The 72,089-nt window shown below is 40.5% G+C and overlaps 3 protein-coding genes across 3 annotated transcripts; 2 read left to right on the top strand and 1 right to left on the bottom strand.

The window, feature by feature from the left end:
• The first annotated feature begins 12,342 nt into the window (after positions 1 to 12,342).
• LOC131222693 (hydroxyproline O-galactosyltransferase GALT6) lies at positions 12,343 to 17,222 on the top strand. Its single transcript, XM_058217855.1, has 7 exons — positions 12,343 to 13,451; positions 14,126 to 14,358; positions 14,447 to 14,737; positions 14,842 to 14,970; positions 15,302 to 15,475; positions 16,280 to 16,387; positions 16,501 to 17,222. The coding sequence occupies exons 1-7, from the start codon at positions 12,578 to 12,580 to the stop codon at positions 16,705 to 16,707; spliced, it is 2,016 nt and encodes a 671-aa protein (XP_058073838.1). The 5' UTR covers positions 12,343 to 12,577; the 3' UTR covers positions 16,708 to 17,222.
• Positions 17,223 to 22,880: 5,658 nt separating this feature from the next.
• On the top strand, positions 22,881 to 24,311 carry LOC131222694 (thaumatin-like protein). Its single transcript, XM_058217856.1, has 2 exons — positions 22,881 to 23,035; positions 23,428 to 24,311. The coding sequence occupies exons 1-2, from the start codon at positions 22,963 to 22,965 to the stop codon at positions 24,138 to 24,140; spliced, it is 786 nt and encodes a 261-aa protein (XP_058073839.1). The 5' UTR covers positions 22,881 to 22,962; the 3' UTR covers positions 24,141 to 24,311.
• A 5,672-nt stretch (positions 24,312 to 29,983) lies between these two features.
• Positions 29,984 to 41,667, bottom strand: LOC131222695 (beta-glucuronosyltransferase GlcAT14B-like). Its single transcript, XM_058217857.1, has 4 exons — positions 40,950 to 41,667; positions 40,777 to 40,852; positions 40,557 to 40,672; positions 29,984 to 30,993 (listed from the first exon to the last, which is right to left on the bottom strand). Exons 1-4 carry the CDS (start codon positions 41,521 to 41,523, stop codon positions 30,479 to 30,481), a joined length of 1,281 nt encoding a protein of 426 aa, XP_058073840.1. The 5' UTR covers positions 41,524 to 41,667; the 3' UTR covers positions 29,984 to 30,478.
• Positions 41,668 to 72,089: the final 30,422 nt, after the last annotated feature.

Below are 72,089 nucleotides of genomic sequence, written 5' to 3' on the forward strand. Positions count from 1 at the left end.
TGGACCCACCACCTGTACATGCCATCTAATCCATTCATCGTATGTATCTGCTGTGATAAAGGTACATACCAAAATTAGGCCATTCAAACTTCCAAGACCGAAGGGGCCACACAATGTGAAAAGGGGTCTTAGGCATGTTCTTTGCTGCAATGTAGCCCACGAAGTTTTGGACTGGGCTGTTTTTATGTTTCTGCGGTCAGCAAACATGCCAGACTGGTCCGATCGGAGTACATACACATTAGATACGTTCTGCGGTCAGCAAACATGCCAGACTGGTCCGATCGGAGTACATACACATTAGATACGAGCTCACCTCTTTGATAATTTTTTTCATGAGAGTTAGGGTCGTTTGGCATCTCTACCAATAAGAGTTTATTTATTTATTTACATGGTAATGAGAGGTTTTAGACATTCCTGTTAAAAATACTTTTTTTTTTTCCCAAGACTCAGGTCCTCTGGCATCTCTGCATATAACAGTTTATTTGTTTATTTGCAAAGAAATGAGAAGTTGTAGGCATTTCATAGCTTATTTGCTTCTTTCAGTAAAAATAGATTTAATTTTATATTTATTGATTTAAAAAATATAGCTTTTATCTCTCAATTCTCATAATGCTCCGATTTTATTTATTTTTTTAATTTAAAAAAGTTCATTTTACTAAAACTGATAAATACCCTACATTCACATTAAAGGTGGACTGAGACAAAATAAAATGCCCGTAATAAAGTGGGCCACATATGATAGATGGTCTACATTAAGTGGGGATCCATATGGACGGTTGGCACCGAAAGTACTCCCACATGATAAATGATCCATATTAAAGGTGGGCCACACATGATAGATATAGTCCACACGAATCGTGGGACCTATACGACGGACGGACGATTTAAAGTTAGGCCACATGATGGACATTTGAAATTGAAGGTGGATCCACACGATCAACAACTCATATTGTAGGTGACCTATATACACACACGATAGATGATCCACATCAAAGGTGGGAGATACACGATGGATGGCCAGCATTATGGATATCAATTCCGTTTTTATGAATTTCAACCGTGGGTATTAATCCCCGTGTTTCCTTTGGTGTGGCCCACTTGAACTTTGGATTAGTCTCATTTTTGGATGCATATTCTATCTTGGTCGGGAAAAACTGATGGACGGAGTGGATTTCCCATGTCATCAATGTGGGGCTCATTGTGTTAAAAAAAGGTCTAGTGACGTGCGGACTCACGTCCCTCCATGAACCCAACCTCCTCTCTCCGAATTTCTCTGTCCATGCATGCCATCGTCATGGTAGGACTCACATCTTGATCTGAACCGTCCATCTGGTCAGGACTTTTGAAAAACCTAAATGTCCAATGTTTGATCACTGGAATCCCTTGGTGCAACCCACCAGAGCCTCTGATCATCTACGTTTTCAAGCTCCTGAACCACCACGTACGACTTTGCAAAACTGATGAGCGGACCGGATCTTTCCCAGCCTTTTCTGTGGACCCAACCTAGCAGTCCTCTTTCTGTCTGGAATTCGGAGGGAATAAGAGCTTCTCTACGGTAAAGCCGTGCACGTCTCTCCTTCAGCCGGGAATCCGTGTGATGCTGCTCTTTATAAATCTCAGCCATCTAGATCCTTGGAGATCCTCCCGATCACGAACCCACCGATTAAACACCCTTAGAACTCCAATCCTTCTTTGCTACACCCGTTTGCAGATCCTCATTGGAGGAGATCTTCTTCCTTGTGGAATCCGTGACCCGCTGCACTGTTTAGATCGCTGTATTTCAAGACATTGCACGCACCAGGGAAGGTAATTCCCAGATTTTGTTAATCATGAGTATATAGCTAGAATTCAGATCCAGAGCTGTGATGAATGCTCCATATGCAGGAACTGATTCTTGTGCGTTTCGTGTAGGCGTGTGCTAAGCAGCAAGTCGACGTTATCCTTTGGCTTCTTACAGATTGTGTGTAATCCATACACGAGGATCGTGTTTCTCGCACCTTTAAGGTCAGTAAACCACCTAAGCAGTAAATCCATCTTCAATGCCAATCACTGGTTTCGTCCATTGCTTTGCTGCTATGCGACTCATATGTGAACCCAGTGACTCGGCTCCTTTTGTTCGTTAAAATCAGACCCTTGAGACTACAAATCATAAGGTTACATTTACAGCATTCAAACTCACGGGAAATTAGATTCTACCAGCCTATGGTTAAACTTCATGCTGTAGATGACACCATAATAAATCAACTCAGTGAGTCGGGTGCATCAGATCTTTGGAAGTTACCATAATACAGGGAATTGAGATATTACCAACATATCATTCTAATTCTTGTCAAAATGTAATTGGATTATTAAAATCATCGGACAACTAATTGTTTGTACTAATCTTTTTCGTAGATTTTGAGTCAAATGAGTTGCATCTCTATGCACCTGATTTGAGTCAATCTGCCTAATTCAATCGGGCATTTGACCATTCATAACTATATTAGGTAGGTTATCTTCCTAGTTGAAAATCTTATAGTAGTATGTAGTTTGATTTCATTTTGATTAGGTGTTACGTACCGTAGATTAAATTTATTTGACTATTTCATGATGCTATAGAAGGAATTATTTATTTGTTTACTGTTATGTATTGTAGGTGGAATTTACTTAATTATTGTTGCATATTGTAGAATAAAGTTATTTGCTGTTTGTTATTTATTAGAGAATGAATTGATTCGATTATTACTTGCTGGAGAATGAATTCACTTGATTATCAATGCGTTGGAGATTGAATTTATTTGATTATCATTACGTGTTGAAGAATGAAATTGTTTAGATTGTTGTTACTTGTTATTTTGTTACTAGTTCTCTATCAAGAAGGGATTATTTATTTTACATATGCTCTATCCTAAAAGGAACATTTATGTATTATCAGTGCTCTCCTCATAAAGTATTATTATTTGATGGGAGTTCTACCATGGAATAATCCAAAATGAATTAAGAAGATTTATTTTATTTTGGTTCATTGTTGTAGTTACAATTGTATTATGCAAATGTTGATGCTAAGTTATTTATTTCATCCGATATGTGGGCAATCAAGTGTAATTTGTCTTGTGGATATATTGCCTTCCTATATTCAGGTTTGTAGATGCCTAAATAAATTTAAGGTGCGCAAATTCATGGGCCACAATTCTCAATAGGTATAAAAATATTCGAATCATGAGTCTATCATTCTAAAATTACTTAGCATGTTAGGTGTGAGATTAACATGAGTTGTGGCCCTTGTGCAAGTCTCCTATTGATTTGTGATACTATGCACTATGACTTAATCATTTCTTATAAATTCTTTGTAACATGCTAATGTAGAATTTCTAATTTTGAGAATGATGTGACCCTGTGATCCATCATGCTCACACCTTCATAGATTGTATTGCGAGTGCATAGTTGAAGTAGTACGAGTACTGAACAATGTTACTAGTTTTATATATGCTATTATGATTAGTTGTAGTTGGATTTTATTTTTAAGTCATTAGGATAGTTTAATTTTAAAGTTATTATAATAAAAATTCAATTAATAATTGAATGATGGAATTAGTGATTTTTTTTTTTATATTAATGAATAATTAGTTTACTTTTCTTTTAGTTGGCTTTAATTACCTGTAAAAATCAAATGAAAATTTGTAAATTACAATATACTTTGAATAAATATATAATCTCACATCCTGGAATTTAAATTTGGGGCCGGGCCAACTCTGGTCTTGAACTTTGAGGCGTAACCTTTGGCATTGAAGGCTGACACATAATCAATAACTTACATTGTAGCTGGGGCTACACAAGATAAATGATCTACATCAAAGGTGGGGCATACATGATGGATGACGAACATTGTGGATGGGCCCGCATGATAGACAATTGACATTGATGGTGGGCTCACATGAATGGCCCATATTGAAGGTGCCTCCCATATTAAGGTGGGCCCACATAATAAGCAGTTCACATCAAAGTGGATTTGCATGACGAATGGCCCACATCAGAGTGTGGCTCCACATGATAGAGGGTCTGCATCTAGTGGGCCTCACTTGATAAACATCCAAGATCCCGTATCAGGGACAACCCATAACCAAGGTGACCCCACATGATGGATGGTCCACATTGAAGGTGCACCGCATGATGAATGGTGGACATCAAAAGTAGGACTTACATGATAGATGGCCCGCATCAAAGGTGAGCCCACATGGTGGATGAATCTCATTAAAGATGGGCTGATGGATGGTGGACATCAAAGGTGGGCCTCACACTATAAACAACCCACATTTAAGGTGGGTCCCACTTTTGGTTGCCTATTTCTCTTGAGTGAATGATTTTAGCCTTCGAATCAATAACTCAACAAAATGAACAATCCACATTATTGCACTTTTTAAAAAATAATGGCAACTGCTATCAAAAAAAACTTTTATTCTAGCATTTTACTAAATGTACTACTTGTAAGTAAAAACCTTTTTTTTATCCTAAAAAAGCAATTTTATCAAATGAGTACATGGTAAAAAAACATGCTAATACAAGAAGTCAGAACTTTCTATTTCTTACCAGCATAGCTTTTATCATATTAGATTAGAGTTGCTAAACAAGTCCTTGTACATTTTAAGTGTCTTTTTATAAAAGAACCACACACATTAAAAAAAAAAAAAAAAAAAAACCTTAGTCACAAACATCTAAAATTGAGCTCTTCTTATTTTAGTTAGTAGTAACCATATATTAGATAAACTAATCTTTACTACATAATGCCTTCATATTTAAGAGTAATCATATGTTAAAAATTTTGGTCTCTAATTCATAATTACTGTTAACTAAAATGAAAAAACTCACTTTTACGCATCCACCGGATAGAGTCTTAACACTAACATAACTAGAGGAAAAAAAAAAGGAAGAGAGATTCTAAAAAAACATCAATGTCCTTCGTCTTCTTCTTCACCTAAAAGAAAGCAAGAAAATTCTATGAAGTTAGATGAGAAAAATAGATATTTGCATGTTTAAAGAGTGAGACGGCTAGAAAGGTAGGTAGAGAGAGAGAGATTCCAAGAAAGAGATGGGTGGAGCTTCAGACAAAGAGAGCGATAGATTGACTACGGGTTTTTGTTGGAGGGTGCGTTAAACTCTTACCCCTCTCAATGGCTGACCACTCACTACTTTCAATTCCAACAATGCCATTTTCAAATATGTTAATTACAATTATATCTAAATAAATTTTACATCACACAATTTTTTATTTCGAAAATGTCCTTCTCCACCTGTTTTAGTACTTTCGAGTGATTTCTCTTTTAGCCGTCCATTTTGAAAGGTTGAGATGGCATTATCAAGTTGATTTTTTTTAATGGTCATGGGAAGCTGGGACACAGCATGCCAGTGGTCTAACTTACAGCCACATGGCCCACCTGCCAGAATAAAAATCCGCTTCCGCTGTAAAGTATCCTCTAATTCCTAATGATTACAGATTGGGTCAATCTATAGGAATATTCTTACAAGCTGACACGTGGCACTATAATGTTCCTTTGCAAGAATATTAGCACATGATAGACTATGCTATTTTATAGTCCAGATGAGGAAGCTTGCAATGCTCGGGCCCAGCCAATTGTATCTTACTAAGCACGGCGTAGGCCCACCGTTCAGAATATCCAGACTGTTCTTCTGGTGGGCCATTTTCGGACAGCAAAGATCCTAGCAATTCCATTTGTGGGATGTTTGAAAACTATATATATACAAACGATGCATGGAATTGTATGATGTATGCTTTCGTCCGTCCGTCCGTCCGTCCGTCCGTCGATCATCCACGGCATGATCAGTCCTTAAATGAATGGTCTTGATCACTGAAATGAGCTCCACTGGTTTGACCATCTAAGGCGAGGATTTTATAAGCATCTCTATTGGTGCATACACGCCATGTCTGGAACCTCATCTCGTGCCCCTTGTGGTTGCATGACGTGGCACAAGTGGACGAGATCTGGATCCTTCATAGGGCGCGCTCCAACCGTTGTGGACCCATATTTCAAAAGTCACCGTTATTCGTGAATCCCAACCGTTAGAACAGTAATATTGGTAGAGACATCCATCTCTTTACGTTACACTATGTAATTGTCGCTATTCAACAGGCATGAAACACGTGCATGAGATCCAAGCTGCTCATCGGAGAGAGTGATGAACGGCCTACAGTCACGACACATATGGCCAACCTGAGATCAGAGACCGGGCATCTACTTTAGGGCTGTCAAAGTGATTGGACCAAGGCCGGGTAGTGAGGACCCGGATTGGCTATTGACAGGTTGAGTCGCGAGACTCGCTACTCAAGTGACGTCACCATGTTATGTGGGCTCCACCATAATGCATGTGTTGTATCCACACCGTCCATCCATTTGGTGAGATAATTTTAGGGCATGAGCCAAAGAATTAGTCAGATCCAAATCTCGAGTGGATCCCACCACAGAAAAACAGTGGATATTGAACGCCTACCATTAAAAACATCAAGGGGCCACAGAAGTTTTTGATCAAGCTGATATTTGTGTTTTCACTTATTTCATGTCTGTGATAAATTGTGAACAGGTTGGATCTCAAATAAATATCATGGCGGACCTTTGGAATGTTTCAACGGTGGCCGTCACTCTCCCCACCCGTTTTATCTGGTGGGGGTCCAATTGAGCTTTGTATCTGACTCATTCTTTGGATCATGCCCTAAAATGATCTATCCAAGTGGATGGGCGGTATGGATACAACATATACATCATGGTGGGGCCCACAGAATATGGTGACGTCACTTCAGTAGCTACTCTCGCTACTCAGGGCCCGTTTGGCCGGTCGGATTAGAAGGGATGGGATGGTATTGGAAGGGATTGGAAGTCAAATCCCGGGATTGGCCTGGCGTGCCGAACAGAGTCGGTGATCTGATCCCAATCCCATGGATCTCAAGACAATACACTGACAACACCATCATTACCTTTAAATCCCATCCAATCTACCCTAATCCTTTCAAATTGGCCTGGGGACGTGTTTGGTTTGAGGGATTGGAAGGGGTGAGAAGGTTTAATACCGGGATTGGCCGGGCGCGCCAAACGGACTGGATGTAGCAATCCAGGGATATAGCAATCCCATGGATCTCCAGACAATCCACCGACGACAACATAATTACCTAGAAATCCATGCCATCCACCCTAATACCATTCAATCCTTCCTAATCCACCCGGCCAAACGGGCCCTCAACGTGTCAGTAGCTAATCCGCGTCCGGCTAGTGACGCCACCACAGCCACGTGGCTAGTGGTCGGTGCTATATGGACACCATGATGTATGTATTTTATCCACGCCGTCCATCCATTTTGAAAGATAATTTTAAGGCTTGATCCCAAAAATGAGGTAGATCTAAATCTCAGGTGGACCACACCATGGGAAAACAGTTGTGATTGAATGTCCACCATTAAAAACCTCCTGTGACCCTAACCATCTAAAAAGTGGCCTCCAAATGAAGGGTGGAAAAAAATTAAAATAGTACTTGGCTTACATAAACTACTAAAGTAATGCTTGTCATATCGGAACCATCAACTAGCTGCAATAAGGTTCACTCGCTAAACACTTTTAGATTGATACATAATATTGGGAGAAGGATACACTTTTAGCTGCAATAAGGCTCACTACCGCACGCATACGATGATAGATGATACAAGAAATGATACAAATTAAAATACAAAAACTTATGTGGCTCCCTTTTGTTGTAAAAAAAATGAGACAAATTAAAACACAAAGATTTATGTGGCTCCTTTTTGTTGCGTCAACGCATCTACAATAATCCACCATGATAAAAAACAAAAATGAATAAACAATTCTCGTGATAGAATATTTATTATCCCAAATAAATTAAAGTTTATATAAAACTTCATGTAAAATAATAAAGTTACCTTTAAGTTAGGGCTGCAAAGCTTGTTCTAGAAGGTGTTGGCTAGATGAATAATATATCTTTGATGATGATCAAGCTCCATAAATCCATGCAAATAACACTTCCACATGAAATGTAGAGTTATGAATCTATCATATTAGCATTCTTTTGTTCCTCTCACTTGTTTTATAGGCAGTGCATACAACGCCAAGGCTATAGAGGTAACATGTTGTATACCTAAAATTTATTTCATTTCTCAAGTTCTATGTGCTACATTAGACCTCTAATGCAAAAAATCAGCTAGATCCACAACTTGTGTGTGCGGTCACTGTGCTTCTTTATCTTTCATCAAACTGTTAATTAAGTGGAACTTGTGATAAAGAGAAGATAAAAAAAGCATGACACATACACACTAGATCCACATGATGTGAACTAAGCAATTTTGGCAGCAATTTTACATTGTTTCAATTAATGTGGTCATGGTGAGTTTTTTAAGTCTTTTATTTTTTATTTATGATTCGAATAATGGTTCTCATATGATGAAAGGAATGGAATTTAACATAGTGACCCTATGTTTCACAATTTAAATACTGCTTTTAATGGGTGCTGTAGATGAATAAGGCAAAACTAGTAACAAGGCCTTTTGGTAAATTTAAATACATATAAATATTAGAAAGAATCTTGAGATTTGCTAGAATTTATTCCTACTAATTCCACTACAATGCATCAGACTTTTAGCTTTTGAGTTTGGGTCATCATCCAATAATCAAAAGCATTTTTGTAAGTCATGTCTCATCGTATGTGATGGAAAGACTACAAACATAAGTTTTCAATTAAATTATTTCAACTCTTTGCGAATTTAGTTCTTATGCTTTCAACATGAATGACCACTGAGATTCAAATATTCAATTGGAAAGATTTTTTTAGGCATCTTACATCCAAGGTGGTCCATTCCAATAAATACTTTAGGTCATTGAAATAAGCCCAAATCCAACTACTAAATTGTTGACAGATCTTATTGTAACATGTTGGGATGCATTAGAACAAACCTTAAAACTTGTTTTGGCTTGTTTAGCACCCCTCAAAAATCTCGAATTTTGGGGGAATTGGGAATTGATATTTAGGATTTATGAAAGTAAAGTCATTTGGTACTATGGAAAGATCTCATTGAAGGTGGGTCAAAATATGGGGTTTTCAATCTTTTTCAATTCCAAAAGTGATGTTAGCTTATAAAATTTACGACTTTAGGAACATTTTCAACCATCTTACCTTCTTTTAATATTTTTTTTTCCTGAATTTCATGATAAAGTAATATAAATAGCCTTTTTTTTTTTTTTCCATAATTTATTCAAACAAATATTAAGACACAAAATTAAAGGTTAAATATATATGTAGTAAAAGAAAGGTAAATGCATTTATAATTATTACAGTTTTCTATAGTCAAATCTCAATCCTTATAAGTTTACCTAGCTTAAACGAATAATGAAAACATGATATGATTGTAATTAAATCTAGTTGATACTCTCACACAAATACAATAAATCATAATCATTGTCCATTTACTTTAATTTATTGGAGTGAAGAAACAAGTAAACACTTCAGGTATCACATTCTATTAATATTTTTATTTGCATTTGCTCTATAACAATTGAATGTCACGAAAATCAAACCTATACAAAACTATATATGAGTCATACCAAAAAAAAAACAAATTAATAGAATTTAGGTTACTAAAAGCTTGAAAATATTATTTATGGAACAAGGATTTTTTACAATAAAATCAGTCCAATAGTCATCTTATATTGCCCGCGCAAGTCATGTTTAGAATATTTAAATCATTGATATATCCCATGAGTATGCTATGAAATCATTCCATGGATCCAACTGTCAAAATCCAAACCCCAAGTAAGGTATTTGCAATTCAGGGTACTGAAAATCCATACTGATTGAATATTCAGAATTTGAAACCAAGAATGATAAATTAAAAGATTTCAACTTCCAGATTGTAAGCGAGCCCCGCAACCCTACGTGTCAGTTGGAAGCCGAAAGGGTAACTTAGTCATTCACTAAAAAGTACTTAGTCGGGTGGAATGTAAAATCTAGAGATGGATAACAACACTCGGGTTATAAAAATTCCCGATGGGAATGTATCTTTAGGCCAATTCGTGGGAAAAATCGTCGTGAATGCGACAGGTGCGTTTGCTTTCGCATTTACGTCAATCAGCGATCAATGACTTGTTCTCCGTCGTGGATGCCAGCCGTTGAACCACACGTTTCTTCTGTTTGAATTATGAAATGGTGGGTCACCATCCCACGTGTCTCACTCCTTCCAACGGTCTATTTCTATCTACAGACTCGAAACGCGGACTAGATTCTAGAAACTGTAGATAGAGGGGTAATTGGTAATATCAAGAAATTATCAATTCGCTTAATCTGGGCTGTACATTAATGAGCTCATGGATCCGAATAGCCGCCCTTGTCTCCATGACCGTCCATTTTCAAAACGATTGATGGCTTGGGTTCATCTGATCTAAGTGACCCTTTACATTAATGATCAATCCAAGCCCGGGCCACCAAATGGGCGATTGGATTCGACGATTGGCAAATAGCCATTTGAAGCGGGAGTTATATGGGGCCCATAGAGATGTCCGAGACAAATCCACTCAGTCCACATGTTTTGAAAGACTACAACAGGACAGGATTCTAAAAATCGGGTAGATCCAAAACTCATGTCGGCCATACCACATGAAAAATTGGGGATTGAACGGTTGACGGTGACAGAATTTTGTATAAGGAAGATATCTGTTCCTAAAGTTTATCTGAGTGGTAATAATTCTATGAACGGTTTAGATGATATATAAAAATCATGATCAGCTCCAGGAAGGTTTCAATAGTGGACGTTGCTATTCCCACTGTTTTGTTGGTATGGCCCACTTGAGTTTTAGATATGCCTGATTTTTAGAATTATTTCCTATTATGGTCTTTCAAAACAGATGGACGGAGTGGATTTGTCACGGATATCCATGTGGACCCTACACAGCCCCGGGGACAGAGATATCTCGGTCCGCGGGTCACAGGCAAATAACTTCAATGAGCACATAGTGTCGGTGCGCACATTATCTATCGGTAAATAGGTGCTTGCCGACTCTCGATGCGCACAGTCTCAACGATTTTAAATGATCTTGACCATACATTTCCAAGGATACTGATCCGACGGTCCAATCCGTGTGACTTTGCACGATGCCCCATGAAGAGTGAGCGGGGCATAATGGCCATCCTCCGATTGCAAGGCGTGTCAAAATGCAACTAGTCTCTTCGGAAAGTCTCCTTTTCCCATTGCTCAGATCCAGACCGTTGAATCTAATAGGCCCCACCGTGGGCAAGTGACGAGCGGAAAAACCACCCAATTGAAAGATCCGGACCATACATCTTTTCTACTCAGTCACCTATTCACAGTCAATTAGTTGGATGTAATAGTGTAGGTTCTTCCAATCTGAGAGCTTTCCTTATTTAAACGGTATCCTATCAGATCAACGGTCCATATTACTGTTCTTCGAGGAATCTTGCACAGAATCCTGTAATTACCTTCTGGGTATCTTTTTACGGGCCCTACTTCGTTTTAAGGCGGAAGGAAGGATCTATCGTTTCGAAATCAAACGTAAATATTAGGTGCACACAATCAATGCAAGTTTTTGAATTTATTTATGGTAGGACCCACGAAGATATCTTTATCCTTTAATCAGGACACGTGTATGGTGTGGGGCAGTCCACAGCTCCACATTTATAACAGTACACCAATATTTTACTTTATCGTTTCACTTTCGTTTAGGCTACTCTTCAGAGGCAGTTAGGATCATCCGGTCAGGATGAGTTCCCAGCTATGGGCCCTCAATGGCTGGGCCCACCTTATTAACGGCTCAAATTTCAGGCAAGACAATTTCTGATCAAGGACGCGGGTATTTGTGCACACAAAACTCACTGAGAAGGCTCAGATATTTGATACGCAACGCTGGGAATTAATGCCTAGCCATAAAGACACATAAATAAACTGTTCACTCTACAGAATTCAATTCAATCCAAACCGTTGAACTAGTAGCTACCACCGTAACTAAATCATAATCCAAAATCCACACTGAGATGATGATCCAAACCATCAAAATTACAGTGATGAAAGTTTATAATTAAAAGTAACCGTTGATTGAATAGTATTGTGATTTGATAATTTCTTTTTTGGATTTCTATATTTTTATGCGATTTAGACGGTTTGATTTGAGTTAACTATTTCCACGTGTACAGAGGCTCTGTTAATGTGTATGGATCTTCAAATTCCCTCAGCGTATCAAAACTTCAAACGGAAAAAGTTAGAGAAAGTGACGGCAAACATCTGTCCTTCGTGAAATCCAGGTTACCTTTTCATTTAAGTGAGAAACCAGCGTTCGTTGCTATTTTCGTCGAATTTACTAAAATACCCTCAGGCGGACTTATCAAGAACTCTCTCAAAAGCTTCTTCAATATAACCCTTCTCTATTCCCGTTACAAAAGAAAGCGACTCTCTCCCTCTCTCTCTCCCTCTCTCTCTCTGGAAATCCATATCTCCGATCTAGGGTTAGGGTTTCGGAGATTCCAAGCCCTTTCCTCCAATTCCGATCGAATTAGGGTTAGGGTTTCCTTTCAGGGAGAAGATGAGGAGGGGGAAGATCGACATGGTTCTGTCTCTAAGCCGGCAGCGGTCTTTCCATTTCCTGATCGCGATCGGTCTCCTCTATCTCGTTCTCGTGACCTTCGAAATCCCTTTCGTCTTCCGCAGCGGTGATGGAGATTCCGACGTCGGCCTCTCGTCGACAGACGGGGGTTCCAAAGCCTTTCTCAGCGATGCTATGCCGCGGCGTTCCCGCCTCGAGAGCGAGGAAGACCGGCACGAGAAAGAAGCCCCGATTCGGCCTCGGAAAGACCCGTTTCGCGTCCCTCAGGCTTCTTCCCAGCCATCTCAGCAGCGGAGTATAGATTTTGTATCGGGCCTGGCCTTTTCCGGGACCGAAAGAAGCAGCAGGTTCTCGGAGCTGGAGAAATCGGCGAAGGACGCGTGGGAAGTCGGGCAGAAACTGTGGGAAGAAATCCGGTCGGGCGCGTTTGTGAAAAGCGTCGAATTGGAGAAGAAGAAAGTGAACCGGTCGGAGTCCTGCCCGCACTCAATTTCCCTATCGGGGTCGGAATTTCAGGAGCGCGGTAAGATTTTGGTCATCCCTTGTGGGCTGACGCTGGGATCACATATCACGCTTGTCGGCAAGCCCTATCTTGCTCATCCGGAGTATGACCCGAAGATCGCCCCTTTGAAAGATGGGGCCCAGTCGGTGCTGGTTTCGCAGTTCATGATGGAATTGCAGGGGCTGAAGACGGTGGACGGAGAGGATCCCCCAAGGATTTTGCACTTCAATCCGAGGTTGAAGGGCGACTGGAGTGGGAAGCCTGTGATTGAGCAGAACACTTGTTATAGGATGCAGTGGGGCTCCGCTCTCCGGTGCGAGGGTTGGAAATCCAAGGCTGATGAAGAGACAGGTATGTGATTTTTTTGCACTTCTTTCTGTTTATATTAAATCCAAGACTGTTCTAGTTGTTTTAAGCACAATTCAACTCAATTTGATATGCGGATTGTCTGACTGGGCGATTGTTTTGACTCGAGTATCCTCTTCAAATGTATTTTTAAGTGAGATTTAAGTTTTAGAAGATCTTCAGGATAACCCATAATGTGGATTTTGATGTTAGTGCAGTTCTGTTAATAGATCCTTGTCTTTTATTGTATCAAACGGGTGTGGTGTTGGAAATCCAGTTGTTCTCAGCTCAATTCGACAGGCTAATTGTGCAAAATAGTGATTCCTTTTCTTCTTCTTCTTCTTCTTTCTTTTTGTATGCCTAGGATTGTTTATTAAGTGGTGAATCTCTGCCTTCGATTTGATTGATCTTTTACTTGGGAAAATTCTTTGTTTTTTAATTTTTAATTTTTATTTTTAAAGAAAGAACAAATCTTACCTCCCAATTCTCAATTGAAGAGGCGATAGTATTACACTTTCAAGATATACGCAACTACCCAAATTGTATCGGGTTGTATCGGACTGTTTTGGGTCGATACAGCTGTATCGTTTATTTTGAATGTCGAGATTAGGCTAGGCTGAAAATTTATTCCATCACAAGCATTATCTCTTAAAGTACTTAACTGGGATTGGTATGTGCAGTTGATGGACTACCAAAGTGCGAGAAGTGGATCCGTGATGATGATAATCACTCAGAGGAATCGAAAACAACGTGGTGGTTGAACCGACTAATAGGCCGAACAAAGAAGGTCTCAATTGATTGGCCATTCCCGTTTGCGGAGGATAAGTTGTTTGTTCTCACCCTTAGTGCTGGGTTGGAAGGTTATCATGTCAATGTTGATGGGAGGCATGTCACATCTTTTCCTTATCGCACTGTGAGTACAATTAGAAGGCCTTTGAATCAATTTTAATGGGACTGTTTGAGTTTTGAGTTGATTCTGAAGGTTTTGGTGATATTGGCAGGGGTTTGTTCTCGAGGATGCAACTGGGCTATCACTGAATGGCGACCTTGATGTCCAGGCTATATTTGCTGCATCTTTGCCCACTACACATCCAAGTTTTGCCCCTCAAAAAATTCTTGAAATGTCAAGTAGATGGAAGGCCCCACCCCTTCCAGATGGCCCTGTGGAGCTCTTCATTGGCATCCTTTCAGCGGGCAACCATTTTGCTGAGCGGATGGCCGTAAGGAAGTCTTGGATGCAGTCACAACAAATCATATCTTCTAATGTGGTGGCCCGATTCTTTGTGGCACTGGTAAGGGCATCTCTTGAGTCATTCTCTGAAACCATCCATGTGTATCTTTGCACTGTTTTAACTTGAATTTAGAATCTAATGTTGGGTATCATTTTTGAGGAAAGCATGGAAGGAAGGAAGTGAATGTGGAGCTAAAGAAAGAAGCAGAGTTCTTCGGCGACATTGTAATAGTGCCTTTCATGGATAGCTATGATCTGGTTGTTTTGAAGACGGTTGCCATCTGTGAGTATGGGGTGAGTGAAATTCAACTATCAAAGTTGGAAATACTTCTAATTATGAAATATTGTTATCGTTAAGGAAAAAAATTAGAAATTTGTATGCCTTGATAATGGAAAAGTTTATAAGGATTGATGGATTTGATGTATTTGTTTATTGACACAGGTCCATGCATTCTCTGCAAATTATATCATGAAATGTGACGATGACACATTTGTCAGAATAGAAATACTTCTAATTATGAAATCTTGTTATCTTTAAGAAAGAAAAAGTTAGAAAATTGTATGCCTTGATAATGAAAAAGTTTATAAGGATTGCTGGACTTAATGTATTTGTTTATTGACACAGGTCCGTACAGTCTCTGCAAATTATATCATGAAATGTGATGATGACACATTTGTCAGAATAGATTCTGTGATTAAGGAAGCCAAGAAAGTCCCCAGTGGTAGAAGCCTATATGTTGGAAACATGAATTACTACCACAAGCCCTTGCGTTATGGTAAATGGGCTGTGACATATGAGGTATAAATTAACTTTCCCCACCTTTCCCTTAAATTATTATACTGCTCTTTTAAAAATAAAAAAATAAAATCCGTTGCTTGAGTAATTATGTGGTACTAAATCGCACTTGATGATAAAATGCTCTGAACTGCATTCCTTGAACGGGGGACTGCCATGGTTACATATTGAACTGTTTGGAAGAAACAAAGGAAAATCTGGAACTTTACTTGCCTTTTCCATCTTAGAAGAGTTTTTGGAGTCGGGTACTTATCTTAGTTTACTTATGCAGGTAAAAGAGGTATTATGGGACACCAACATGCTCCGAAAATAGTGTTTCCTCACTGACTTACTATAGGTTTATAGGAAGCAAAAGATTGAAAAGTAGATGATTTAATGCAATATGTAGAGCAGACTGGGAACTAAATTTCATATCTTGTTGGCAAAAATGGAACTGAATTGAAAACTTTAGTATTAGAGACTCTATTCATGCTCAGGCCTTTCATTTCTTAGAGAAGTCAGGACACTGGTCCAAACACCATGGCCTGTTGCATAGTCAGGATAGCCACATTAGTCTAATTTACCAGGACTAGAATCTCAATTCCCTGCTGACTTTTCAGCTTTAGTAGAATGTCTATTGTCAAATGCAGCAAACGCTGCAAGCATTGGGGCGGTATTGCTTTTCTGGTGATTTATATACTTTCATTGTAATATTTATGGTTTTTGGTGGAAACCTCGTCATTCGTTCTCATCGTCTTATTCATTACCAACTTCTCTTTCCTTCACTCTGAATAGCTCACAACACTATGCTTATTGTTTGTGTTTCAGGAATGGCCAGAAGAAGATTATCCACCGTATGCCAATGGCCCAGGCTACATCGTATCATCAGACATTGCACAATTTGTTGTAACAGAGTTTGAGAAACACGCCTTGAGGGTAAGATGTACAAACTTCTGCTGCTGTTGTTTTAACCCTTATTACCGACTCGAAAAAAAGAAAAAGAAAAAGAAAAAAAAGGCCTTCACGCTGACTATTCAACTCTGAAACAGCTCTTCAAGATGGAAGATGTGAGCATGGGCATGTGGGTGGAGCAGTTCAACAGCACGACACCCGTCGAGTATCTACACGACCTGAAATTCTGCCAGTTTGGCTGCATAGAAGACTACTACACAGCTCATTACCAGTCTCCTAGGCAGATGATCTGCATGTGGGACAAGCTGCAGATGGGGAAGCCACAATGCTGCAACATGAGATGATGACATGACTAGAGTATGAACACACACCCAGATGCGAATTCTGCAGTTGTAGCCGCAGCAGCCACCGCAGTGTAAATTCTCAGGTGGGACCCGTGATCAGGAGCTTGCCCTTTCAAATTCATTCATTATTTTTCTTCCCTTTTTTTCCCCTTTTTTGGAGCTCCGTGGAGGATGGGAGAGGAGGATTGCTGGCTGCTTTAGTGGGCTTGTTTCGTATGTGTACAACTGCAACACAACAACTTTAATTTAACTGTAAGACAAGAAGGCAATGAATATCCATGAATCAGAGAGAGAGAGAGAGAGAGAGAGAGAGAACAAAAATCCATCTCTATCACTCTCTTGCCGTTTTCTCTTGTGCTTAGAAAGCTGTCCGAAAATTTTAAAAGAAGGAAGATGCCATGCTTTTTGTATGGCCTTTGTGACCCCGTCCAAAAGGGGAATTGAATGCGAGTGCTTGTCCCTTTTTTCTCAGTATACATATAAAAAATAAAATAAGATGTTTGTATATTGGCCAATATGCCTAGGATGATGGTGGGACTCTGGAGCATATATTCCCGTGGATCATAAAGCCTACTTAAAAAGCATTTCCAAATGTGAAAGATAATCCTTTTTTTTTGGAGCATATGCGCTCACCCCCTTTTTAACGTTTCCACCAGGGTGGCTTTCTTTCCGTTCAAGAGCATTCTGTCAAAATTTCAACCGTTCATTAAATCGCTGGTCCTACCCATGGTTCAAAAATCCGAAAGCTGACTTGAAATCCTGCGGGGTCGTGGTGTCTTGAAGACTCGACCGACTCTTTAATTGGCTTGACTTGATTATATAATAATTTAATTAATTAATCAGAATAATATTTAAGATGGTAAATATGGTATAAATAGATGGCATGATTAGAGGTGTACACAAGTCCAAAATACTCGTTTACTCACTTGACTTGACTCTGCTTGAAGTGAGTTAGAGCCGAGTACGAGCGGAATTTAGGTACTTGAAACGAGTACGAGCCGAGCACGAGCATGAACGTACTCGACTAGGTACTCGACCAGGGGTATAAATACCCTTCTATAACATTTCACGCCTGCCCGTTCAAACTAAAAAACCCTCACTCCCCCCCACTGCCATACCAGTGCCCAGCGGTCATCCCCATCCGGACGTTACTCCTCTCTCTCTCTCTATCTCTCCTTCCTGCCGCTCGTCCAGTCGTCCTTGTTGTGCTCGTCCAGTCGTCCCTGCCCTGCCCTGCTTGCCCGGTGTCACAGTTCCTCCCTGCCGCTCGTCCGTGCCCGTTCGGTGTGGTAGATCTTCCCTACCGCCGGGCGTCTTTGCTACTTGACCCTTCCCTCTTTGGTGCCAGTCGTCCGGTTCCTGCCGCAGCTCTCCCGGTAAGCACCTATCCAGTGGGCCTTTTTTGGACAGTTACATTTACAAATTTTTAAAAAAATGCAATATTTTGGAACTGATTTAGATGTAATCTAAAGCTCTAACAGTGGATTTCAAACCACTCTGTGAGGGAATTTGAAACTCCCATTTACTTTGAGATGCCAAACAACCATAGGATTTGAAATCTCCTCAAATTCCCTGAATCCATGGTCCCAAACGACCCTTAAGTGTCTGATTGTTCTCCCATTTCTCCTCTCATTATGGATGAGAGGAGATGAGTTAAGTTCAAGTCAGGTTTAGAGCCTAGAAAACCGTATAGCAATTGGCACTCGAAAACTCTACTCGAACTCGGCTCGGAATCTACTCGGACTCTGCTCGTACTCGACTCGGTTCAAGCTTACCCGAGCTAAGCTGAGTATGAGCTGGGGCTGAGCATACCGAGCACTAGCAGGGCAATACTCGACTCTGACTCATGTACACCTTTAGGCTTGATGGCTTGCCTCTGGACATGGATCGTTGGTCGTTGGTTGAGGTGGTTGGTCTTGGAGTTAAAATCCCCCAGTTTCCATTTTATTTTTAAAAAAGCACAGCCTGACTCAAGTGAGTGACTCAGTCCGAGTCTCTTAATCCAGTTGATCGAGTTTGCTGTTCAACTCAGTTTTCTCCGTCACTGTGGAGCGAGTATCTGCTTGTTCAATCTGGACCAGCGGCTTTCACCCATTGAAATTGCCTGACAGGATGGTCAAAATGGTAGGCCACTCCTAACACAGTGGGACCTTTGATTGGGATGGTCTGTTTGAGCAGCCATTAGTTGCGGACTGCGATAGCCCATGCTCACAATTAACCCAGCACCATATGGGGGAGAAATGTGAATCAGACCACATTTTCACCGTCGATCCCAAAATTATTCCCATCCAAGAATTCAGTGGGCCACACAACAGGGAACGGTGTAAAAATCATGCTTACAAACTTTAAATTCACCTGGTGTGGCCCACGCAGGTCTTGGAATGTATTTATCTTTGGGGAATCCATTCATCCTGGTGTGGCATGTCAGATGAGTGGATCGGATGATGGCATATAGGACTACTGCACAATTTGGACAACTTCATTAGTGGGACTTTCCATCTCAACTGTTCCCCGTGGTTTAGCCCCCTCGAGTTTTGAATCCGCTATTTGCCAGTCCAAAAACAGGGTGGCGCACCTGATGTACGGGGCGGATCTCATCCAAATGAAGTCTTCCATCCACATCAGTTTGCCCATTGCCACGCCTTTCATGGGAAGCCATGTGGGGCCACCATGATGTTCGCGAGAAATCCATCACGAAAAAATAAAAATAAAAATTAGGCACATCCAAAACTCAGGTAGTGTGCACAATAGGAAAATGTAGGTAAAGAAATGCCTACCGTTGGAACCTCCCTGGGTCGACAGTGATGTTTATATACCATCCATACGGTTTACAAGGTAACTCCTACCGGGATGAGCTGAAAACACAAATATTAGCCTGATCCAAAACTTGAGCGGCCCTAGGAATATTTCAACGGTGAAATTTCAATTCTCACTGTTTCCTGTCCACTTGAGTTTTGGCCCATGTGCTCACAAACATTACAGTGAACCCCGCGTGGCTTCCCGTGACAGGAAGTTACTGCGAAAGGCATTCCCAGGGAATCCGCGTCCACCGCCGCCTCTTAAAATTTTCTAATGTTCAAAAGAGCCAGTCAGCGAAGCTATATTTTCAAATGAGAATGCTTCTTCTGGAAGGCTTCTCTCTGTACTCGATACCACACGTGGCAAGATACCTTACGGCAACATTTTAATTTTATTCGGTTCTGATCTACGGCCAGCAATGGTCCAACCCTATGTTCAGCCCCTTTGAAGAAGTCCCATTTAGACAGCTTTATCTGTATAGGGTCCTACCCAGGAAGGCCCCAACGGTTGGTCTTTTCCATCCCCACCGTTTCCTGTGGTATGGCTCGCTTGATTTTCGGATCTGCCTCATGTTTGGCTCATTCCCTGTAATGAGGTAGAGAAACGGATGGACATAGTGAATATAGGACAAACGTGAGGGTGGACCCCACAAAGCTCAGGGTTCTAGGCAAGTTGAGTCCTTTTTTAAGAGGAATTTTGCGTGGACCGCTTAAGTGAAATAAAACAATCTGCCAATTGGGCCATTTTAATCGGCATCAGTACCGTTCGTGGTAGGCACCGTCACAGTATGCCGTGGACGTTTCTCCGTTAGAAAAACTAGATTTGTGCTTAGATTGAATTATTTTAGTTGGATGATTCTCTGATTTTAGCTGTGACTAGTGGGACCCACCTCTCTAACGTTTCTGATCATCCATACACAAGGCCCAGCTAGTGGATTATGAAAAAGAATGCCCAGCTAGTGGATTATGAAAAATTTTTTTAGAGAATGATGAATGATATTCTGGCACTTAGAGATTACTTAAAAATTGGATATATGGCATAAAATTATTAAAACTAAACCGTTCAAATTACGTATAGCATTTTATATGTTCCGTGGACCAAAAATTAAAGTTATTTGATTATCTTCTACTCAGATTGGTTAACATTTATTGGAGGGTTAAATTGTAATATCCAATGGTCTTATTTCAATTAACAATTGTCCTCTTATCAGAGGTTAGGATGTTTCAACCCGTCTAAATTTTCGACTGTAACTTATCGACAGAGAATTCCAAAATCTAGTCTGTTGGATTTGAGTTAACATATGCCACGTGTACCATCTCTTAGTGCCTGCGTATCAAATGTCATACGTAGCCAGAGTATCAAATAGAACTCCGACTATGAAATTACTTTGGTCGTCCGCGGACCACCAGATTGGACCTCGCGTGACAATGGTGCATCATACTCATGCATGCATTGACCATATGCACGGGATACAGCCACTCAAATCCAGATTAGCTGATTGTAGGTGTCAGTGCGCCACTACTAGGGGAAACAGCCAGTGGATATCTACCCGTACAGAAGCTTTTCAACCATCCATTTGATTGTTCCAATTGAATTATTGGAATCATCTGATCAGCACGAATATTAGGGAACGACCCAATGGAGGGATGGGATCCCACACGTGTGTTGCGCATTGGCACTTAGGGTGGCGGGTAGACTGCAGTCTCTTTGTACACACGTGTGTTAGCAAATCTCATTAAAATCATGCCACTAATAGTCGGTTGATAAATGGGCCAATATTTACAAACTTAACTCGGACGCGGATTTCCCGCGTAACCCTGCGCAGGAAGTTCCCACGCTGGAAACCTAGGTGTGGACCACCGTGATGTTTGTGAGAAATCCACACCGTCAATCCGTTTCGTGAGCTCATTTTAGTATACAAGACCAAAATTGAGAAGTATCCAAGACTCAAGTGGGCCGAACTAAAGGAAAAGGTGCCTAGGGAAATTCTTACCGTTGAAACCTCCCTGGGGTCGACTGTGATGCTTTCATGCCATACCATTCATAACGTCATTCCTACTGGGATGAACCGAAAAAATAAATATTAGTATGATTCAAAACTTGTGGCCCCACGAATATTTCAACTGTAAACGTTCAATCCTTGCGTTTTCAGAACACTCGAGTATTGGATCTGGCCCACTTTTGGCCTAATGCCCTAAAATGAGGGACGCGGATTTCCTGCGAAAGCCTTTCGCAGGAAGTTCCTGCGCAAGGATGCTGGGTGGGGCCCACAGACATGTTTTTGATAAATCCAATCCTTCCATCCGTTTTTCGAGATCATTTAAGGGCTTGAGATCAAAAATTAGGTGTATATAGAACTAAAGTGGGACACACGAGAGGAAACAGTGATCATTCAGTGAGCACTGTTGAAGCATTCTTATGCCCAAAAAATTATTGTATTAGTCTATATTTTTTATTTTTTCACTTAATCCCATTGACAATGACCTTATAAACGGTTTAGATAACATATAAACATCAAGGTGGAGACTGGGAAGATTTCAACGGTAGAAATTTCTTTCCCTAATTTTCCTTCTCGCGTGATCCACTTGAGTTTTTTATCCACCTCATTTTCTGTCACACCCCCTAAAATAATATCTCGAAACAGATGGACGGAATGGATTTCTCACATACATTTTAGTGGGCCCCACCCAGATCCTTGCGCAGGAACTTCCTGCGAAAGGCTTTCGCAGGAAATCCGCGTCCTAAAATGAGCTCAAAAAACGGATGGACAGTGAATTTATCACAAACATCACTGTGGGCCCCACCTAGGTTTCCAGTGCATGAACTTCCTGGTAAAGGGTTTAGCAGGAAATCCGCCTCCACTTAACTCGTATTCGCTTTTTATTTTAAATTTTACACACGCACACACACCCCAACACACTCACGCCTATCCGTAACTCCTATTTATTTTTAACTCCTATTTGCTTACTCCCTAAGAAAAAATTTAAGTGCACACGTGTGTCATATCTGAACCACTCATCAGGCGGACCTCAACTGTAGACACTATATTTCAAGAATTACGATGAAACAATAATCAGGGGCCTAACACCCGAACAAAAAACACGGACGTATAAGAGAAATTCACCACTCTCCACAGCAGCACACGTATCAGATTGTCCCGATTTTCGAGAGATGGGATCTGCACGGTGGGGATACCTGATGAACGGCATTGATATTACACACACGCGCCTCACTTGCACTTGTGAGGACAACAATAATGTACCACCTATTTGGTTTTTCTTGCTTATGAAGTAGAGATAAGATCGATTAAGGTCCAACAACCCCACCACAGCCTTCCAAAGTGTCTTAAATGATTGCCAATCTGACTTGAAGTACAATACAAGACTTGCATCACTAACTTCTCATACTACAAGAACTCATCCACACTCCTAATTTCTCTACATTTCCACCCAAAAAATGAAGAATTTCAACCCTTCTGCAACATCTTTTCTCCTTCTCTTCACATGCCATTTCATCTTATCCACCAATGGTAGTTTACTACACTTTAAATCTGCACCCTTAATTACCATCTTTATTTAGAAATTTTAGCTCTTGTATAGCCCAATCCGCTGTATGTTTGAGATCCGAGCCGTCCATCAGGTAGGCCCCACCATGTAGATACCCTGGACCAAGAAACCAGCCGTCGTCCAATGTAATCGGTAATGTGACAACAAATGGACGGTGAAGAAGAACCGCCCAAATTTATTTCGGTGGTCCTTTTGTTTTCCAAAACGTGGCCCACTTCATTGATGTGCTGGAGAACGGACAGCTCAGATCTCCACCACGTGTGGCACGTTAACACACGTGGGGCAGGTTGGATGGCCGGAGTTTGCACGCTAGAGATTTACGTTAATGTGAAAATGGTGGTTTTTTTTTTTGCAGGCCGTGTGATTGGAGAATCAGTCGCGTTCTACGTCTCTAACAAGTGTCCGTTCCCGATATGGCCCGCGACGGCTTCAAATGCGGGCCAGTCGGTGATCGAAGGTGGAGGTTTCTCCCTTCCATCGGGTCAGACCCATCGGATCCATGTCCCACCTACATGGTCTGGTCGAATCTGGGCCAGAACAGGATGCAGCTTTCCTTCCCCCTCCAAACCGGCCTGCCAGACCGGTGACTGTGATGGACGGCTAGCTTGCAATGGGACCATCGGCCTCCCGCCGGCTACTCTGGTGCAGGTAGGGCTGCAACCCGATAAGAGTAAACCGAACTTCTACGACGTCAGCTTGGTCGACGGATACAACCTTCCGGTTACCGTCACAACGAAGCCGGTCAGACCCAACTGTTCGATCAGCGGTTGCGAGAAGAACATCAACGTCCTGTGTCCGCAGGAGCTTCAGGTGTTGGACGGTAATGGGGCGGTGGTTGCTTGCAAGAGTGCGTGTTTGGCATTCGATCTGGATATGTTTTGCTGCAGGAATGCGTATGGGACACCAGAAAAGTGCAAGCCAAACACGTATTCAAAGGTGTTCAAGAATGCATGTCCCACTTATTACAGTTACGCCTATGATAGCCCCCCACCTTTGGTGAACTGTTATTCTAAAGAGTATGTGATCACCTTCTGTCCTTCTAAATGGGGGGCCCACATGCCCATGTAGATGATCACATGACTTGGATATATGCTTGCATCATGGTTTGGTAGCTGGTTTCTAATCCTATTTGTATAAATTGAAGGAGATTTTGTTTTGGGGTGAAAAGGATTAGAAGCTTATGCTGTTTGTATTTATTTTAATAAAGGATTTCTATAGAAATTAAGAACCGTTTTCAAATTTATTGTTTGGTAAAATATTTTTTTTATGAGAAATTTATTTGGTAGTTGTTAGCACATTTGAAACATTAGCGCATGGCATACATGTGGGCGTTCGAAGATAAAAGGTAGCACATGTGGGACATTTTGGGTGCTTCAAGCTGGTTGATAACAAAAGCCTTACATTAGCACACTTGTGGCCCTTCAAGATAGATAAGACACATGGCATTATGTCATTTGAGGGACGTGGTGCATTTGAAGATTGGACAACAAGGGCTCATTTGGATACCATTAAATAAGTTATTTTTTAAAACTTATGTTAAGTAATTAAGTTATTTTTTTTCATTTAAGTTAGCTAAATAAATATCACAGTAAAAATAACTTGTAAACCAAAGGCTACTTATCTTAATAAATAATTATTTTTAACTTTTTAACTTCGACTTTTCTACTTCTCTCTCACAATCCATGTCAAATAAAGCTTTCTCACTATCTATATCAAAAGAGTCTTCTCATGGTGGATTGTCCACATTGAAGGTGGAGCTCACACACTGGATAGTCCACATAAAAAGATGGGCCCCACATGATGGATAACTCCATGTTAATGTGGGCCCACATATGGATGATCCACATCAAATGTCAACCTATATATAATGATAAAAAGCTCACATCTAAAATGGGCTGGTATGATGGATGCTCCACTTCAAAGGTGGGCTCCACATGATGGGTAGTGGACATTGAAGTTGGGCCCCACACAATAGATGGTCCATATTAAAGTGGTCCCATCAAAAGTTAGCTCCTAATGATGAATGAGTCACATCCAAGGTGAGCCCTATATGATGGGCAACCGACATTGAAGGTGGGGCCCACATGATGGATGGTCTACATCAAAAGTGAGCTATCCACATGATGGGCAATTAATAATGGTCGGCCCCACATGATGGATGGTCCTCATCAAGGTAGGCCCCACATGATGGACGGTCCACATCAAAGGTCAACCCTAATGATGAGTGGCTCATATCCAAGGCGTGACATGAGGTGGGGCCCGCGTGATGGATGGTCCACATTAAAGGTGGGCTCCACATGATAGGCGATGGATATTGAAAGTGGGCCTCACATGATGGACAATAACATTGATGGTGGACCCCACTTGATGGATGACCAACATCAAAGGTGGGCCCTACATAATGAATGGTCAACCCACATCAAAGGTAGGGGCCAAACAATGAATGGTCCACATCAAAGGTTGGCCCCACATGATGGATGTTAGATGTGAGGGAGACCAAATAAACTTGAAGTATAATTACATATAATATTAGAAACTAAATATGATTTTTCACTTTTTCGTTGATAAGTATGTTAGTGTTACCAAAAGTAACTATCCGCTGATCAATGGGTAGAATCTAAGATAAGCTACTTATGGCATAAGTAACTTATCCAAAGTAACTTATGATTCAAACAACACCCAAGTGACATATGGCACATGTGAGATGCTTGAAGATGGATGATGACACTTGGGGGCATATGGCATATAGCATAGTGGCTAGTTTGGCAGATGTGGAGAAGATTGGTGTCACATGATGCACAAGTGACCTGTTGATATATTGGCACATGATGGCATATTGGATATCCTCTTCTCATGGGCATGGGAAACATCATTTCTCAAATACAGGTAAGAAAATAAATGGCCTACTTAATTAGACCCTTAATTGTAATGCAATCTTTTGAGTATCAGGAATATTATCGATGATATTGCCGATGTCAATGATACCAATAACTTTGTAATTCGAAACATTTTCAAGCTGTGATAATATCTTGCTAATTCATAATATCAGTATTTCTATGTATCGCCATTGTATTGAGATTTCGATGTATCGCCAAAATATCACATTAGATTTTTCTTTTAATATAAATTTCTAATGTCATTTGTATTGGTGATATTATCACAAATGCAAGTCCACTTTTCATCCAAGAACAACAACTGTGTGTTGTCATGAGAAATTGAAGAAAATTTTTAAAAAATGAAAATCAAACTTTTTTTTGGGAGGGAGAGAAGGTATTTCGACAACTCTCCTTCAGTTCCTGGAAATTCAAGGGAAAAAAAATAATTTAAATGGAAATCAAACTTTTTTTTAAAGGGGGGGTGGGGGGGTTGAATGTCCTATTTAAAGGGAGAAATCGTGGGTTGAAAGTTCTGTGAGTTGGAATTCAAAAGGTATAAAATATTATAATATTATAAGTTTTTTATTTTATTTTTTCATGAATTTCACTTCAAATCTATGCTTAAGCATAATTCGCATACATTGACATGCATTTGATTGGAGAAATAAGATATTAGATATTCAAAATGAAAAATATCAGGAGAAATTACAAATTTTTATTTTTCGTACTTCCTTGCCTAAAATAAGTAATTGGGAGCCTAAATGTTAACATGATGATGTGGGTGGGTAGATCTATAGATTCACATTGATCTCTTAATATTTTGAAAAAAATATTATTGTTTACACCCATTTTCGGTGCTTGACATTTTTCGTCGCCTTGACATGGTCTAATAGGAAGCTTCCATGTATTGACACTAAGGAGATAGTGATGTAGGGCGGGTCGTAGACAGTTTCATGGCCAAGATGGATCAGAAAAGGCTCGATCGATGACAGAAGTGATCCGGACCAGCGGACCTTAGATCGGGCGTATCTCACAATCCAAAATGAGTTATCGGGTGAAAAATATATGATTTTGGGGTAGAACGAACTACTTTAGCCAACCAACCCGGCTATGCCGGGTTTTGCAAGGCGGATTTACGAAATAGCCCTGAATCGATGGTCATTTCATCTGTTAGGTTTTAGGAGTTGTGTCCAACGTAAAAATAGCTTAGAATAATTATGAGAATAGTTTGGTGAAGCTAAATAGGACACTTACTATTTTTAGCCAAAAACCTTGCGCACTATTAGACATCAGGACCGTCTATAAATGGTAAGTTTACTATTTATAGTAAGTTACGAATTCTAGGAGTTTTAGTTGTAGTTTGCTTCTGATTTTTCTCACATTGCTTGGTATCTCTATTTAAAAGGTTGTGAACTCGTTTATTTTATTCATTAATCAATTTTGAATTTTATAAAATTTATTTTCTATTTTGTTTGCTTTCTTTCTCGTGAATTCGAGAAGCTTTTGTGAGGAGTCCAGAGAAATTCTGTGGATTCGGAATAGTTATCCTCTTGAAGAAGACGGTGCTCGACCTCATCACATTCATCCCTGCGTTAGTTAATACTAATGGAGATCATACTCACACCCAAAAATATCTTCGATTGATCTTTCTTTGACGTTACGCATTTCATTATTATTGCAAAAATACAGAGTCATAGTATGTCTTAAAGAGAACAGATCGACAGATACCACATGATAATGATTAAACGTCCCAATTAATAAGGCAACATATCCAATACATCTATTAAAGACGACCTACCAAGAGAATGTATTCTATCACACATTTGGTTATGATATACTTGGAGAGGTCGTTTCTTACAATCCTTCCAAAACGAAAGATATTCCTAGAAATGTTCAGAGAATTTATAGCATTCATGAAGGTTCCAAATATTCGAAGATTGAACTAATATCCAAGTAAATCTGACTATGGATTGGTTAAAAATCAGGAGAGGCAGACACATCAGCCAAATCGAGTCCCAATTTCGTACATTAATTGGAATTAAAATAATAGGAAAACTTGATGACTTGATCTTGTGGCAGTGGTTTAATTGGGATCAATAAAATGGAAGAAGTAGATCTGATATGGTCAAATAACATATCAGTATCAAGTGTCAAATCCCTCCAACATTCCAAACCAATGGGGAGCAAAGTTAAATACAGGGGGTGGTTTGATCAGAACCATCCAACATCTCAATTGGAAGTATAGGAGGTGGGCCACCAGATGACCCACCATGATCGATTTAAGGTCCATGATCAGCAATCTCTTAATCAAACTGATTAGTGAGCTACAAACATCTTCCATCTAAGGGATCGATTACAAGAAGATTTAAGAAGTCAGTAGTTTCGGATCTATCCAGAGACTTTCTTATCCGGAAAACATTCTGATATGTGAATGATATAGGATCAATAATAAAACCCAGCAAGGGTTTTGCCGCCTCGACAAGCTATAAAAAGATCTATCAAAGAAGAGCTCAAGGCCTCATGTCAAACACATCTATCTATTTTTTTTTTTTTAATTTATCTTTCATTTATCCTATCGTAACATAACATAGCATAGTGTAGTTCTAACATAAATCATACTACTACATAGCAACTCCACTAGAGTGTTATACATTATAGGAGTAGATTAAATATAGGCAACCTTAAGTTATTAGATTATGATCAACTGAATATATATATATATATATATATATATATATATATATATATATATGTGTGTGTGTGTGTGTGTGTGTGTGTGTGTGTGTGCGCGCGCGCGTGTGTGTGGGATTCCTGACCCCTCCAGGGCTTAGTACAAGTCTAGGTACTGTATGGACCCCACCATGATGTATCTCTTTTATCTACTTTGTTCAGCTATTTTTCCAGCTCATTTTAAGGTATCATCCCAAAAATGAGGCAGTTCCAAAGCACAAATGGACCACACAAAGGGAAACAGTGGGGGATTGAATCCCTACCATTGAAAACTTCTTGTGAGCCATAGAAATTTGGGATCAAGCTGATTTTTTTTGTTTTCCCTTCATCCAGGTTTATGTGACTTTATGAACAGGCCGGATGACAAATAAACATCACAATGAGACCTAGGAAGGTTTCAATGGTGGGTGTCGCCCCACTGCTTCCTGGGGTGTGGTCCACTTGAGCTTTGGATTTGCCTCATTTTGGGGATGTACCCTAAAATGAGCTAGCAACATAAATGGACAGTGTCGATAAAACAAACGCATCATGTTGGGGCCCACGGAGCTTTTCCAATACGAAGTACTGGAGGGGTCACTAACTGATGTGGAGCAGCAGACTGAGTGGAGATAACTCGTTTCAACACTCGAGGTCCTGGTATCCATCCCGCGCGGGGGTGGCTAACATGGAGTGTGTGTACTGACATGGGTGTGTGCTAACAAACTAACCCAAAAAAAAAAAAAAAACTGATGTGGAGCACATATAGGGCACTTGAGCAAGGACCGTTCCACATGTGGCAATTTGGCACATGTATAAAATAATGTGTCCTTATAGCTGATACACTTTTCCAAAGACATGCAATCCTTGCTTTGTTCCACTTTTTTCAAAGACTATCCTTTGTTCCATCTCATCCATAGTACTATCCTTGCCAATTTCACCTTTTGGATATAAGACTGTCCTCATTTATTTCCAATTCCGTACATAACTGGTTTAGACAAATTGAGAAGAGCTTACTAGCATGGACAACCACTTCCTAGAATTTTTTTGCTATTAGCACACCATGCTTGCACTTAAACTGAGATAAGTGGGTCCCTCCGGCCAAGAGTGACAAATAAAGCAATGAAGTGTCACCCATAGTAGAGTTCCGCTATCAGTGTCTACCCCAGATCATCATGTCCTCGAATTCAAGTCAGTTGTCTAGAGTTCAGGTTCAGAAAGGCATCCATAACACCCATTTAAAGGGCATGAACATGGTGGCCTAGCATGCTACTAAACAGACTGACACTACACACATCTCGCAGAGGTTAGAGGAGGAATAGATGCAGATTGTAGAAACATCACACCTAAAAAGCATTATCAATTCAACTTTCCTTTTCAATCTTCTTTCCATCTGCACAAAGAAGACAACAGGCCAACTCCCATCAGCACCAGTCCATAACAACAAAGTAAGAGGTGGGGCCACGAAGATGGCAGCACCAAGCACCTGCTACAAAAATGAAAAAAAGGCCCATGAAACTAAGATCACTTCTTCTGTGAAAAGCCAGCTCAAGGGGTATGAACTTGCTCAGTTTGGCCCCAGTATATATCATATGATTAGATTACATCAGAGTATGTGAATGCATATTCCTTTGCTCCCGCCGCATGCAATACCGAGAGCAGCTTCCCGCTGCTATCCTTTCTTTTACTGTGTCCCCACGAGATCCTTCATCCGTAGCCGTGAGATCAACAACGAATTGCCTGCATTGATGTTTTACGTGAAAGTAGTACACTATCTTCTATTTCTCGAAAGTGTGGTCCCCGCCTGGAGGGTCTTAATCTATATTACTTGCACTGTCTCGGACGGAAATTTTCCTTTGATAGGAGAGAGACAGTTAGGCGCTCTAGCCTCACAGCGCCAGGACCCGGCCTCAGGACTGTTGTATTACCCACAAGCAAACATGGGTCACTCCCGTTCACTCGTGGCCCCATGCACCATCCGCCTGGTACAAGCATGCCTGGACCACGGAACAAGAGCTCAGCATCTATCTTGTCAAGTACGGGATCGTCTCTTTGGAACTTCCTCGCAAAAGGCGCGTTGCTGTCAACCATGCCCGACATGTCACTAGCAGTGAGGTGGTGGGGATGCTGCTTGGGGGGATTGTCCCAGGATATGAAGTGCAGATCATGGTTGACGGTAGTGTTGAGAAACTCCTGGGCGTTGCAGATGACAGTGTGGAAGTAGCCTTCAGGCGAGGAAATGAAGTTTGCGTAGTACATGAGGACAGTTCGTGGAAGATTGTCCCATCCCCATATGCAGTAGTCAATGAATGGCCGAGAAAGCGCCATCCAAGCAGAGCCTGTGCCAGAAGTTAACATGTCGATTTTTATATGATGCATGAAAAAGATAGGCAGACAAATGGATACAACGAAAGAGGACTTGCAAAGAAGTGCAGATGATGATAAAACAGACTAAACCTGCAGCATTATCTGGCCAAGCTATCACAATCCAATTGCTCTTCGTCACTCATCAGCAATTTCATAAAAATCCTTCGCGTGCCATTTCAGTCACTGATGTTTCAAACTCAAAGGCAACTCAAAAGGCACACATTTGTTCTGAAATTCTCATCATACGCATACACCGACACACTCCAGGAGCAGCAAATATGAACATCACATAAATTTAGGGAATCGAAGGGAGGAATTAAAAAAAGCTCTGATCCAACAAAGGATCTTCAAGAAGCTCCTTTAAGGGTCATTTGGCAGCATGGCTTGGGGGGTATTGGAAGTTATTGGAGTGTATACGGAATTTATGTTATCTACTTAATTCTGGTGGAGAAAACATGTCTACTTCTCCCCACTGCAGCTTTGCACAACAGCTAGTAGCATGCTTACATGGGGTGAATTTTGTATCCCCTTCTATGAGTTTCACCTCCCAAGGATCTTTGGGAATGTGGAAAACATTGGAAATGAAATCAGTTTCCATGGAAAAACCACTTTTCCTCCATTTGAGGAAAAAAAAGAAAGAAGTAGACCTACTTTCCATTCCCAGCTCTTCCTCAAAAATTGTGAACATTAACCCCTTTGTTTTACCTCACATGATTTCCATGGAAATTTTAAAAGGTAAAAAAAGTGAAGCTGTCTCTCACACAGGTGGTTTTAATGAGGAAACAAAAATTGCCATTTTTCAAGGAAATTGTGAAAATTAAGTCTGATTTCCACAGATAAATTTGTCTTTGCAAACAGGAGAAAATGTCATGTCTGTGTAAATCGATTTCATTTCCAAGGTTTTGCTGAGGATTCAACCAATCCAAACAGCATTAGTCAATTTCTGAGGTGGTGAAGCCACTAGACATTCCAAATCTTGAGGATTCCACGTTACATTTGCCTATCCATGTTTCAGTTTACTACATGCAAACAACCCCCTCGTGAAGTCAAGTTCCCTTTCAAAAGATCTCCTTAACTTCTCTGGAAGATTAAGGTTGTGCTTGGTTGGAGGAAAACTAAGACATGGATGCCGAAAAGTAACCTGGAATATTCAGAAAATGAAAAAACCATGAATTCCATTCTTCCTTCCATTGTTTGTTTGAGATTCCCCTTTCACATGGATTCCACATATGGTCACCTCAAACGTCCCTGATTCTCTTCTCTGCCTCAGAAATTGATTTAATGCATATTTTGGGTAGCTCAGTTTTTTTGGAGAAGCTGGGAAATAGGAATCAGTTTCCTAGGCTACTTTTTTTCCTCTCAAATAGAGAAGAGTACTTTCCACAGACCAATTTCATTTCCAGATTTTTCCATGTTCCCGAACACCACCTAAAGTTTCAATTATGCTATAATCATGCAATCAATATCAAGAGTCCAACAAGTTAACAACCATTCCAGATTTACAACATGATGGACTGGACATAACCATAGCAACTATCACAGATTGCTTGTGTAATCCCAGTTCCTAACCCTAGTTTACCTATAAAAACACTATTCCAAAACTCACCATCGTTATCAACCAATCATTCTCCACTTTGCTACGCCATTACTTTTGAATGGTAACTAAAATTTATTAAAGAGAAAAATACTACAACTTAAGCTAGGTTAAGGATGCACAGACCACAAATGACCCTCTCATTACCCTCTTTCGTGAGAGAATTGGCTATGTTGTTTGCATCTCTTGGAACACTAGACACGGTTAAATGGAGAGCAAGAGCTCCGGTCTTGAATAGAAAAAGCTAGCTTCCAGAGCCCACGAACTATGGACTACGGAGAATATCCAACCAATAACATTACGACTTACAAGATGCCTGTTCAACCACAAGACCCCAAAAAAAGAGCACATGATAATCCAAACTGAAATGAAGAGCAAGAGTCTCCACTTGAAAAGGACCAGCCACAAACAGTCAAGAAACACAAGGATCTCTCCTCTGTCATTTATCTAAACACCCCTAATCATAATTTTTTTTTTTTAAAAAAAAAAAAAAAGAGAGGAAAGGAAAGAAGGAAAAAGAAAAATAACTCCAATTCCATACTGACCGGGGTTCAGTTGAGAACAACCACCAAAATTGAGCTTTCGAAAGCATACTACCTAAGGAGGAGACCATTGTCTTTGCCTTCAGGCCTTGAAACTCATAGCCGCTTGTCAATCTTTAAGGAAATCATTCCTAGAAGCCCCTTTAGATTCATTAGACTCTTACAAAAGCCCAACTAAGAAAAGAGGAAACGATCCTTTAATAACTTTCTCCTAGTCCTACAAAGACTTTTTATTAGAGATCCTGCCTTGCCCCACAACCCACATAAATCAGAAAAGAACAGGGACGAGGTTATGGAACCTTTGATAACAAAAGGCCCATCTGATGAACCTCTTATTATCTACCCCAGAGAACCATATGAAACCCAATAAATCCCAAAGAGATCAAAGAAGCAATTACACACTTCCTGATGTAGGCCCAGGGCTCAACATGTGTTGAACTTGTGAAAAGTTTACTGCTGTTTTTTGGAGCTGAATTGTTGGACTACAGTTGGTAAATTTGGAATACTATAGTTGTTCATTTTACTGATTCTTTGATGATTCGGAGGCCGATGCCCCCATGATAGTATCCCCAATATCATGCCCTGGCCCCTTTACGAGTGGAGATGGAGTAAAAACATGGAAATGAAGAGGCGAGGGTTTCATCACCAAGCCATATATCTTCCCAAAGTCACACTATATTACAGAATCCAACCAAAAAGAATACATTCCTGAAAGGAAACCCACCTTGCTTGAGATATCCCTCCTTGGCTGCCTATAATTCATTTTCCATTTTTTTTTTCCCTAGCTTGCTAATAGCTTTCCAAACATCCCAACATTTTCTAGGGAAACCAACCCCTCTTCCAGACGTCATACTTTCTTTCAATGACCTCCTTCCATAATACATTTGGCTCCCCTCTGAATCGCCACCACCATTTCCTAAGGAGGGCCCAGTTGCTTTCATTCATTCCACCTGCTCCAAAACCCCCAACCTTCTTAAATTTTAAAACGTCCTTTAATTGATGAGAATTGTGGTCTCATAAACCACCTTCCAAAAGGAAGCTCCTTCGAAAGCATTCCCATCTTTCCCTAGACCTTTGTGTTGAGACCTTCTGATGCAGGACAATTAACCACTTGTTCTAAAGCTCGAACTGTTAGAGCATGGCGAATTAATCCCCTTATGTCATAACCTAAACCCCAAATCCATGGGTTAGGTCCTTTGCCGAAACCTCCCCATGGGCCTCAAATCCATGGGTTCCGCCTTCTCGTGGGCTCTGCCTCACATGAGCCACCTGCCTCCACGGGTCCCAAATCCATGGGTTATGCGGGCCACCCAACCCGAGTGTGCCCCTGCATCTCACAGGCCACCCCATTCGAGCCTGGTGTGAAAATGCCCCCGCATTAATCACCCCCGATGAGGAGTCTCGAACACGAGACCTCCCAATTTGATACCAATTTGATGTAGGACAATTAACCACTTGCTCTAAAAGCTCGAACTGTTAGAGCATGATGAATTAATCCTTTTATCTCATTGGCTAGGCCCCAAATCCATGGGTTAGGTCCTCTGCCGAAACCTCCCCGCGGGCCCAAAATCCATGGGTTCCGCCCTCTCGTGGGCCCCAAATCCATGGGCTCTGCCTCACATGAGCCACTCGCCTCCACGGGCCCCAAATCCATGGGTTATGCGGGCCACCCAGCCCGAGTGTGCCCCTGCATCCCACAGGCCACCCCACTTGAGCCCGGTGTGAAAATGCCCCCACATTACCTTCGGACTCCAGTCACACCATTTACTGTTCTAGTCCTTGACAACCATAAGATTTACAGTTTCCTTCTGGGAAATGCGATTACTTCTTCATCCATGGCTTTGATCTGGTTGTCATCTGCCTATGCATTTTCAAGAGTTTCTAGTTCTAAAATTTTATTACCTTCATCAACGAGATAGTATTCTAAGAATTGTTATTACATGAGAGTGAAATTACCTTTATGGTTATTAACCTTCATAACACATGGAATTGGAGGGGTTCAAGGGCTTTTCTTGTTTGGTCTTATGACGATCTTGAGCATAGCTGGTTGGCAAGGAGTGCCCAAGAAAGCCAATGTTTTTATATTTGACCTCAATTATTTTACTAATTGAATGTTTATTCTCTATGCCTCAATTAATTGTGTATGAAACTAATTAAAACATGTGGCTATTTATGGGTTGAAGGAGAGGGTTTCCTATGGTGTCCTAAGGGAATATGAGTTTGACACAACAACCACACACAATGGGAGAGTTGTGTTGCATGCATCTCAGTACCCTAAGGGCGTGTTTGGGCGGTGGGATTAGAAGGGATTACGTGGGATGGGATTCAAAAAACATAATTATTACCCATGGCTGGGATTGTCCCCTATTGCCGTGGGATAAGATTAATGCCATGCTTTGTTGGGCATACGGTGGTACATTGAATGGATATACCCACTATCATTTGAAATTACTGAGAATAACACACGTGTTATATCTAAACAATTCATTTGTTTTGTAACCTCATTCTATGGCATGGGCCTAAAAATGAGGTAGATCTAAAACTTATGTGGCCCCAAAGAAGTTTTCAACGGTAAGTATTCAATCCCCGTTGCTTTCTCTGGTGTGGTCCACTTGAGCTTTAGATTTACCAGATTTTTTGGCCCATGCTCTAAAATAATCTCGAAAAATGGGTGGACGGTGTGGATATAGCCCACACATCATGGTGGGACCTACAAAACTTGCTAACATTGAGTGAAATTGGCACGGGACCCAATGCAATTCCATCTAATCTAATTCCAAGCTTTTCCATTCTTCCCAAACATGGAGTGGAATTGGCACAGGACTAGATGAATCCCATCCCACCTAATCCCTTCTAATCCCATTGCCCAAACACGCCCTAAATCCCATGACCATAGTAGTGGGAGTAGGCTGCCCGTGAAAGGTGTAAGTGGTAATCCCATGTGAGGGAATTGATAACGAGTTGGGATGGAACATCACTATTAAGCTCAACATCAAGTTGGCGCCTACGCCCTACCCCACATGGGAGTGTTAGTGTTCAAAGCATGCAGATTCATGTGGTTGGACATGGCCATGCACTTGCATTGGAGGGTCACATGGTCTCTGGTTTAGAGGACCCATCATGCTTGGACCATATTGACTTGATCACGTACTAGATTTGACTACTCCTTAGACTTAAGGTCATGGTGGGACTTCATGGTCCTAGTGTTTTGGGCTTTGCCTCACCCTGTAAGGCTACATTAGTGGTTGATATATGGGTGGTTAGGCACGAGCATTGGCATGCAGTATAAAAGAAACCCCCAAGTTCCAACATGGGATCCACTTGTTACCCAGGATAGATATAGTGGAACATCTTAATGTATGGACCATCTATCAAGTGGTTTTAAGCTGGACAAAGCGCTTTGAACCTGTAAGATGTTTAATCGATAGATTTTAACAATTGATGCCTTGCTTTTAACCGTTCAATTATTCTGATGGTGCTTGATGGAAGCTTCAATAGTCAAGATCTTGTGATCCATCTCTTAGTTGGGCATGGGAATTGGTTAAGGTTGGTGACCGCGGTAAGTGGAGGCACTTGGTCAGTTTGAATGCATGAATAAAGTGGGGATTTCAGATTTTGTGTACTGGGGCATTACCGAAGTCTATATGGGTAAGGAGCAAGTGTTTTCCTACTAGAACCCTGACTCCTCCCTTATAAATAGATCCTATCTCAGAGTAGAGAAGAAGAGAGATAGCCCTTGAACGTCCCCACCCCTTGGGATGCCCAAAGAGAGAGAAAGGAGAGAGTGAGTGAGAGGAAGAGAGGGAGGGTGTCACCACCCTCCTCCCTTTTCCTTTCACACATGCACGCACATGCGTGAATCCACCTATGGATGGCTCTCAAGTACATTTTGGCCAGCACTACCTTAGTTCCATTGCATGGGTGTTTCCGTTCTTTGTTTTCTAAGATGGATTGGGGAGAGATCTCCTACGATGGAGGCTCGGCATCGAACTTCGCACCGATCATGTGACTCAAATAAGGGGTTTGATCACATCCCCTAGTTTGTAGCTTTTTAAAATTTGATAATATCTAAATAGGGATCCTTCATAAAATTAAAATCTGAGTTTTTTTTTTTTTTTTCCCTTCTAAAATTACTCTTCCATTTTGTTTGTAAAGTTCCCAACATAGCTTCCCTAGCAGCAAAGCATTTTTCTGACCACTTGAGTACATTAGGAAGATTTAGAGGATTCTCCAATGCCATCTCTCCAACATCATCAAAATACTATTCATCAGTGGTAAGTATCAGTTGCCTCATCATCATCAAAATGAGAGAGATTTAAATGCCCCTGGATGCTCAAAGGAAGAAAGCCCACAGAATCTTATTTTGTCAAAAATTACATGATGGCTTTTTACATCTATCACTGCAACCTACAAAAATGCATTCTTAATACTTGGGAGAGTTCTAGCCTATGCATCAGCAAATGGACAAATAACAAATGCAAATGAAGACCAATAGTTAGCATAACTTCGCTTATGGAAGAAAATGCCATGAGGTGTCATGTCTGCAGTGAATTAATTTGCAACCAGCAACCAACAACCAAAAGAGGACCAAAATTGTCAATTAACTTCCCTTTGAGGGCAATCTTTTTCTTTTTTCTTTTTTCTTTTTGAAAGATAAAAAGAAAAAGAAGATCATTGGTGGGAAGAGCCAATTCAGTACATATTCAAGTAGAAACGTAATTACATCCCTAAAGAGAAGACTCTGTACACCCTCTAGAGCTCGTAGATCAGTGTGACAAACATCACCGAGATTTTGAAAATCTCATAAGATATACTCTAAATGATCTAATCATGAGATTTTCAAAATCTTGGCAGAATTTAAAATATTGCATTTTTATTGTGATGTTAGTGGGACATGAACTTAAAAATAGTAAAAACATTTTAAGAATTTGTTATATAATCTATTCAAATTTTAAATTTAATTTACAATAAACATATTAAAATATTTATATTTTCAACAAGATTCTCCCAATAATATCCCGAGAAAACTAGGGCTGGCAACAGGTTGGGCCCAGGCCCAGCCCATTGCCAGGCCTAGAGAAAACCCTCAAATTGAAAGTCTTCCAAGAAATTTCCAGGCCGAGAAATTGCCAAGAATGAGATCTGCACTATGTTGCAGATAAGGAAGACGGGCAGTCCATGGAAGAATATTCTGGATTCCTCTAGTTTCAAAGGATCTCGAGGTTTACAAAGTTTTTGATTTGGTGTCTTTTTGTTCATTACCATTTCTCATAGTGTAGGTCATTGTTGTTGGTGTTGAGGATACATCAGGGAACTCATCTTCATGTAATAATTTTGGATCCTGCAATTAGTTGGCAACCTTAAATGCATTCTTCGAGGAGGCTGTTGCTGCCTCCCTCATCATGCTACAAAAGACAGCACACACTCGTGGGGGGACCTTTGAGTTGTTGGTGATGGCTTAGAGGTTGTTTGGGCCTTGGAGGCCAATGTGGATGTATTTATTGACCATCACTGCTTTGAAGGTGAAGTCCTAGTAGGAACTTCTATCTTGTCTCTGATAAAGAGACATGTCTGTTGTGAATACTTCCATTTCTGGCGATCAGTGAATCTCTCAAGTCTCAAGTCTCACAGTTATGCTAGTCTCCTTATTTTCCCCAACTACTCAACTAACCAAATCGAAGTCACTAGAAAGAAACTGAGGAAAACTAAGGTTACCACTGATTATTATCAGTTTCTCAAGGGATCCTTGCCTGATTCCATACCTTGCTAAGACAACTGATATTGACTGTATGTGTAAGGGAGTCAAGAGAACATCAAAGACTTGGTAGTCATTCACAACCATCTGCTGCTCAGTCACAATAAAGGGATACCGCATAACACAGATGCCACCGTCCAATCCTATTAACAGGGAGGAATTATAGGATCCTTGAACCAGGACTTCACAGAATATACTCATATTTTGACAAGTGAGGCTATGGTTTAGTAATCCAAACCTTGGACAGTTGTGTACTATCATGGATTGGCCATGCCCCCAAAATCTATCAGATTGGACTGTCTTATCCATCATCTTAGGACATTTTTCAGTTAAATTTTAACCGTCCATTTGTAGGCCACAAATTGAAAGGTTCAGGTTGTCCCATTGAGGAGATTGTAGGCATGGTCCACGGTGGGATGTAACAGACCCATGTCTGGATTACCAAACCATGGACCAACTTGTCATGACTGAAAAACCGATTTACCGTGCGAAGCCTCAGGTTCGTAGTTGCATGATCCTTCTAACTAGTTGTCGCTCTCACATTAAATCGTACTTCAGATTCCCACTCCCAAATTTATTGTTGCTTCGCTTCACGCAACTATACTCAGGTTGAGGTTTCTATAGGTCTTCATTAATTAGAGGATAGAATCACGGACACTTACAACATCAATTTTCATCACATGTAATGCTCAAGAAACAAAACATGTTCAATCACATTTCTCAGAACAAAAAAAGAAGAAGTAATGCAAGGCACATAGGGATCCATCCATTCCCCATTTTCAGATCATGCGCCCTGCTAGTTGAAATATGTACTCTAGCAACTTATGATCTGTTGATAGGGCTGACAACGGGCAGCCCAGGCTGAGTAAAACCTGACAAGCCCAGCTCAACCAGTTAAAAATTCGGGTAACACTATTACAGGCCTGCCCAACCCACATCCATTGACCATAACACAGTTTCACCTACAACATGACATCACTCTCAATGCCATAACTTGTAAGAGGACCCAAAAGAACTACCAGACATCCAAATAACTGAATATGACCCTAATCGAAATGCTTACATTTTGCCCCATACACTCTGAGGACAATGAGAAGAGATATATTTTACATCCCAGAGAGGCTATAAATGGAGATACCATTGTTTCTAGTACAGAAGTTCCTATATCAATGGGAAAGAATCAGTATGACTCTTAGAAACGAGAATTCATATACCACATCACATGAGTAAATAGATCCAACAAAGACTGCAGCGTTGACATAAGATACACATAAAGAGAAAAAATGCCTGAGTAACTCGAGAAAACATGAAGGAACTTGTTCAAAATCCAACAAACACTCCCATAATTGAAGTTGCAACCAATGCTGCAACTATATCAATATTTCCAATTTTCAAGCCAAACATGAGCCTGTAGTTCTCAAGACTCAATACTCATAAAACAAACAATCAAAATCAGACCAGTACTCAAATTCTTGCAAAACAAACAATCAAAATCGGACCCATGAGATACGAACCCAATAAACAGACACACATTCAGAACAATTAAAATCACACAAAAATCAAATACCCACATTCAAAATTTTCACAAAAAGAGAAGAAAATATATAATTCAAGATTGGTGAGAAGATAAAGAGCATCACTAACCTGTAAAGAGCTTGAAAGCGGACGGAACACTTCTTCTCTGTGAAACCCAGAAAACATCCGCTTTCTTCGACATATACAACCCTGGATCTATAATAATTGGCTTCGCCCGTTGAAATCTGCACAAATGGAATAGAACCCTATTTCAATTCCAATCCAATTCAAACAAAAAGACTTTAAAAATAAAACACTTGACAGGCACAAGAAAGAAAGATTCACATACTCTTTCCACCCAATATCGCTTGTGTGGTCGATGAAATTGAGATCCCGCGGCAAATAAGAAAACGTGTGCAACAGATCTGTAAAAATTTCAAGGAAAAAAATAGTAAAATCCAAAACCAAATTTACAAAATTGACAAGTAAAAAAGGGCAATTGAATCGAGGCCGTCTTCTCACCGTCCTGGGTCACGAGCGGGTAATCCGACGCACTGAGATTGATGAACCAGTCCCACTCCCCACCATCCTTCAGCAAGATGGCGGCAGCGTGGAGCGTGTTGGCGACCATCGTGGGGCCCCGGTACGTGACCATATTTGCCCTCGTGATCATCCTGACGTTCCCAATTCGGGTGAAGACGGGATGGTTGGAAACGAAATCATGGAGATCCAGCCGTTCCTCAGGGGATGATTCCAGGTCGAGGTGGACCACGTACTGGTTGATCGGATGGTAGAGTGCCTGGAGCGTCCGTTTGAGCATCTGGCCGTCGCCGGCGGAGCCGGAGATGAGGTAGGCGAGACGGGGCGGGGGAGGGAGGGTGGAGATTGGCGACACGTGGAGCTTGGACTCAACGAAAGTGGCGGGCCCCACGGTGGTGGTTGAGGTGCTGAGGAAGGAGAGAGGTGTGGAAGAGAGGGTTGTGAGAAAGAGGAGGAGTAGAGAGAGGAGGGATGCGACGGACAGAGGCAGAATCCATCTGCGTTCCATGGAAGGAGGGCGGAGTACAGAAGATTGGATAGGGATAAGATCCTTCATTTCCCTTTTTTCTCTCCTTCTCTCAAGAAAGAGAGAAAGAGAGTTATGGTGCAGCGACTTGCAGCAGAAGAGATAACGGGTGGAATATTTATTGGCATTCTCACCTCTCTCCGAGATTCTCTTATGTTGCGGACTGCTGCTGGAGTTTTAAGGAAGATGAGGTGTGATTTTCCTACATCTAGTGTTGCAGGGAGACCGTGCAATAAAAAGCTCTGTGGGCCCACCGTGATATGTTTGTGACATTCTATCCGTCCATTTTCACTGATCGTGTTACGATGTAATCCAAAAAATAAGGACGATCCAGATCTTAAGTGGGCCACACCGCAGAGAGAGTAAGGATTGGGACGCTTGGCAATTAAACCTTCTTTGGGCCCACCGGAGTGTTGGATCGGGCCGATATTTAGTTTTTACTTTGATCGCGGTCGGACTTAACTTATGAACCGTACGGATGATACATAAACTTCACGGTGGGCCGGCGTAGGTTTCAACGGTGGGACTCCTCATCCCTACCTTTTCTTATGGGTCAGCCCAATTGAGTTTTGGATCAGCCTGATTTTTGGCCATTCCTTCTAACGCAAGCTACCGCAAATGATGGACGGAGGATTTCAGACATACATCGAGGTGAGCCTCACAGGGCTTTTGAGCACGAGCTTCGCAGACTCGGATAGCGTGAAGACGTGTCTCGAGGGATATCCTGATGATCGTACAGTGGGCCCATCATGACGTATGTGTTTTATATACGCTGTCCTTCTGTTTTTCTGAATCATTTCATAGCATGAGTAAAAAATAAGATAAATTCAAGACTTAAATATACTGCAACACAGAAAACAGCGGAGATTTTAACATCTGCTTTTGAAAACTTACGGCGATCAATAGTTTAGGACCAAGTTAGAATTATGTTTCCCTTCTTCGTATCATTATCCCTACTGCTTCCCGTAGTGTGGTCCACTTAAAATTTGAATTGCCTTATTTTTGGCTAATGCCTTCAAATGATAAGGAAGATGGACGGCATAATAAAAACACATATGTTACGGCGGGCCCACGGAGCAAGGATATCACTGGTTACCGTGTCTCCAGGCAATTCGCGTCCGGACGATGGGAGATTCGCATCGGGACGATTGGGACATTTCATCTGTCTCGATAAATGCTACTTGCCATCAACCGACTGCAGTTCTCCTTACCTGTGACGATGAGCCACATGTATGTAAGATGTAATCCGCTTGATGGGAGATCCTTACGGTTTAGATTCTGTATATCGAAAATAAGGCAAAGAGGATCGTCCGTGTGGCTATACGTGTAGACGGAATATGAACCGTTGATGGATATTTCTACCCAATTACTTCGTTTGTGCGTAGCTCAATAATCATTTTGCATCGGTGTCTGTATTTATCTTATCTGAATTATCGCGATCGCCCGATGAGAGGATCTGATCTCTAACATACGTGCCCCGTGAGCACGTGTGAGGCAAAGTTCCTTCGACCGAATGAAGTTATCATTCCTTGTTTTCTTTTTCTTTAATTCTGTCGGGGGACCTTTCTGGTAAAGATGTCCCTGGGGATTTAGAACAACTAAACAATAGCTCGGAGGGTATTTCATGCTCTGGCAGAACATGATAGTTGATACACAGGTATTTGACATATGTGCACGTGACAATCATCAACTAGAATTAAACAGCCCAAATTTTGCAACCTGCCCTGGATAGATCATCATATCAAAATCAAATTGACTTAACTATTGTAAACTCCGATTAATTAACATTTATTTGTCGCATTCAGACCATTGAGAATTTTTCACTACAACCATCCATTAAACGTTCACAAATGATTCACATAAAATATAGATTGCTTTAATTTTTAATTTATAAGTCATCTAAATTAGTTCGCAATTTGAAGGGTCAAAATTGAATTATGTTTCATATGAATGATTCCTAGTGCCTGCGTATCAACCATCATACCGGCCAAGTATTGGAAATTGGGTGAGTTAACTGGTAACTCAAATGAGTTGACATGGATGGGTCCACTCGTTGAATTTTTGACAGCTTACTCAGCCTTTGCTTTGACTTAACTGATCCACCGAAATGCAAAAACTCGGCCGGAGTCAATCTATATGAAAATTTGATATAAAATGAAAACACATGAATGTATTTTTCTTTATATGAATGTGTTTTCCCTTGTTTTTTAAATAACTTGGCATTTTAATTTTACTTTCAATTCTTTATTCATTTAATATATTTAATCAGATTTTACACGTTTTCAAATTACAATATTCTACTCTGTCCCTTTTTAAATTATAATTTGTTATGAAAATTATTTTGATTGAAAGTATTTTAAATAAAAAAATTATATATAAATATATAAAAGATTTGTAAGCTTACAACTTTTTCATACACTAACTAAACTTGTAGAGTTCTTAGATCTAAATTGTTTGCCAGGTTAGCCATTGGGAAGGGGATTGCTTACGATGTAAACTCTGTAGGCCCACTTTGATATATGTGTTTTATTGAGCCATTGGGAAGGGTATTGTACACGGAGTAAACTTTGTGGACTGACCGGGCTGCATATGTTTTATTGATACTGTTCATCCATTTTACCAACTCATTTTATGGCATAATCCCAAAATTGAAGCATATCCAAAATTCAAGTTAACTAACATCATAGGAAACAATTCTTAAAAACTTCTTTAGGGCATAAAAGTTTTGGGACAACAATTTTTAAATCAGCATATAATTGTGTTCTCCCTCCATCATGTTTGTATGATCCTATAAATATGTTGGATGACAAATAAATATCATTTTCAGCCCTATAAAGATTTCAACAATAGATGCCATTACTCACACCATTTCTTATGGTGTGGTCTACTTGAGATTTGGATATACTTCAATTTTGGATTCATGTCTTAAAATGAGTAGGCAAAACAGATGGATAACATATCTACGTATAAGACATATACATCCACAGTGGGGCCCATAGGGTTAACTTAGTACGCAATCCACCTTCTGCCATTGTCATTTGACTAGCTTAGGTTAAAAATCTTACACTACTAAACTAAATTTTCCAATCAATGGATATTTTCTCCAATTGAAAGTGAAGTGTTTCTCTTGTTCTTTTTTAATATATTAATCATGTAGTGAAGATGGTCTAATTAGTATGACTTTTGAGTTATGGATAGAGGTGTACACGAGTCGAGCCGATTCGAGCTTTGCCTAGCTCGTGCTCGACTCGGAGTACTCGAGTCCCAGCTTGTGCTCGGCTCAGCTCGGCCTTCGAGCTTAGAACAGCAACTCGTGCTCGACTCGTTTGAGTTCGAGCCAAGTTCGAACAGAGAGGGAGGAAGACGGGCCGTGCGTTGGTGCAGCCGTGCGGGTAAGGAAGGATGAGGGGGAGAGTAAAGAGAGAGAGAGGAATTCGATGTTTGGAAGACATCATCAGGAGCTTACGGATGGTCATGATGCGGGATTACTCGAGCACATCCATGATTGAATTCTCTTCCTGGAGAAGATTTTCCATTAAGTCAATGAAACCGAGCCGGATCTTGCCATCAGTATGGCGGTAGAGCTGGAGAAGGGAGGGATGTCATTCGATGGAACGGGCCACCTTATGACCACGAGGGAAGCCGCGCTCACGATGGAGCTTTCTGGCTTCATCGAGAAGGAGAATGTGGTCGGGCTAGTTGAAGAGGAAGGATTTCATCCTGGTAATGAACCAGAAGAGTGTGTCACGCTGAACGATCCTCTCAAAGGCCTGGATGCATTGGGATTTGTGTTGGACGAGCTTGGTATGCGAAGAGTCCTTTTTGAAAAGCTGGGGTAGGTTTTTTTTTTTAGGGGTATATATACCGAGTCGAGCTGAGTCGAGCAGGGGTAAGATTGAACTTGGCTCGAACTCATTTTGAGCTCCAAAAATCAGCTCGACTCGGTTCGAACTCAACTTCAATCCAAGTCGAGTCAAGCTTTTTCAAGCCGAGGCGAGCGAGTTACCGAACTTTTGCTGCTCGTGTATAGCTCTAGTTATGGATACTCTATTGTAAAACTCACTTTATGGATAGTTTAGATCTAATGCATATGATGCCATGTATGTTGTTTGAATAATGGACACACAAAAAAAAACATATACTGCATAGTCCATTTTACTATGTTGACATTGCGTATAATGACACATTCATCAATTGGACAACTAACCACTGTACTGTTTTAATGGTTCATTCATTTTCTAAATTCGTCACTTTACCTTTTTCTAACCTGTCCACATAACAATTTTATACAATTTGATGATATAGCTCAAACTAGCAACGGCACCGGCAAAAGCTAAGGGGCTGTTGGATTTTTAATTTACCTGGGTTAATGTGCTAATGATTTTCTCCATCTGCTTGCAGAAATTGAAAATTGAGAGGATTTTCAGCTGGACAATTACTTTGGAAAAGCCTGGTTATTATTGATTTAAATTTAGATTTATATTTTTAAGCCCCACGATATATGTGACTTATCCACATCGTCTATCTATTTTAACAGCAGATTTTAGGGCATGAGCCCAAAAATATAGTAGATTCAAAGCTCAAGTGGACCACATCTTAGGAAACTGTGGGCCTAAAGATGTCGACCATTGACAGTTATTATTATTTTTTTTTCCCTAAAACGCATATTAATGTTTATTTTCCATCCAACTTATCCACGTGGTCATATGACATAAAGGGAAAACAAAAACATCAGCTGGATCCAAAACTTCTGGCCTCCAAGAAGCTTTCAATAGTACAGGTTTAATTCTCATTGTTTCTTAGAGCGTGGTCCACTTGATCTTTAGATTTGCCTTATTTTTCAGCTCATGTCTTAAATAATAGATGGAAGGGACAGACAATGCGGATAAGACACATACATTATGGTGGGCCCACAATTTTAATGTCTTTCTCCCCGAGTGACGTGATAGATTATTACAAAAGATGGTAACAATCATTGTCGCCTTAGAAAGCTAGCTAGAAATACGAAGGTAAATAATCTACTTGTTTATATTGAATTACAAGCGCGCTTAGAAAATCAAACAGCCCTTGAAGATATATATTAGACCTAGTCAAAATTTACAAGCCGGCTCTCTCTCTTTCTCCGCGCAAATGATGGAGGTTGGCCATTCCAATAGGGGTCGTCAACGCACGGCACACCATCATGCGTGTGAAACATTGAAGAAGTACAATTGCTGACTCCGGTTGAAATCCTCTGCACCACCTTTCTTAAGCTGTGCAGCGTGTAAAACACTCGAGTTTACGGTTATCATGTTGTAAATATAAATTTCATTGGATGTTTTAAAATTTATTTAGTATGCGAGGGCCCAAAACTAAAAGCTAGCTAGATCTATAACTCAGGTGAATTACACCATATGTAAAATAGAGATAGGATGACAACTAAAGTTTTGTGTTTTAGGCCACCGTGGACAAGGACATGATACAAAAATCCACCTCCTATAAAACTTAGTCCCATTGGTGTGACCGTATATTAGCTTTTGATTGGGCTTAGCTTTTGTATGTACCGTTCAAATAATGGTTTTCATGTGATGGATGGAATGGATTTTACATATATATCATAGTGGTTAATGAGCTTGGGAGCCCTATACAATAAAAGTGTTTTCTAGTCCATGGAAGACGGCCATACATGAAATCTAAGAAGTCTATGTGTCAAGTCGGTCATACGCATAGACCGAATAAAGGATTTTAAGAAACCTACCAGCGGTCTACATTCAACAATATTCAACGTACAATAAAGAGTCGTTTGTAATTTTTTTTAGTTGTAAACATATCACACCTAAAAAGAGTTCACGGTGTAATCGGTTTACCTTTTATGTGATAATTTATTTATAGATAAATAGATGATGTGTTTAACTAGCTTGTAAAGTGCTTATAATAAATAAAGTAGGTATTTATACCATAGGGCTAACTTAGGTGGTAAACCTTATAAAATCTGCAAATTATCTGAGAAATCATTGATTTTTTTTAGGCCTAGCATTAAAGCATGCACATTTTAAACTGATCGGATGTCTTCCACCCATCACGGTGGGCTCCAAATACAATCTAGAAGTTTTTAATAGTGGTCTTCCCTTGTGTGGCCCATTTGATAATGAACGAGCTGTTTTTAAAAGCCATAAGAGAACAAAGGAAGTACATGATGGATGGATTGGAAGTACCATATACAATACAGCAGGCCCCACATATCATAAGTATATATTAACCGTATGATAACATGTATAATACTTTTTTAGTTATAAAGACTATGAGATTTTAGATTAAAGTTTATAGCTTGTAAAGCTTTTATAAATAAATATATGCATCCAAACAGCCCCTCTAATCAGAATATATATAATCTCACTTTACAAGCATCCAAATGACTCCTAAATGTGACTTCCGTGATGAGCGGACCCGCGTTATCCCCTCACACAGCACAAATGTCCTGGACTCTTGCCACCTCACTATAATAATACCGTGTGATACTGGACAAGAGGACGTGCCCTAAGTTATTCAGTTTCTCCCAAGTATGGCATAGGAGTGGATTCAGCAGGGTTGGGGTATCCCCACCTTGGTATATGTGTTTTATATTCATCTCATCCATCTGTTTCTCCAACTAATTCTAAGTCATAAGTGGAAAATGAAGCAGATCTAAATCTCATGTGGCCCATACCGATTAAAAACTTTGTAATGCTTACAATAATGTTTATTTACTATCCAACGTATTGATAAGATCACATGGACCTTGATGAAGGGGCTTGATCCGAAACTTTTGTGGCCCCAAGGAGTCTTTAATGGTCCATGGTCATTGTTTCTTGTGGTGTCGTCCACTTCTGGATCCGCTTCATTTCTTGTCTCATGCCCTATAATGAACTGAAAAAATGGATAGACGGGATGGATACTCAACACATGCATCAGGGTGGGCCTACGGTCACGGCCTGACCGAATACGCTCACATGTGGCCCATGGTTCAAAGATCTGTACCATTGGCTGGTGGGCACGCTAGATCAAACGTGGATATGACAATAAGCTTTTGCATACTGTAAGCAGGATGTGAAGAAAAGACACAGCAACAGTAATATTCTAATTTGCGGATCTTTGCATCGTCTATCCACAGTAAGCTGCATTGCACCAACGGCCTGGATTACTGAACCATGGCTCCACTTGCACCAACTTAGAACTCATGTACACCGTTGATATCCGCCGGTCGAGGATCCTACGATTCCTCAAACATGCGCACGCGTATCGTATTCGAGCGCGTCAGATAGGTGAGACGTGCCATGCACGCTGATGGGCAAACAGGATTCTTTAACGAGAAATCCTTTGATACTCTGGCAGAGTATGATAGATGGTACGCAAGCATTTAGAAATTGTTGATAAATTACACTCATGGCATACAAGTATTAATCCGACCAAAGCATGAGTACATGCGTAGATGCATCCTGAAACAAAATATGATTTTTTTTTTTTTTTTTCTTCCTTCTTTCGTGACTCTACTGTTAGATTGATAGACACATTTCGGACCATTGAAAAGGAAAAATATCCCATGAGCTCATTTCATAAACAAGTGTCCACAAATCAGAGGTTAGGATTGTTCTACCAATCTGATTTTTATTTTATTTAATATAATTTAGCTAGTGCATTCACACCCTAGTCAACTTAATTTCAGTTAATTTATGCAACGTGCACCATTTTAAGTGCCTGCACGTTAAGCATCCTCCACACGTAGCATGCGTATACTCTCCCAGGGATCGTTTGGGAGTGTTTTAATAAGTACAATTGGTGTGAGTAGGTGATAATTGTTGTGTTTGGAAAGTATATTTAATGTGAATTGGAATCAAATACACTAAAAAGCACTATTTTGAAATCACAAGAAAATTACATGATACCATTTCATTTTGATTTTGATTAAGATAGTTATCGTCAAAACGCAAGTCACCATTTTCTCTTCAACTCTCTCTTAACCCATGCATTGCAAATACAAGTTGTCAAAAACATAAATTTCAATAGATTTCATTTATAAGCTACCAAAAACAATTAGTGATTACAATTTTCATAGATTTTATGTTAATTGTCAATGCATATTAAAAATTAATGCAGGGATGAACATGATGAGGTTGATCACCCGTCTTCTTCAAGGATAACTACTTCAAATCCATTGATCTTCTTTAGACTCATCACATATACTTCTCGAATGCACAAGAAAAGAAGTAAGGAAAATAGAAAATAGATTTTATAAAATTCGTAATTTAATTGATAAATGAAATAAATGAGTTCACAAGATATTAAGCCATAGAGAAGTTTCGGAATTAAACTACAACTCCTAGAAATCACTACTTACTATAGAAAGAAAACTTACTATTTATAGACGGTCATGATGTCTAGTAATTTGTATGGTTTTTGATAAAATCATATATGGTATGTACCGTAGCTCATTCTAGTTTGTGAGATACACGTCTATTTTAAGTTCTGATAATCCAAATCACTTCTACTTCCGATGAAACTTTTTTAAATCCATTTTGGCTATGCAAATGTCCGCGACCTGCTCTACATCAAAGACACATCCAAATAACTTACAATCTCTACCTTATATAACGGGCCACCTCAGTGCCCACCATAAGGGGTGGGATCTCAGCCCTCATTGCATCTTAGATAATGATAAGATTGGATGATAATATGGTCTGATGATGTTTGGATTACGTGAGCTATGCTAAGAAAAAATTTCCTTCAACGGATGTTTTTTATTTTTTTATTTTTTTATTTTTATAAAGAGATAGGAATATTGAAAACTAAATTTCTAATGGCTCATTTTAAAATTCAAGAGTGAAAGGTGAATGTGGTCAATGAAGCATGATCATCAGGTCATTAGTTTCCGTGAAGCATATGTGGGTCCATTTCATACTGTGAGATATTGGGACACTATATCCTATCAAAATCCATATAATTTAAATGGTTATAATTATTATTTATCAAAATTAATTTAAACCTTGCCATCACATGCTCTCCATAATAAGATGAATACATTCTGAGGCATCTGCCAAACAAACACCTCACAAAAGGGCATCTAAACAGTTTTAAATTAAACCCACAAGGGCATTTAGGTAATTTATGAAGGTATGGCCCACTGGCCGTATGGCAGACGAATTTTCACCTCTTCCCACGAAAATTGGGTAGACTTGTAGCTCTCAATATCATTTTGACCTCATTTTCTCACATTGACTGGGGACCCATGTTGTCTAAACCGTGGGTTACATTGTAGATGAGACATGTTTCTCAATTCACTAGGAATCTATACGACTAAAACAAATGGTTAGGATTAATATGGAGAGTGATTTAAATTCAAAGGAGACGGTATTTTTTATGTTCTTGATATAATCTTTAGGTTAAGCCTCCATCCAAAGTTGGGGCACCGATTTGGTTGCTTTCTATTATTTAAATAAAACTTAGGTTCCATCTGGTGAAGGAGTAAAAAACTGAATTAATCTCATTTAACAACCTATCGTTTTCTTCCAACCAGATTCCTCCTCAGCACCACAAGGCCCACCATGTTGTATATATAAAATCCACTCTGTCCGTTAGATTCTATTATAATTTTAAGCCCTGTGATAAAAATAATAATAATCAGGGAAACCCAATGCTATGCTCAGACACATCTGAATAGCCTCATCAAATACCTAGCGGACCAACTGTGAGGTCTACCTTGATGTATGTGTAGAATATCCATGTCATCTATCCATTTTGGCAGCTCATTTTAGGGCATGAGCTCAAAAATAAAGTAGATACAAATCTCCAGTGGACTACAGTGGATGAAGCAGTGGTGATTAATTGCCCACCGCTAAAATTTTCTTATGGCCCACTGTAATACACACACACACACACATCCAACCTGCTCATAATGTCACACAAACCTGAATGTAGTGAAGAAATAAATATCAGCTTAATCCAAAACTTTTGTAGCCCACAGAAGTTTTAAATGATTAGTTACCACTGTTGCCTATGGTGAGGCGCACCCAAGATTTGGATCTAATTCATTTTTGGTCTCATGCGTTAAAATGATCTATAAAAATGAATGGATGGTAGATATACTACACATACATCAAGATAAGCCCCACGGTCAAGGCCACACTATGTTAGGTGATGCGAATGTGATGCCCACCATAAATTTGGCACCATGGATTTGGGGGGATTTGAAATCCCTTAAATATTTGGCAGCATAAAATAATGGGGGGTTTTAAATTTAGGGGGTTTGAAATACATGGTGAGATCTTAAATACATCTAAAATCCTACCAAGAGTTGCAAGGGTAACATGTGTGTCACCGTATTATTATTCTATTGGGCACATGACCCACCAATAATATCCCAAAATAATTAGATTATCAATTGCATCAATATAATTACTTTAATATGATGATCAACACCGTCCAAACATTGTCCACGTAAATTATTGGTTAAAAATATTTGGTTAGTCACCCAGACATGATCTTTGTTTGTTGCTCATCCAAGACTTGAAATTTCATCATTTTCAGGCAAAACATATATTTTAACGAGCTTATCACAATCATTTTGTCGACATTACATACGTCACTAATTAGAGATATTAAAGTTGATTTAGTAATTAAATTCAAACTCCTGTAAATATACTATGCATAGCTACTTTTGGATTAAAGTTAATTCTCAATCCAAGTGCCAAACATAATTGGAGGATTTCAAATCCAGTGGGTTTTGAATCCATGCTCCCAAGCAGGTCCTCAATAAGGTGGAACTCAACAAAATAAAATGAAATATAATTCAAAATTCAGGTAGGTTGTGCCCCTAAATTTATATCTATTAAGATTGTTAATGTAGAAATTTAGACTCTTCTTCAACTCCTATTAGTCGGAACACTTATGATTTATTATGAAACAAGAAAAGATATTGAGAGTTGCCGGTTAAGGTCAGGGAACTTCGGATACCTAAGATATGATATGAACTTGCAAGAAGTGAGACAAGATCAGCCTAATTTCTACATCAACAAAGAACAACTTTACATTTCTTTCGTTTGGTAAGCTCACTACACTTTTTGTTTTTTTTAATTCCCGAGAGGTGAATTTCTTTTGTATGTATGGTTTAAACAAGGGTTATCTTCTTATGGGTCCCATAAAGCTTCGGTGTTTCATAGGAAGGGAGGTTTTCGGAAATCTTCCCGTGTATAGTTCAAAAAATGGTTATCACCTGATTGACCAAGTGGATTTACATAAAACATGATGGGCCCTACAGAGCTTGGTGTTTTATGCCCCACCAGTCCCATGACTCCCATCCCAACCCTCTCTCTCGTCACCTCTCCACCCTATGCATGTACTGCACTCTTCCAGCTTTGCACGTCTCTGCTGAATGACGCAAGTTGTGGCAATTATGTTCCACATAACTAAAATAGTGGGTAATTAAAGTAATTTAAAATGGTGGTAAACCTCCACCTTAATCGTTCCCCCTTTACATTTTGGTGGCGGGGCAGCATTTTTAATAAAATCGGTACCTATGCCGTGATGGACACGGATTTCCTGGGAAAGCCTTTTTCGCAGGAAGTACCGGTGTTGGAAACTATGCGGGGCCAACGTGATGTTTGTGAGAAATCCACCCCCTTTATCCGTTTTGTGAGCTCCTTTTTAGTATTTGAGATCAAAAGTTAGGAGGACCCAAGACTCAAGTGGGCCGTAATAAAGGAAAAGGTGGTTAGGGAAATTCCTACGGTTGAAATTTCCTTAGGGTTGAGAGTGATGTTTATATGCCATCCATACCGCCCATAACATCATTGCTATTGGGATGAACTGAAAACACAAATATTAGCATGATTCAAAACTTCCCGTGGCCCCACGAATATTTCAACTATGCCCGTTCAATTCTCACATTTTCAGCTTACTGGAGTATTGAATCCGACTCATTTTTGGCCTCATGTCCTAAAATGAACTCAAAAAACGGATGGACAGGATGGATTTCTTACTAACATCACAATGGGCCCCTCGTGGGTTCCTAGCGCAGGAACTTAATCCGCGTCCTGCCGTGATGCTTTTTAGTTCTTAACCAGGACATGGTTTTCAAGACTCGGATGAGTATGACTCGTTCGAGCCAACTCAGTTAGACGCAACGAGTGACCTGACCATTCACCCCCTACATGACCAGGAAGGGGTGAGAAGACCAGGCGCCTTTAAGGTGAGACCTTTGCTAGGTACAACAACTCGTGGTGCCATATCATTTTCGTGCTAACATGCTACCATCAAAATAAAACAATCGGTACCATGCACAAGGTGAGCCGCAAGATCGTAATTAATGGAGGTATGACTCAGCATACAGGTGTGGCCCATCTAGTAAGTAGACGAACCTGATGCTGGAAAAGTGTTTGATCGATCGACTCATTACGCCAGTGTGTTATTAGATCAAACCATGATTGATTCCAGTAGTGTGGCCCACCTGATTATCACACCAGCTTTTTATTTTTATTTTTTTTTGGCAGGTGATCTTCATGGGAACTTCCTAGCATGTTGGAAGGAAAGATGGTACCGTGTCACAAGTGTGGAACATCCAAACCGTCCAGAAACTGAGCCTCTTCATAGGGATCATTGGAGAGAAAATCAGGTTTGTCCATTCATTAGGCGAGTTGTAGCATAGAAATCAATGGATAGCCGATGGATTGACTCATTGTTCCAGTGTCTCTGAGCTAATGAGTGGAGTGGTCCAATTTTCACCCGTGTGGTCTAAACGATGCACCCTACCTTTTGCACGGCTCAGATCAGAGACCTAATGAGTAGATTGGTCAAATTTTCACTTGTGCGGTCTAAATGATGCACACTACCTTTTGCACGGCTCAGATCTTCGTGTAAGTGACACTTTGGCCGGAAAGAAACGTCGTATGTGAAAGTTCATATGAAAAGTCTTATGTGAACATTTTCTTTAGTTATTTGTCAATTCAGCTTGGAGTTCTTTCAAAGGTTAGTCTTCGAAGTTAAATGGACGGCAGGGAGCTACTCGTCCACCATCTTCTTTTTATGGTCCACATGCTACGGTGATGTACCATATGTTATGTATCTTTTTCAAATGGTGGTGATTCATTCAGACTCCAAATCGCATGTATTTACAGCAATCCGGACCGTCCAAATTAGCAGTTCCGTTGGGATGAGCAGAACCCAAAAACACACTGATCGGATGATTTAAAAAATCAGTTGGGCCACTGGATGTTTTATTCTCAACCGTTCATTCGGTGGAAACCAATTGGATGGTTAGGATGATCGAATTAGCGTGTCCATGAATGCTTGTCCATAAGAGCGACGACCATTTAAAAGGAGACGGTAACCTAAATAGGACATTCTATCAATGGTTCGCATTAGGTGAGGGAAATATGTGATTGACGGATGACGATTGCTATATTTGATTAAAGGAATGGATGGAGTCGTTCACCTTCTTTCTTCCTAATTCCCTGCGTTGATAACATTTAGTAAACGTCCTATTCTCTTTATTATTTATAAGGACGTTCAACCGATTGGATGTTATTTAGAGAATGGCTCCACGTGTGATGATCTTTCCACCCTTGAATATCATGGACACTTTAAATGTCTGCCTAAAAACTATTATATTATTTATGAATGTCTGTAGGGGTGGCACGTGCCGAGCCTACCCGGTCCAGTAAGCTCAGCTCGGCTTTCGACCGGCTTTTGGCCAATTAGCTGGGGCTGGATTAGTTGCGGCCAGGGGTGTGCACTAACCGAGCTAGCTCGACTCGACTCGAAAAGACTCGATTTAACTCGGTTTGAAGCTGAGCTGGAGCCGAGTCGAGCTGATTTTTTGAGCTCGAAAATGAGTTCGAGTTGAGTTCGAGCAAGGCCCAACTCGACTCGACTTGGATTGAATCAAGCTCGAATCAAACTCGGATCGTACCAATTCGATGACTCAATTACTTTGCCATTGATGTTGCTCACCAACTGTTTAATAAAATGACCCAACGATATGTGGCTGGTGGCAAGGAAGGTTTAGCTGGTGGCAAGGAAGTTTGGCTGGTGGTAAAGTGGGAAAGAATGTATGTATATCAAACAAATACCTTTTTTCTATGTTTGTTTTTTTTTTATTTTTTTGTTTTTTATATTACTTAGAAAGTGTTTAAGAAAATAAATATAAAACCATTGCCTCTGCTTGTAAAATAATAAGATTTTGAAGTTGCAGTTTAGGTGTTCATGAAAATGCCTCAATGGCAAACTCAGCTCGCACTTGGCCCGAGCTGCTGACCGAACCGAGCCAAGCTGGCCAGTTAAGCTTGAGGACTGAGCCAAGCTGAGTTTGAGCTGAGGTCAGCCATTGTTTGAGCTGAGTCGAGCTAAGGCCAGCTCGAATCGGATCAACTCGATGTATACCCCTAGTTGTGGCCCAGCCTCACCTAAGACAATGTGGCCCTTACCGTGGGGCCCTTCTTGATGTATTTATTCTATATCCATGCAGTCCATCATTTTTCCATATCATATTAGTACACAATCCCAAAAATGGAGAAGACCCAAATCTCAGATGGACCATACTCTGGGAAACAATGGTGATTTAGCACACTACCGTTAAAAACTTTCTAGGGCCCACCTTAATGTTTCTCTAATGTTTATTAGCCATCCAACCTGTTGATAAGGTCATATAAACCTGGACGAAGGGTTAAAACAAATATCGGCTTGATCCAAAAACTTTTGTTTCCCATTAATGGTCAGTTACCACTATTTCTTATGGTATGGTCCACCTGAGAATTGGATCTTCTTAATTTTTTAGATCATGCCCTAATATGATCTGAGAAAAACTGATGGACAACGTGGATAAAGAATAAATGCATCAAGGTAGGCCCCACGGTAAGGGCCACACCTAATCCGTTCCTCAGTTAGCTTGGACGTGGGCAGGCTCGGCCTGGCATATGGTAAGGCCTATCAATTTTCAGCCAGGCTTGAGCGTAGGCCATTTTGTCGAGCCCAAGCCCAGCCCAACTTAATCTGTTCCTGTATTCAGTCCTACATATATTAAGCTCCAATAAAATTCGTCTCACATGTGGACGGTTGGTTTTCATTTTATTTATTTTTTAATATTTGTTTATCCATGTTTTGCCCACCTAATGAACGAACGACTAATAAACATCCATCTTTAGAAATAGATATTTGAATAATTTTTCTGAGTCGGGTCCATCCCAAGCAATATTTTGGGCTTGGTAGAGCTGTCATGGGCCTTACAGTGTTAGTCAGACTGGGCCTGGCCAGGCCCATTCTCAACCCAAATGTATATGGGACAATCATTAGGATATCTTGTAAACATGCTATGTACCAAAAATAATATTAATCCACTAATCAGAGAGATCAAAATTGTATGGAAAATAAAAATAAAAATAGACGGTTAGAAACAAAATTTCAAATTTGTATGAAAAAAATAGAGGTCTAAATTCAATCATTGATATGTGGATCACTTGCTAAGCATACTACCTGATTATTTATTCATGGTGCGCACTACTCAATGAATGGTCCGGATCTCCGATAAGTTTCTGCCCTCACATGGGAGCGGCACCTCACCGAATCACGACCCTTCTTTTTTCTGCGTGGATGATATTATTTTTGCACTTTCCTCGCTAAGATACATGTTACCCGTGTTTTGTCAGTGGCCAGGTATTATTTTATTTTTTTAAATGGTCTGGAAAATTGTAGTGGATCATATCTGATTAATGCGGCTTGAGGGCTGTCTCATAAAAGTGGTGGCCCACTGAACGGACGATAGGATAGTATTTAATGGACAAGCCTGTGATCCATCACCACCATTTAAGAAATGTCAGGGACACAATTAATGTGCACGTGGCGTACAAGTAATCCGACCATCCAAATTATGGGTCTTCTTATCGATGGAGGATAGGCAAACGAAAGACCCAATCCACCCGTCTGTCAAATGGACGGTTAAAAATAGAATTTCCAGCTGTACCGATTCAGTGGGTAAAATTGGATGGTTGAGATTATCCGACGTATTGATCCGGACCTTCCAGCCTGTCTCCATGGCACCACTTGGAAATCACACTAATCAGCAGGGGTGTACACGAGTCGAACCGAGTCGAGCTTGGCGCAGCTCGACTCAGCTCAGCCAGTAGTTAACCACAGCTCAAACTTAGCTCGGCTCAGTTCGGTCAGCAGCTCTGGCCAGTCCGAGTTGAGTTGGAGCCATTTTTTCAAACTCGCTAAGTGCACCGTCAATTTCTCACAGAACATGAAGTAGCAGAATTAGTTAACAGATATTTCATTAAACACTCGGCAGACAACATAAAAATTAAAATATGAGGGTATTTGTTTTATATCTATACTTTTCTAGCCCCCATTGAGTTATTTTATTAAACACCTGTTGAGCAACATCAATATCAAAATAACCAGTCATTCAATTCGAGTTGGGGTTTGATTCGAGTCAAGTCAAGTTGGAACTCGGCTCAAAATTTTTTCCAGCTCAAAAAATCAGCTTAACTTGACTTAAACTCAGTTTCAAGCCAAGTCAAATTGAGCTTTTTTGAGTCAAATCAAGCAAGCTAACTCAGTTCATGTACACCCCTACCAATCAGATGACTCTTTATTGTTCAGTTTGTCGGTTCCAAGTGATTTTTGAGAGGGATGGGTAATCAAAAGTGGGTTCCCATAATGGACGGCTTAGATAAAAGATTAGACCTTTCCTAGAATGTTCACTATTGAAAATTCATTTTCAACACCATCAATAGCATTGTTAGGATTGTTTGATCAACGCCATTTAAAAAAAAAAAAAAAGATTGATAATGAAGCAACTGAAGGAGTAGAACTCCCACACTCATGGCAATTAAGTGCTTAATAGCTACTTGAATAAACACCTACTATGACAAAGACCATCGAGTCATCCTGACCGTTGAAATGGTGCTAGCCTTAACTACCGTAGTTCTAAATGGGTCAGATATTGCAATATTCGTATTAAATATGCTTGTAATTAGTTAGGTAATCGAGTAATTAATTAAAAAATTTAAAACATTTAAAAGATTTCGTATTCAAATTCAATTTTTGCAGGTGCAAAATATTAGATAATCCGACGAACAAAAATCCATTGTCATCTTGGATGAATTGTGTCTCCATATATTCATACGAGTGCGGTGTAAGATTGCATACCTATGGTATGGTAATCTAGACCGTTGATACAATGGGCCTCACTATAGATGCAATATGGGTCAAACATTTTCTGACTTAGCTAACTCTATCCATCCGATCTATCACTATTATTATTTCATACTTTAGTTTAAAATATTATTAGTTAGGTAAATTACAAAAATGTCCTCGTTATGGTAATATTTTCATTTGAACCTGCTTAGAAGTTAGCTAATTGAGTAAAAGATCACATATCCAAATCTGAGATTGTTGGGTAAATAGATATCCATTGCCAGCCCTACATGAGAGAAATTTCTATGATTAAAGAGGTGAACCCCAACTACCACCAAGATATTCTGTCCCTTCAGACTGTAGACATTGCATACATGCATTATCCATCAGGGCTGTCCAAATAGTGGGCCTGACTGCCGATGAAGATAAGACTGTAAATCACACTGATTGGATGATCCTAACCATCTGATTTTGCCCATTGAAATTAGAATGCCAACCATCTTTTTAACCATCCATTTGATAGCCACCAATTGGACTTCAGGAGCCTAAAACAATCCATATCCACATGTACAGTGGATTGGTTCATGATCTCTTAATATTAATCATGCATTAAGCTCACATCCTTGAACCTTCAATCATTAATAAAAGAAACTGCAATGGCATGTCCATCATAGATTCTCTGCAACAATAACAACAACAACAGCAACAAGAATTCAATGGCATGTATATCATGCATTCGCTACTGTAACAACAACAACAACCAAATTACTAGTAAAAGAGAATTTCCAACCATAGACAAGGCGACAATTGGAGTGCGGCGGAAATGCCAATCTGGGCCTTATCTTGTAAGTGCGGAAACCCCGTTTTGCATTGAGCGGAGTGGATAAAGTCCATCTAGCCAGTCCAAATAGCAAGTGAGCTCAATTCTTCAAATGGAAGAATTGAGCACAATGGCCATTTGGGCCAACTGCCATTCCACTCCATGCAAATACAGTAATTTTCATAAGCTAACAAGTACTTGTCTTTGTTGGATTTTGGACTTTCGCTATTCTCCTCAACCACAAATAAACCGTTTAGACTACTGAGTGGCATGTTCGGAATTCTTCACTTCCAAGTCACAGAAGATGTCCTCGATATCCATCAGAACATACCCATGCATGCATTTCACTTCAAGTTCATCTATTCCATGCTGTTGTAGGCTCTGGTCAACAGGTAGGCCAAGTTGACAAATAAGATCCTGAAAAATATCATCAAACAAATGGTGGACAATCATCCGTCGTGATATACAACATTGCGGAATGTGTTGTGGGCTTACTGAACTTCTACAAGGACGAGCACTAGAATTACTTTATTTGCCCTTACTTATGGGCATGATGTTGTATTGCCAATGGAATTGAATATTGCTTCATTCAGGGTGGCTTACTAGAACCAACTAACTCTCGAGAAATTCACTGAAACAATGTTTTGAGCTCAACAATATCTGACTGCAAACTCTTAAGAGATGTCTAGGAAACCATTCTTCCTATTGACACTGAGAACTAAAATTATACAGTAAGTGGTCTCCAACATGGGAGGGGCCACTGGTAGTCAAGCTAATACTGTAACTGTGGAGTATATTTGCTACAAGACAAACAGCCAAGTAAGCATGAATTCTATAAATTGCCGATGTCTAAAGAAATACCACCCAATATTGTGAGAAACCATGCAAAAAAGAAAAAAAAAGAAGCTCGGAAAATAAGTTTAGATGAAAATTTTCTTTTATATTTCCTTAATCATCGGCTACAAGCACATTATAAAATTTCTGTTCAGTCATTTATTTTCTATAGTGTGGTTCACCTAAAATTTGTATCTCTTTATTTTATGGACCATGCCTTAAAATAAGTTGGAAAAAATAAATAAACAATATAAATATACATCAAATATATCAATGGGGGTCCTACGGTCAGGGTCTTAAACACATCGCTGGTTCAAGTGTTGCAGCCAAGTTGTGCTCCAACCAAACTGTGTTTGGCTATTCCCTGTTGTTTCTGGTGTTGGGGTCAACAGCCAAGTCCGGATATTGCCTGGACAAACATGCAGTTTGGCTGGTGACCTCAACACCATCCTAGCTGATGTCAAAGTTCTATTGACACACATGGTATATGTGTTATATGCTTGTTATCCATTTATTTTTTTTTCCAGAGCATTTTAAAGCATAAGCTAAAAAATGCGGCACTAGGGGAAAAAGTAGGGATATAACTACCATCAAACCTGTTCATAAAGTTACGAATGAAGGGAAAACACGAATAAAGCACACCCCGACGCACTTACACCGTAGTGGGATTTCACCACGTATGGGCACTCGAACCCTTGACCGAGTGCTGAGAACCAGAGCAAGGACCCAACACAAATAACATCTTGATCCAGAACTTCAAGAAATTTTCAGCGGTAAACATTCAATATCCACTGTTTCCGGTAGTATGGTCTACTCGTACCTTTAGATTTGACTTATTGTTGAGCTCATGCTCAAAATGAGCCAGTGTGTGGATAAGACACATAAATCATGGTGGGGCCATGACGCTTTGATGGTGTTATAGTCACCAGCCAAATTCCATCCTGGGGCCATCAGTCCAAAAACCTTATGTTATGGGCTAAATTCAAAAAAATCAGGACCATCCAAAACTTAGGTGGACGACACCATAGATAACAATGGGGATGTGGACTCCTACAATAGAAAACTTCTTGGGACCACCTTTCAGTTTATATTCCGTCAAATCCATTCATCCAATGATCCCCACTAGGATGAAAAAATGTTAATTCATACTAATCCAAAACTCAAGTAGGCTACACCAAGTAAATGTAAGTTTTAGGTACAATTTTAAAATTTTATTGTGGCATGGTCAATCTAAGTTTTGGAACGACTTGAATTTTTTACATACACCTAGCATAAATTCCCAGAATGGATAAACGGACTGGATTTTATAAACGCTTAATGGTAGGCCCCACATAGCTCGGTGTTGCACGCACTTCCCACCACAAGTGGTATACAGGATTCCAGTCTACCGGACCCAAACAGAACATCCTAGTTATATGGGACGTAGCCCAACGAAAAGGTAAGCCGCACCACGAAGATGGCCTCACACGGAATGGGATTGGCTACTCCCCTGCCCACCATTATGTGTGTGTTTCATCTATGCCGTCCATCTATTTTTCTCGATCATTTTATGGTATGAGACCAAAATTGAGGTATATCCCAATCTCAACTGGACCACATTACAGGAAACAGTGTTAAATGAACGTTGAACATTAAAAACTTTATAGGGACCATCAAAGTTTTGTTGATATTTGTTTTTTACCTTCATCTTTGTCTGTATGACGTAACCAATAGATTTTATGTCAAATAAATAGTACAGTAAGCCTTAGGAGGATTTTAATGGTGGATATCTAATCGCTATTGTTTTCCTGTGGTGTGGTCCACCTAAGATAAATATCCCTCTCCTTTTTAATTGAACCCTAAAATGATTTGTCAAAATGGATGAACGGCATGGATGAACACATATATCATGGAGGGCCCACAGAACACCAACTATCCGCCACCGGGCTGGCGGCAGGGAGAGTAGCCAATCCGTTTCCGCCTCGCACAGACGCCTTCAGTAAAGAGTGGCTAATGTACGGTGTTATGTGGACCTACCATCATGTATTTATTTTATCAACACGGTCCACCCGCTTTTTTGAATCATTTTATGTATGAGCTAAAAAATGAGGTAGATTCAAATCTTAGGTGGATCATGATATGAAATGGGGTAAATTGGATGTCCACCGTTAAAATCTTTTTGGGCCACAGAAATTTTGGATCAAACTTCATCTATCCGGGGTCTGTGTGACCTAATCAATAGGTTAGATGGAAAATAAATATTATATTAGACCATAGGAAGATTTTAACAGTGAGCGATCAATCACTATTGTTTATGTCGCGTAGTCCACCTGAGATTTGGATCTATCTCATTTTTGGAATTATACTGAAAATGATTCGAAAAAATGGACGGACAGTGTGATAAAACACACACAATAATGGGCACATAGGACACCCACCAGTTGCTACTAGCTGTCACCTTAGCACTGACAGTGTAAATAGAAATTCCGTGTCCAGCGCAAATATCCAAAGGTAATCAAAATATCAGCCTGATATTTTTCATAAAACTGATTCGTTGGTACGAATGTTTGTCGTTTAGTCAGCTTGAGGCGGTGGACGCAGTATGCGGATTCCCTGCCTTTAGCATGAAGTTCCCGCGCAAGATTGCTGTGTGGGGCTCACTGAGATGTTTTTGAGAAATTCACACCGTCCATCCGTTTTTAGAGCTCATTTTCATTCGTGGGAATAAAAATAAGATGTATCCAACACTCAAGTGGGCCACACAAGATGGAAATAGTGGGAATTTAGTGAGCACCGTTGAATCATTCTTATGGCTATAAAGTTTTGTATAAGGCTATACTTTCGGTGTTTTCGCTTCATCCCATTGGATATGACCTTGTAAACGGTTTGGATAGCATATAAACATTAAGGTCGATCCAAGGAAGGTCTCAACGGTAGGAATTTATTTTCTCATTTTCCTCTCGTGTGACGCAATCGACTTTTGTATTCAAATTATTTTTTCTCACGCGCACTAAAATGATCTCACAAAACGGATGGACGGAATGGATTTCTCATTTACATTGCAGTGGGCCACACCCAATATCCTTGCGCAGGAACTTACTGCTAAAGGCTTTAGCAGGGAATCCTCGTCCGTGGACACGTGACACGGCTAGAATATATCAGCGTGATTTCAGTGGATAAGTATCAAGATGGGTGGATCTATAATTGTAAGGCCAATTATGATATGTGTTTTATATAAATCCATGCGGTACATCCGTTCTTCCAGCTCATCTTAGGGCATGAGCCTCTAGACGAATCATATTCAAACCTACCGTAGACCATATTACATGAAATAGTCATGATTGAATGCTCACCATTAAAAACTTTCTATGGCCCACCATAATGTTTATTTTCCATCCAAAGTCATTAATAAGTTCACACAGGCTTAGATAAAGGAAAAACATAAATATCAACTTAATTCAACACTTTTTACCCCGTGAAGTATTTAACCCACTGTTTCATACACTGTGGTCCACCTTGTAATCTAAAATTAGCTGGAATACGGATGGCATGGATTTTTATTTTTATTTTTTTAACACACGCACGCACAGCACTGCCTACACACTCACGCCCTAGTGGGATTTCACCACCTATGGGTACTCAACCCTTTACCAGGTGTTGATACAATGCAACCGGTTACAATGCAACCGGTTGCAGGTAGGGCTGTCAACGGGCTGCACCAGAGGTTAGTCTTAGCCCGGATTTTGAACTGTTTTGGGCCGGGCCCTCGGGCCAAAACTTTTAAAATTCTAATTTTCAGGCCCGAGCCTAGCCCAATGACACCCCTACTGCATGAGATCTTTCTACGAAGGGAAGCGGATTAGGTGTCCCCCCGGCCTCGCACAACAGGTGCGGACTTTACCGTGGGGCCCACCTTGATGTATGTATTCAATATCCATACCGTCTGCCCATTTTTTGGGATAATTTTAAAACATGAGCCCAAAAATAAAAGTATCCAAACCTAACGTTGACCGCATGATAGGAAACAATGGAGATTAATGTCCTACCATTAAAAAGTTATAAGGGCCGTGCTAATGTTTTGTTAATGTTTATTTGTCATCCAATCCATTGATAAGGTCAACCTGGATGAAGTAAAATCAAATATAGATTAATCTAAAACTTGTGTGGCCCCATGATAAGGTACACCTGAGATGGTATCTGCTTCTATTTTAGGCTCATGCCCTGAAATGATATAGAAAAACTAGATTATATGTATTGATGCTAAAATCTGGTTCACCCTTCACTGAGGTCCGAGCATTTGGATCGATCCCTGTAGCCTGTACAAGAGAAGGACAAAGGAAACCTTGGCTAGAGCAGGGACCCTCCGATGTCAAAGTCAGGGTAGGAATCTGGGTCTAAGTTGTGTAGAGTATGCTTTGGGTATCAGATATTGCTTACATGTTCATGTAGATATGTCTCCTATTTATGCCTTTTTCCTGAGATAAATGTGCCCGTCATTTTTGGCACAATCTTTGTCGTTGAACGAGAATGGTGTGCGCGCTAATGTCGATCATTACCCGGAGATCGTACGCTGGATGTTGCTCCAGACATGCGTTACTGGGGTTAATTCCTTAGCGTAATCATCGGTCATGTTCTCATCTGAGTCGATCATGAAATCTTAGTCTCACTCACGACAATCCGAGCTCATGGGTAACTTGATCCTAGTCGGAGCCAATGGATGGGATGTGTAATGGCTTCTTCCGGGTTTCAAGTCGGTGTCAAAGCTTTACAAAAGAACTTGGAAGTTCAACCTAGATTGTTATGACTAGGCCGGTGTAGACGAACTACTATCAGCCCGAGGCTCCGCCCGTCAACTCCTCCAAGTCGACCTTTATCGAGTTCGGCTCCGATTTTTCCATAACAAAAGCCCCCTACTCTCTGAGTCGGAGCTCAGACTCAGGGAGTAAATGACTATAAAAATGAACTGCCGCTCCCTCCATGATGACAAGTTGGCAAGATTGAAACGAACAATCGTAATCATGGCTCTCCGCTATTTAGGCATCGTATTACGGAGACAACTTTTTAGGTACGAGCTGTTGGTTGACAAACACGTGGCGACAGTTGAGGATTCGAATCGCTTGGATGAGTAGGGCGCTGCCGCATGGACATTGAGAGGTGGAGAATCGTCTGCGCATTGAATGCCATTCAGTGCTAACAGCACGCAGCTCGGAGGGTGTCAACTCAGACAAATGATTCACTGCCACGTATACAGCAGGGCTTGGTGTCACGCTGTAACACCCTGATTCTCATAACCTGAGGACGATCGCTCGAGTACAAGAATCCGAGGGTTATGTCATGAAATAAAACTATCATTCATCTAATTACTGACATACTTCATAACATCGAAATATAACCGCTGCATAAACTAATAAAAGGAGTTCAACATACGTGAATAAAAGTAAGGAAGTAAAGCAAGATTCTACAATAAAGGATTTTTAATTACAATTCTCAAACTAAGCAAAATGAAGATAATATCTGAAAACATGAAAGTAAATAAGTCTTATATCCTCAGTTGAGCCCCAATGGCTCAACCATATCAGTATACTGTCCTTCCTCTCCATACTCCTCATCAGTTGGATCTTGGGTCCCATCATAAGCGCCACCTTCCTCCATCATACATGTATCAATTTGGTGCGACCGCACTATTAGGTGAGTGAAAATTCAGTGGAAATTTTCCACAAGGATTCATGCATGCCATATCATTCTAAACAGTTTAAACCAAACGTAATCAATCATATTGAGGATAATGTGAACTTAATGCAAATGTATGGATGTATGAATGTATGCTCAAGATACAGCTCTAGGGATGCACATCCAGCTGTCAAAATAAAAGGGTTGCCTAAGAAAAACTAGTCACCCGGAAAAATACTCAAAGGTACGCCCAAAGAGAACTAGCCACCCGAAAAGACCATGCAGGTGAATATGCCCAAGGATATCTTATGAAAAAATACACGGGGTATACCCGAGGAGTGTCTAATCCCGGAAAAGCCTCATGAAAGGAAAGAGCACCCAAAGTGACACAAATGCACATTCTTTATGAGTTTAACTGAAGTGATGGGACCCACAACAAATCAGACAGAGTGTGGCTTACTTTGAGCACTCGGAAAAGCCCATATGTTATGCATGAATGTCATGTACCATGATACTCATATACATTTAATAAGATTGCTTTCATAAGTATAATCAAAGTTCACAGTCTTTTAATAGAGTATCAAACATCCACGTGTGAGCCCAATATAAGTCCGTTCACTTTCTCTATTGCCAATGCGGGCCCATAATTACAACATTTTAAGTATGTAAGGTTAATAACACATTTGTTCAACATTTCTCATGAAAGATAACATTCCACACCTAACTTAACATTGTAAAATAAGATGACGTGAAATATCATGACCCTTATCATTACTAGTAGGACTATGCCCAAAATCAAGCCTCTACTAAAATATCATAAAGCCACATTCCAATGTCATAATTATCAAACGTGGGGCTTGAGTAAAGGAATTTAATGTACTAATGTATGTCCATAACATTCTTATGAAAGAACTAAAGAGCTAACCTATTGTTAATGTTACTCTAAAACTTGGTTAGAATCAAAGTATAACAAATCTACTTTACATGATGAGTATTGTGGCAATTTATCAATGGAATGGAAACAAGGATTCTTACATCTAATGTAACTAGTGGGCGTGTACATGTACTTAAGAAAATTTCATATATAGCAAAACGAATATGCTAAAATCCTTATGAGATGGATTAGAGTGACCAAATTCAGGTATTTCCACATAATATAAAATTAAAGGAACAACACTACTATCTACCCAATTACAATGTCTTTATACAACTACTTTAGAATTCCATGAAATGTTGAAGCCGTGTGGGATATCCCTCTCCTGAAGTGGATGGAGTGAATGCTCTTCTTAATTTGTACTTCCTTGTGAGGTGAGTCTGATGAGTTTTGATTCAAGGAAATGTAAATCAAATTCTATTCTAGCTTAGGTATGGATTAGATAAATTTGAGGTTTCTTTCACTTACCTGATTCGAGATTGACTGATGGGGAGTATCTCTCAAGAATGTCAGTTAGCAAACAACACCTGGATGATACATTCCAATATACTAGTGAGTCAGGGCCGAGTTGACTTAACTAGGGTCTTTAACTATTGTCTAGTGAAGTGCTATATGAGGGTTTACTGATCACATGGTCAAGTTAATAGTCCTTCGGATCACATATGACCTGATACCTTGATTGTAGATCCAGATATGGAGTCGATTTGACATAGCTGAGAGTTGTTCGAGTCAACTCACGACCGAGCGTCGGGTCGACTTAGAATGAAAATTGGCCCAAACAACTTGTAACTGGACAAATTTGGTTTGTCCCTAACTGGGCCCTGAGCTTGCTGAGATGAGGGGTTAGTCAGGCCCAACTGAGTTGGATCTATTCTCTTCCCGATTCGGACTCGAGTCACAGACTCACCGGTGACAAGAGCCAAATGGCCCAACCACCAGCAGGTCGAGGTGGACCGATGCTCGACACATGATGCTGGTTCTCACACAAGACAACTAACCATAACCATGGTGGCAGACTAGGGATTCCACCCTGGGATGCAGAGTTGAGTCGCTCAACTCGAGACCGAGTTGGGATGTTCGCGACCCAGTTGGTTGATAGGGGATGAAAACTGAAAACATCAGAGGGAGATAGAGCGAGGTTACCTGATCAGGGCTGCTTTGAGGCGTTGGGAGAGTTTGGACGTGGTGAGGTGAGTCAGTGAGTGCATTGGTTTACCTGATTCTGCTGCACTATCCCGCTCGGCTAAAATGGACCTGACAGTAAACGAAGTGGAAGGGTTCTTACTCTATCAAAACCATTCACAATTAGAATAAAACGGCTCAGGAGCTGGTTCTGACTCACCTTCTATAACGCCGATTTGAGTCACTGAGTTGGACAGCAACTGAAAATCGATCTCAGCAGCTACTCACTCACGTTGCTTTCTATTCTCTCTCTCTAACTTCTCTCAACTCATCCTCTCTTTCTCTCTCAGCAAAGGATGTAGGTTAGGACTCGGCTCTGACTCGCTTTAGCTGAGTCGAGTTACTACAGAGGCTTGTAACTTGCTTGGCTGCGCTCTCCCAAATGATTTCTCTCTCTCTCTTACTATTTTTCTACTCCATTTTTCTTGGGATTCATGCTAATAAAACGGGTATTTATAGCTCTTTCCCGCTCTAGATATTTCCACCACTAATCAGCGAGAGACAGGTTGTGAAGCTCACCGTAAGAGTTCAATAGTATAGCTAAATCCTAGTATGAGTCTAATTGGTTTTTCCTGATGACACTTTGGTGAGGTGGGCCGCACTTTGGACGGCTTGGATCAACGGAATGATTAACTTTATAGGATGTGGGTTCACCAGCTAGATTGCAGAAGATGATGGACTGATAATGGCGGTTTTGCAATGGCCGAATGATCTGCAGATCAGGTATGTCCAAACGGTTTGGATGACGCCCAGGAGGCATGCGTGGCCCACCCAACGATGAACAAGGACCGTTGGTTATGACTCTAATCTAGGAAGGCAGTGACTCGTCTGGATGCGGCATCTCGCCAAAATCTCAGCTCTCCTTACGAGATTTCGAACAACCCTAACACGGACGAACAGGATCTGCTCAAGGGAAGCTTCCAGAAGTCGGAGAAGGGTGGAGATCGTTCTTACCCAAAACGAAAGTTTTTCTTCCGCCTTTAGCTACGTAGGGATCCATTTCTGGAAATCGTAGGGCTGACATGGATTTTCCCCGCATACGTGGCCTCCACTCGTTAGTTTCCAACGGTCGGATTGGTTAGAGGTGTGGCGGATATGGATATGGTTTCCCCGTTAGCATCTTGATTGGGCGTTGCTTGTTGGGTTGCTGACAAAGGCGGCAAGGTGGTTTTCAATAGGTAATCTCGACATGGACGTGGTCGGTGGGACCCAACAAATCAGATGGATGGTGTGAATTTGGCTATTGTATTCAAAAAATGGTCATTTGCACCATCAAACGGACGGCCAGATCTAAGCCAGCGATGGGCGGAGTGATTTTCATTTGAAATTTTGGAATTTCTAGTTTTCATCAGGTCAACAACTGTTTGACTCGATGGTGAATCTTGTGCACGGCGTGAGTACGCAATCTATGTACACGCACTCATTAAAGTGGTCTCTACGACCTAATCTAGGGCGATCAGCACCGACCATTGGCTTTAAAGGGTCATTATTCACCCACAGTTGTTGTTTTGGTATTTTATTTATTTATTTATTTATTTGATTTCTTTATGGATGAGGTCTAAGCCGTCGGGTTCTCTAATAGGGTTTATAAATCACCCTGGACCGAAGGTTAGCTCATTTCTACTATTGTAAAAGCTTGCACTAGAAGTTTTAGTGTTGGTTATCTCAGTTAGACGGTTAGCCTTCATTCAGTTGTGTTAGTATTACAGGGTTGTTTAAAGTCAGATAGTTGTTTTTAGTTGGATTGTTAGTTTCAAGTGGGGTGGTTCGTCCTATTTAAATTGAAAATTTATGCAAAGAAAGAAAATATTTTAGGGTCGTTACACACATCGTTTTAGTTTCGGAGACAGCTATCCATCATGATTACAACCGACCGACTAAGGCTATAAAAGTCACCCTCTGCTTTCATTTGAATTCTCCTGCATTTCATTTTCTTAGAGAGTTTGCACTGCTAGTCGTCCTTTGGAGAGCGATTTCCTGTGAGTTCTCCACTTCTTAAACCTTCTTTCAATTTCCTCTAATCTCATTATGTCGAACGGGTCGAACGAGGTTCAAATAGTCCGAGCAATAGGAGATGAGTCTGAGTTGGAGAGTATGGACTCTGCGCGTAGGGGCTCGGAAGGTCTTTGTGAGGCAATACCCCTTCGACCTCTAGTAAAGAAGACCACGGGTCCAAAAGTGAAGGGTGGCACCAAACGATCAAAGAGAATACCTCGGGATCCAGCTGGAAGGGCCATGGTCGGGCCTTTGGGAGGCCGCTCTAAGGTGGTTGTCCCCGGGGGCTCGGTCTTGGTCGAGTCCCAGATGGCTCAAATCCGTGTCGAGTACCTATTAAGGGTCAAATATTGCATATTAGATCCCAGTTATTACCTAATTTTACCAGCATGATACCGTTTAACACGCTACTTTAATCATATTTGTGATGCAAGGTATATTTAGGAGCCTAGACTGAAAAATGGTACCAAAAGCATGAATTTAATACTCTAAAATCACCAAGGCAAGGGACGGACCCCAGGGGACCGAGATTGAAGAATTACACACCAGAGATCTGAGAAAATCACGTGATTGAAGTTAAAAGGGTCTGACAGTCGTCTAGAATGCAAGATCACAGGGTTCTCACCATCCGTTCGGATCGAAACTTTATACATAACCTAAGGACTATAAATTAACCGTACATGTCAAATTTCAGCCATTGGATCCATATGGAAGTGGCCCAACGGACAGATTAACCCACATATTAGCGATTTGAGGCCCACCTGATCTCTGGATATGCTTCAACTTTGGTCTTAACCCCTTGAATTAGATGAAAAACATAATGATCAGAGTAAATTTCTCGTAGGCATCACAAGTGGGCCCCACTTGCAGTGCACGCACACCGTTCACGTGCATCAGATGTGCACTAGACCAAACAGAGTCAGTCAGCATGCGCTGACCCGACTTTGTTTGGATTCAAATAGCCTACTCAAACAGGGGACTGTGGATGGTGTAAATGGCCCGCTATCTTGGTCCAGATGATTGATCTAGATCGTCTCCTGGGCATGGTTGAACCCTGTTTGCTTTGTCTCATGGGTACAGTTTTGTGATGGAATCAAGTCTAATTCTCATCCTTCTCATCTCTTGAAAACTAGATCAAAGGAAGTTCAGATTTGGGTTTTAGTGATATATCTTCCAACTGGATGAAGATGGAACTCGAAGTCCCGTTGAGTTCATGAATCAAGCGTAGATTTTTCTGATCTCTACAATTGGATCCTTAGCACCCTAGTTTCTCACCTTTAAATTTTACAAGTTTTAGATTAATATTTCACTATTATTCCCTCATATTCATTCGATTTAGATTTCATCTTCGCCTAGTTCTAAGTTTTAGTTACTTTCAGATTACGTACAAGGTTCAGTTACTGTGGATTCGACCTCGATCTTACCAAGATTACTACTGCATCACAACTCTATACTTGGGGTGTGAATAGTACCAGATCCCCAACTTTGTGCACATCAGGGCACCTTCCTCCCTCGACGCTCCAAGAGATCCAGCCAATGGAGAAGTAGCTGTCTTCATCCGCGCCCTCCACTGTGGGCTTTAGTTTCCCATTCATCCTTTCATGCGCTTGATGACCGCACGTCTGAAGCTGGCGCTGGGTCAGTTAGTCCTTAACGCCTAACGAATTTTGGTCTTCTCATACATCATCTGGCGCCAACTCAAGAACCGGGACTTGACGCCAGACGAATTTTTGTCTATATACCAAGCCAAGTATGACTCGTCCAAGCCATGCTGGTATTATTTTTCAGCAAGAAGAAGAAGACTATCCCTTCCGCGACCGAGCTGGCTGCGGTCGAACTTGCCGCAGTCCCTACTCCAGCCCCTGAGGGTCCTCCAACTACTCCACACTCCCCGCCTGGGATCCAGAGGGAGGTGGTCAGAGAGACTGCTGCTGTGAGTCTCTCTCAAGACAGAGATGTCTTGGGTGAGCTCGTGGACATCATCCTCACAACTGCTGAGGCAGATTTTTTGGTTGGAAGAACAGACACCTTGGCCGGAGG

The sequence above is a fragment of the Magnolia sinica genome, chromosome 13, assembly GCF_029962835.1.
Source record: "Magnolia sinica isolate HGM2019 chromosome 13, MsV1, whole genome shotgun sequence".
NCBI classification, from domain to species: Eukaryota; Viridiplantae; Streptophyta; class Magnoliopsida; order Magnoliales; family Magnoliaceae; genus Magnolia; species Magnolia sinica.

Bases quoted from the DNA above. Each gene is read 5' to 3' on its own strand.
- LOC131222693 (XM_058217855.1), top strand. From the start codon at position 12,578: ATGAGGAGGGGGAAGATCGACATGGTTCTGTCTCTAAGCCGGCAGCGG. The intron at 14,359-14,446 runs GTGAGTACAATT...TGATATTGGCAG, and splicing joins CATCTTTTCCTTATCGCACT to GGGTTTGTTCTCGAGGATGC. The intron at 16,388-16,500 runs GTAAGATGTACA...ACTCTGAAACAG, and splicing joins TTGAGAAACACGCCTTGAGG to CTCTTCAAGATGGAAGATGT.
- LOC131222695 (XM_058217857.1), bottom strand. From the start codon at position 41,523: ATGAAGGATCTTATCCCTATCCAATCTTCTGTACTCCGCCCTCCTTCC. The intron at 40,853-40,949 runs GTGAGAAGACGG...AAATTTTTACAG, and splicing joins CCCGCTCGTGACCCAGGACG to ATCTGTTGCACACGTTTTCT. The intron at 30,994-40,556 runs GTTAGTGATGCT...CTTCTGGCACAG, and splicing joins CGCTTTCAAGCTCTTTACAG to GCTCTGCTTGGATGGCGCTT.
- LOC131222694 (XM_058217856.1), top strand. From the start codon at position 22,963: ATGAAGAATTTCAACCCTTCTGCAACATCTTTTCTCCTTCTCTTCACA. The intron at 23,036-23,427 runs GTAGTTTACTAC...TTTTTTTTGCAG, and splicing joins TTTCATCTTATCCACCAATG to GCCGTGTGATTGGAGAATCA.